This window comes from Bos grunniens, chromosome 7 (genome assembly GCF_055505025.1).
Source record: "Bos grunniens cultivar Pamir isolate PY7600 chromosome 7, Bosgru_T2T1.0, whole genome shotgun sequence".
Taxonomy (NCBI): domain Eukaryota; kingdom Metazoa; phylum Chordata; class Mammalia; order Artiodactyla; family Bovidae; genus Bos; species Bos grunniens.
The window spans coordinates 9,329,521-9,401,609 of NC_141171.1; the positions used below are offsets into that span (position 1 = coordinate 9,329,521).

At 38.5% G+C, this 72,089-nt stretch overlaps 4 protein-coding genes and 1 pseudogene across 4 annotated transcripts; all 5 read left to right on the forward strand.

Annotated features, from left to right (window-relative positions):
• The first annotated feature begins 2,541 nt into the window (after positions 1-2,541).
• LOC147368292 (olfactory receptor 7A10-like) lies at positions 2,542-3,540 on the forward strand. Its single transcript, XM_086413452.1, has one exon. It carries the CDS (start codon positions 2,542-2,544, stop codon positions 3,538-3,540), a length of 999 nt encoding a protein of 332 aa, XP_086269578.1.
• A 16,471-nt stretch (positions 3,541-20,011) lies between these two features.
• Positions 20,012-20,983, forward strand: LOC147368293 (olfactory receptor 7A17-like). Its single transcript, XM_086413551.1, has one exon. It carries the CDS (start codon positions 20,012-20,014, stop codon positions 20,981-20,983), a length of 972 nt encoding a protein of 323 aa, XP_086269677.1.
• A 920-nt stretch (positions 20,984-21,903) lies between these two features.
• Positions 21,904-37,098, forward strand: LOC147368294 (olfactory receptor 7A17-like; annotated as a pseudogene).
• A 15,564-nt stretch (positions 37,099-52,662) lies between these two features.
• LOC147368295 (olfactory receptor 7A10-like) lies at positions 52,663-53,667 on the forward strand. Its single transcript, XM_086413597.1, has one exon. It carries the CDS (start codon positions 52,663-52,665, stop codon positions 53,665-53,667), a length of 1,005 nt encoding a protein of 334 aa, XP_086269723.1.
• A 7,958-nt stretch (positions 53,668-61,625) lies between these two features.
• LOC147368296 (olfactory receptor 7A17-like) lies at positions 61,626-62,591 on the forward strand. Its single transcript, XM_086413598.1, has one exon. The coding sequence runs from the start codon at positions 61,659-61,661 to the stop codon at positions 62,589-62,591; it is 933 nt and encodes a 310-aa protein (XP_086269724.1). The 5' UTR covers positions 61,626-61,658.
• The last annotated feature ends 9,498 nt before the right edge of the window (positions 62,592-72,089 follow it).

Genomic DNA, 72,089 nt, shown 5'->3' on the forward strand with positions numbered 1-72,089 from the left:
GATCTTCTGGAGAAGGGAAAGGCTACCCACTCCCATATTCTGGTATGGAGAGTTCCATGGACTCTATAGTCCATGGGGTTGCAAAGGGTCAGACACAAGTGAGCGACTTTCACTTTCACTTTTCACTTTTATATACGTGTGTGTGTGTGTGTGTGTGTGTGTGTGTGTATCACCTCCCTCTTGAACCACCCTCCCCTACCCCTATCCCACTCCTACAGAAAGCCAGGCTGAAGACAAAATTGTCATATTTAAATAGAGTCTTGTTTTATGTGTCCAGGGTATTTAGCTACTATTGAAGCTGAAGCTCCAATCCTTTGGCTATCTGATGCAAAGAGCTGACTCTGCAAAAACAGTACTGGACTTTAGGTACTATTACTACACTTAATAAGATTGTCAGGAGAAATATCAATAACCTCAGATATGCAGATGACACCACCCTTATGGCAGAAAGTGAGGAGGAACTAAAAAGCCCCTTGATGAAAGTGAAAGAGGAGAGTGAAAAAGTTGACTTAAAGCTCAAAATTCAGAAAATGAAGATTATGGCATCTAGCCCCATCACTTCATGGGAAATAGATGGAGAAACAGTGGAAACAGTGTCAGACATTATTTTTGGGGCTCCAAAATCACTGCAGATGGTGATTGCAGCCATGAAATTAAAAGACGCTTACTCCTTGGAAGGAAAGTTATGACCAACCTAGATAGCATATTCAAAAGCAGAGACATTACTTTGCCAACAAAGGTCCGTCTAGTCAAGGCTATGATTTTTCCAGTGGTCATGTATGGATGTGAAAGTTGGACTGTGAAGAAAGCTGAGCGCTGAAGAATTGTTGCTTTTGAACTGTGGTGTTGGAGAAGGCTCTTGAGAGTCCCTTGGACTGCAAGGAGATCCAACCAGTCCATTCTAAAGGAGATCAGACCTGGGTGTTCTTTGGAAAGACTGATGCTGAAGCTGAAACTCCAATACTTCGGCCACCTGATGTGAAGAGTTGACTAACTGGAAAAGACCCTGATGCGGGGAGGGATTAGGGGCAGGAGGAGAAGGGGACGACAAAGAATGAGATGGCTGGATGGCATCACCGACTTTATGGACATGAGTTTGGGTGAGCTCCGGGAGTTGGTGATGGACAGGGAGGCCTGGCGTGCTGCAATTCATGGGGTCGCAAAGAGTCGGACACGACTGAGTGACTGAACTGAACTGAACTACACTTAGGGAGGAAAGATAATCTAATGTTGACAGCTTGGCTTGTGACATTGTTTTCCTAATTGTGTGCCTGAGATTGAGAATAGCCTGATCATTGCAAGGAGGCCTCTTGCTATCTCCAAATTTTCTGATACTATTTCTAATCACTCTACCTAATGGACTTTCCTGTGGATACAAAAGCTTCCTTTCAAACTTGATTTTCTAAAACAAATACCTTTTCAGGTCCTTTCAGCTTGGGACTATCTCTGTCCACCACACACATTTCCTTCAGATAACCTCACATCTCCAGACTTCACTTCCATGAGGTCTCTGTTCAGATGTTTGGCAGACTATCTGAACACTCCATAAAATATTTTTGTTGTTGTTGTTCACTCAGACATGTCCAACTCTTTGCAACACCGTGGACTGAAGCACATCAAGCTTCCCCATATTTCACCATTTCCTGAAGTTTGCTCGAACTCATGTTCATTGAGTCAGGTGATGCCATCCAACCGTCTCATCCTCTGTGGCCCTCTCCTCCTCCTGCCTTCAGTCTTTTCCAGAATCAGGGTTTTTTGCAGAGTCAGCTCTTTGCCTCAGATAGACAAAGGATTGGGGCTTCAGCCTCAGCATCAGTCCTTCCAATGAATATTCAGGGCTGACTTCCTTTAGGATTGACTGGTTTGATCTTGCAGTCCAAGGGACTCTCAGGAGTCTTCTCCAACATCACAGTTCAAAAGCATCAATTCCTTGGCCTTCAGCCTTCTTTATAGTCCAACTCTCGCATCTGTACATGACTACTGGAGAAACAATAGTTTTGACTATAAGGACTTTTGTCAGCAAAGTGATGTCTCTGCTTTTTAATATGCTGTCTAAGTTTGTCATAGCTTTTCTTCCAAGGAGCAGGCATCCTTTAATTCCATAGAGCAGTCACCATCCATAGTGATTTTGGAGCCCAAGAAAATAAAGCATAATACCCCCCACCATTAACTTTCTTCTTCATACTAGATCGCTTTCTTCATAGCAACTATCTTTCAGTACAGTATGCTCTTTATCTAGAAGTTGGTCAGTCCTCAATTTATATTCCCCAAAACATGGCAGCATTTCTCATCTAAACTCCTCCATACATGACCATTTGGGGAGGAGGCTGGATATGGGCCATAAGTTGGTACTCAGAGATGGCACAGGGGATCTCTTGAAGGAGAAAATTTCATACAAAAAATTATGGATTTTAATTTTTGAATGCAAAATTGTAGAACTTCAACGTTGTTACAATTCCAATTTCAGATAAAACTAGTCATGTCATTTTTGTTTGTTTGTTTGTTTGTTTTGTTTTGTTTCCAGGCAGTCACTCCTACTGCATGCAATTGGGGAATGATACAGAAATTTCAGAGTTTCTTCTTCTGGGATTCTCACAGGAACCAGAACTGCAGGCTCTCATATTTGGACTGTTCCTCTCCATGTACCTGATCACCGTGTTTGGAAACCTGCTCATCATCCTGGCAGTCAGCTCAGACGCCCACCTACATACCCCCATGTACTTCTTCCTCTCCAACCTATCCTTTGTAGACATCTGTTTCACCTCTACCACTATCCCAAAGATGTTGTGGAACATCCAGACCCAGAGCAAAGTTATAACCTATGAAGGCTGCATCACACAAATGTATTTTTTCCTACTCTCTGCATTATTGGACATCTTCCTTCTCACAGTGATGGCCTATGACCGCTTTGTGGCCATCTGTCACCCACTGCACTACATGGTCATTATGAACCCTCGGCTCTGCTTTCTGCTGGTTCTGGTGTCCTGGACCGTCAGTGTCCTGAATTCCTTGTTACAAATTTTAATTTTGTTACAGCTTTCTTTTTGCACTATTTTGGAAGTCCATGACTTTTTTTGTGACCTCAGTCAGATAACCCAACTTGCCTGTTCTGACACCTTTCTTAATAATATGGTAATATATCTTACAGTTGTGCTTCTGGGTGGTGGTCCCCTGGCTGGTATCCTTTATTCTTACTCAAAGATAGTTTCCTGTATATGCAGAATCTCAACAGTTCAGGGGAAGTATAAAGCATTTTCCACCTGTGCATCTCACCTCTCAGTCGTCTCCTTATTCTTTTGTACGAGCCTGGGAGTGTATCTTAGCTCTGCTGTTACCCACAGCTCACACTCACGTGCAACAGCCTCGGTGATGTACACTGTGGTCACACCCATGCTGAACCCCTTTATCTACAGTCTGAGAAACAAAGACATAAAAGGGGCTCTGAAAAGATTCTCTGTGATGGCAAGTCTAAAAAGGTCAATTATTCTGGGTTTGGAGAAGTGCCCAAGATTGCAGATCTCAAAGTCTCAGAGTCAGTAGTTGTGATTTTTTTTTTCAGTGTTACAGCTCCATTTTTATTTATAAGATAGCAGGAGAATCCAAGACTCGAAGAGAAGAGAGTGGAGGAGTGCGTGGGGAGGGAGAAAGAGAGAGAGAGAGAAAGAGAGAGAGCACGCACGCATGCACGCGGGAGAGAGAGTCCGTGAGAAAGCGCTTTGGCTCCTCTTTTATATGTTTTTTTTCCTCCACCTGGGCCTGCCCTATGCAAATTGGGCTTAGCCAGGAGTGCTATTTGTTCTGTTTGTTCTGCCTGAAGTCTTCACTCTGGTCCTCGGACCTTCCTTGTCTTTGTGATTTTTTTAATCAGACTTTGGAAGTACAAGTTGCCCTGTTATTTATTTCCTAAAATTCTCATTTTTTACCAACTACTTTACACAATTTAATTGCCCACTTAATTACTCTACTCTGTCCAATATTCAACCATTTTTATTTCCTTCTGTTCTTTATTACTATTTTTCCTATTTCATCCCCAAGCTTTGATATCAAAAAGTTGGAAATTCTCATTTATCTCATGAAACTGCTTGTGTTTATTAAGAACAATTTCTTTTAAAATGACAAATACCATCCCAGGTGATGCATCTTAGTTTTGCTAGAAGAATAGTCATGAGTTACCACTTCATCAGAAAAATAAATAAATAAATAAATAAACTACAGAGTTCATTTTTATAACATTGTGGGAGAGGAAAAACCTGAGACTACAATGTTTCACTTCTGGGTCCATCATTCCTTTTTATGGCCTGAACTGGTGTTCCTGATAATGTAGACCTTAACATAACAGTCTATTTTATAAAAGATCATTAGGTTTTATTCTCCTGAATAGGATTCTATTCTTTTATCAGACTCTATGTACACATTCCCTACCATAGTCATTAGCAAAGCTGGTTATCAAATACAGATCTGCCAGTGTAGTCTACACAGAAACTGAAATAAATCAATTGACTTAATGTGATCTTCAGCCATATTATAACTTAGTCAGAGTCATATGATTTAATATGAATCAGAGATGGCATTGTATATAATTAAACAAATTTTAAATGATGCTTTGTATTATTACACATGCCATTTATTTTTAAGCTGTATGTATATTCATTAAAGTATGGAATATCAGTGTAAATGTATGAGGTGACTGATGAACCTGTTTTTATTTTTTCTTTTATTTATTTATTTATTTTAAATTTTATTTTATTTTTAAACTTTACAATATTGTATTAGTTTTGCCAAATATCAAAGTGAATCCTCTACATAGAAAACCCTAAAGACTCCACCAGAAAATTACTAGAACTAATTAATGACTATAGTAAAGTTGCAGGATATAAAATCAACACACAGAAATCCCTTGCATTCCTATACACTAATAATGAGAAAACAGAAAGAGAAATTAAGGAAACAATTCCATTCACCATTGCAACGGAAAGAATAAAATACTTAGGAATATATCTACCTAAAGAAACTAAAGACCTACATATAGAAAACTATAAAACACTGGCGAAAGAAATCAAAGAGGACACTAATAGATGGAGAAATATACCATGTTCATGGATTGGAAGAATCAATATAGTGAAAATGAGTATACTACCCAAAGCAATCTATAAATTCAATGCAATCCTTATCAAGCTACCAACGGTATTCTTCACAGAGCTGGAACAAATAATTTCACAATTTGTATGGAAATACAAAAAACCTTGAATAGCCAAAGCGATCTTGAGAAAGAAGAATGGAACTGGAGGAATCAACCTACCTGACTTCAGGCTCTATTACAAAGCCACAGTTATCAAGACAGTATGGTACTGGCACAAAGACAAAAATATTGATCAATGGAACAAAATAGAAAGCCCAGAGATAAATCCATGCACATATTTTTTCTCATTGAATTATCTCACTCATCCTACTTAAAAATTTCAGGTGATGCCTACAGCTATCACTTTTTCCATTGTTCTAAATAAAACTTCACATCCATTCTAAATGTTGTCAGAAACAAAATAAGCAGTGAATGGGCAGTATCATCCACTATTTATCTCACATACCCAAAGCAATTCCTTCAACTATCACGATCAAAACTGAATCATAAGAATGTGCTTTCCTCTATAGACATAAGACCTAGGGTCAGCCTGTTTTGTACACAAGCATGCATGTTCTTGCAAGCTCTCCTAGCTATCAGGAAAAGAACATCAGTGAAGTCACTTTTTAATAGAGTTGTGTGGGGGGAAAACGTTGGATGAGAGTAATCGGAAATTCCATTTGCAAATGTTAGAACACAGTGAAATATAACAACCAATATATTATTATCTTTGTTCTTAATATCAATCCACTGATGATAATATTTGTTAGCAGGCTGAGTAACCATCCATCATAAAATAAAATATTAAAACATAATGTATTTATTATCAAATGAGATGGTATGGTTTGGAGTTGTTCCAAGTTACACTAGATTTCTTGTGAGTCTGTAATTAGCTGCCAGTCTCTGTAATTAGCTTTCAGTCTCTATACAGTTGGAGAAGGAAATGGCAACCCACTCCAGTATTCTTACCTGCAGAATCCCAGGGACAGAGGAGCCTGGTGGGCTGCCATTAGTGGAGTTGCAGAGTCGGACATGACTGAAGGAACTTAGTAGCAGCAGTGGCAACAGCTCTATACAGTACTTCTAAGGCTCACCCATGATCCTGTGCCTGGGTGTAGTGCTCGTCTCTCTAAAACCAAACTATGGACAGTTCATCCGTTTCTATATCTAGGTTAACATAGTTTACAGGGGAGAAAAATGAGTTTGTCATAAATAAGTTTTCTTAAAGGAGATTGAGGGCCAAAGAATTGATGCTTTTGAACTGTGGTGCTGGAGAAGACTCTTGAGAGTCCCTTGGAATGCAAGGAGATCAAACCAGTCCATCCTAAAGAAAATCGGCCTTGAATATTCATGGGAGGACTGATGCTGGAGGTCCAATACTTTGGTCACCTGATGTGAAGAGCTGACTCATTGGAAAAGCCCCTGATGCTGGGAAAAATTGAGGGCAGGAAGAGAAGAGGTCAATAGATGATGAAGTGGTTGGATGGCATCACTGACTCAGTGATGGGAGTCCGACTCTTTGTGACACCCACAGACTATAGCCTGCTAGGCTCCTCTGTCCATGGGGTTCTCCAGGCAAGAATACTGGAGTATGTTACCATGCCCTCTTCCAGGGGATCGTCCTGACCCAGGGATTGAATCCGGCGTCTCTTATGTCTCCTGCATTGACAGTGGGTTCTTTACCATTAGCAACATGTGGGAGTGAAAGTGAAAGTTCCTCAGTGTGTCCGACTCTTTGATTTCTTTTTTGATTTCTTCTGTGATTTGTTGGTTATTCAGCAGCGTGTTGTTCAGCCTCCATATGTTGGAATTTTTAATAGATTTTCCTCCTGTAATTGAGATCTAATCTTACTGCATTGTGGTCAGAAAAGATGCTTGGAACGATTTCATTTTTTTTGAATTTACCAAGGCTAGGTTTATGGCCCAGGATGTGGTCTATCCTGGAGAAGGTTCCATCTGCACTTGAGAAAAATGTGAAATTCATTGTTTTGGGGTGAAATGTCCTATAGATATCAATTAGGTCTAACTGGTCTACTGCATCATTTAAAGTTTGTGTTTCATTGTTAATTTTCTGTTTAGTTGATCTATCCATAGGTGTGAGTGGGGTATTAAAGTCTCCCACTATTATTGTGTTATTGTTAATTTCCCCTTTCATACTTGTTAGCATTTGTCTTACATATTGTGGTGCTCCTATGTTGGGTGCATATATATTTATAATTGTTATATCTTCTTCTTGGATTGATCCTTTGATCATTATGTAGTGTCCTTCTTTGTCTCTTTTCACAGCCTTTGTTTTAAAATCTATTTTATCTGATATGAGTATTGCTACTCCTGTTTTCTTTTGATCTCTATTTGCATGGAATATCTTTTTCCAGCCCTTCACTTTCAGTCTGTATGTGTCCTCTGTTTTGAGGTGGGTCTCTTGTAGACAACATACATAGGGGTCTTGATTTTTTATCCATTCAGCCAGTCTTTGTCTTTTGGTTGGGGCATTCAACTCATTTATGTTTAAGGTAATTATTGATAAGTATGATCCCATTGCCATTTACTTTATTGTTTTGGGTTCAAGTTTACACACACTTTTTGTGTCTCCTGTTTAGAGAATATCCTTTAGCACTTCTGGAGAGCTGGTTTGGTGGTGCTGAATTCTCTCAGCTTTTGCTTGTCTGTAAAGCTTTTGATTTCTCCTTTATATTTGAATGCGATCCTTGCTGGGTACAATAATCTGGGCTGTAGGTTATTTTCTTTCATCACTTTAAATATGTCTTGCCATTACCTCCTGGCCTGAAGAGTTTCTATTGAAAGATCAGCTGTTATCCTTATGGGGATTCCCTTGTGTGTTATTTGTTGTTTTTCCCTTGCTGCTTTTAATATTTGTTCTTTGTGTTTGATCTTTGTTAATTTGATTAATATGTGTCTTGGGGTGTTTCGATTTGGATTTATCCCGTTTGGGACTTTCTGGGTTTCTTGGACTTGGGTGATTATTTCCTTCCCCATTTTAGGGAAGTTTTCAACTATTATCTCCTCAAGTATTTTCTTATGGTCTTTCTTTTTGTCTTCTTCTTCTGGGACTCCTATGATTCGAGTGTTGGAGCGTTTAATATTGTCCTGGAAGTTTCTGAGATTGTCCTCATTTCTTTTAATTCTTTTTTTATTTTTTCCTCTCTGATTCATTTATTTCTACCATTCTATCTTCTACTTCACTAATCCTATCTTCTGCCTCAGTTATTCTACTATTTGTTGTCTCCAGAGTGTTTTTGATCTCATTTATTGCATTGAAGTGAAGTGAAAATGAAGTCACACAGTCATGCCCGACTCTTAGCAACCCCATGGACTGCAGCCTACCAGGCTCCTCCACCCATGGGATTCTCCAGGCAAGAGTACTGCGGTGGGTTGCCATTGCCTTCTCCTTATTTATTGCATTATTCATTATATATTGACTCTTTTTTATTTCTTCTAGGTCCTTGTTAAAGCTTTCTTGCGTTTTCTCAATCCTTGTCTCCAGGCTATTTATCTGTGATTCCATTTTGTTTTCAGGATTTTGGATCATGTTCACTGTCATTATTCGGAATTCTTTAACAGATAGATTCCCTATCTCATCCTCTTTTGTTTGGTTTGGTGGGCATTTATCTTGTTCCTTTACCTGCTGTGTATTCCTCTGTCTCTTCATCTTGTTTATATTGCTGAGTTTGGGGTGGCCTTTCTGTATTCTGGCATTTTGTGGAGTTCTTTATTATGGAGTTTCCTCGCTGTGAGTGGGGTTGTATTGGTGGGTTGTCAAGGTTTCTTGGTTAGGGAAGCTTGTGTCGGTGTTCTGGTGGGTGGAGCTGTATTTCTTCTCTCTGGAGTGCAATGGAGTGTCTAGTAATGAGTTATGAGATGTCAATGGTTTTGGAGTAACTTAGGCAGCCCGTATATTGAAGCTCAGGGCTGTGTTCCTGTGTTTCTGGAGAATTTGCTTGGTATGTCTTGCTGTGGAACTTGTTGGCCCTTGGGTGGTGCTTGGTTTCAGTGTAGGTATGGAGGTGTTTGATGAGCTCCTGTCAGTTAATGTTGCCTGGAGTCAGGAGTTCTCTGATATTCTCAGGTTTTGGACTTAAGCCTCCTGCTTCTAGGTTTCAGTCTTATTTTTACAGTAGTCTCAAGACTTCTCCTTCTATACAGCACCATTGTTAAAACATCTAATTTAAAGATGAAAAGTTTCTCCACAGTGAGGGACACCCAGAGAGGTTCACAGAGTTACATGGAGAAGAGAAGAGGGAGGAGAGAGTTAGAAGTGACCCGAATGAGATGAGGTGGAATCAAAAGAAGAGAGAGAAAACTAGCCAGTAATCACTTCCTTATGTGCACTCCACAGTCTGGACTGCTCAGAGATGTTCATGGAGTTATACAGAGAAGAAAAGAGGGAGGAAGGAGACAGAGGTGGCCAGGAGGATAAAAGGGGGAAATGAAAAGGAGAGAGAAAGATCCATCCAGTAATCAGTTCCCTAAGTGTTTTCCACTGTCTGGAACACACAGAGATTCACAGAGTTGGGTAGAGAAGAGAAGGAGGAGGGAGGAGACAGAGGCGACCTGGTGGAGAAAAAAGAGAGTCCAAAGAGGGAGAGAGCAGTAAAGCCAGTAATCTCGCTCCCAAGTAAAAATGGGTACTGAAGATTGGGTTCTTAAAGATACAAAATTGATAACAAATACCTAAAAGCAAAGATTAAAATTCTAGAGTAGAGGTTGGATTTTCAAAAATACAATATTAAAGAAAAGAAGAAGAAAAAAAAAAGTCACAAAAATTATTTATATATATATATGAAGTTTACTCTAAAAAATAGTCTTTTTTTAAAAAGTAATAGTGGTTATAAAAATGAAAATTAAAGGAGTAATAGAGGACTTAAAATTTTTTTTAAAGTTTTAAAAAAATGAAAAAAAAATGATCGTAAAAGTAGTAAAAATATATCTAGGACTTTCTCTGGTGTTGTTGTGGGCAGTGTGGGGTCAGTTCATTTTCAGATAGTTCCTTGGTCTGGCTTATATTTCTCAAGATCTATAGGCCCCTTCCTATGTAGTCGGTACTAACTACAGGGTTTTAATCTATTGCCCCGGTCACTTCCAAGATGGTTCCCTCTGTTTTAGCTTCTTCTGTTTGCTGGTCTCTTCAGTGTCTGATTTCCACCCTGACACAAGGTGGGCAGTGGTGGACACTTTTTTTTAGGCTCACTTGTTCAGTCGGGCTGTGGGAGGGAGGGACGCTGCAAACAAATAACACTGGTGTGTGCTCCCAGTGTTTCAGCCACACTGGGCCTGCCCCTGCTCACGGTGCGTGCACCCTCCCTGCCCACACAGCACAGGCTCTAGGTTGCTCTACCGGGAACTGTCCGAGGCCAGCCCTGGGCTGCATGCACCTCCAAGGTCTAAGCCTCTCAGGTTCAGGCACTGGGGTAGTCCTCAGAGGCGCAGACTCTGTTGGGCCTGCGTTTTGTGCCCTTCCTAGCTCCGAGCAGCTCAGGTGATGAGGTCTTTGGCGAGCACTGTCACTGCGACTTATTGCCTTTCCCATCCCCGCTGCTCAGTTTTCTGGGTGTACAACTGGCACACCTTCTCAGACCAGAACCCCAAGAAGTCTTAGTTAGCAAAGAAGCCTGCTTGCGATTTGGTAGATAATGTCTCTCTGGGGCTGCGATTGCCCCCTTCCAGCTCTGGCTGCCTGTCACTGGAAAGGGATGGTCTGCAGCCAGCTGGTTCTGTTCAGCCCTTTGTTCTATGCGCGGACCTGGCGGTGTCTTAGGGCTTTTCGCATGGTAGCTATCACACAGTCTGGTTTGCTAGCCCAAATTAGTTTGCTCTGATTACCCTCGGGGCGTTCAGGCCTGATCCTTACTCTAAGCAATGCAGCCTGCGCCTCCCTGCCCAGCCCCTGCTTGCTAGTGGCAGGTGGAGGCATCTGTACTGCTTCTCTGCTGGAGGAGTTACCGTTGGGCTCGTAATCTGTGGGTTTTAATTATTTACTTACTTTTCCTCCCTATTATGTTGCCCTCTGTGCTTCCAAGGCTCGCCACAGACTCAGCAGTGAGAGTGTTTCCTGGTGTTTGGAAACTTCTCTCTTTTTAAGACTCCCTTCCCAGTATGGAGCTCGGTCCCTACCTCTTTTGTCTCTTTTTTTTTTTTTTGTCTTTTATATTTTTCCTACCTCCTTTAGGGGTGCCTGATGTCCTCTGCCAGCATTCAGAAGTTGTTTTGTGGAATTTACTCAGTGTTTAAATGTTCTTTTGATGAATTTGTGGGGGAGAAAGTGGTCTCCTCATCCTATTCCTCCACCATCTTAGGACCGCCTCTGTCTGACTCTTTGAGACCCCGTGGACTATAGCCAGCCAGGCTCCCCTATCCATGGGAATTCTGCAGGTCAGAATACTGGGCTTTGTAATCATTCCCCTCTCCAGGGGATCTTCCCAACCAGGGAATGAATACAGGTCTCCCCGTTGCAGGCGGATTCTTTACCTTTTTAACCACCAAGGAAACCGGTGCCACCTGAGAATCCCATTGAACAGGGTAAGGAAAGAAAATTTCATATGACTCCCATCTCCTCTACCCCAAGTCTGGACATCCCAGTGAGAAGAGAGACACCTCAAAGTGAGGAAAGAATAGTGAAGTGAACATCTGTACTTATAATTTGGAGTAACAAGAAGAATATGTGCCCAACGAACAGATATAGGGAGCAAAATTCTTCATAGTTGCAAATTCAGTGCTTAATGAGACACCATTGTTTCTTTTGGATGTTCAAAGCCTGACTCAGAGACCGGTATTTCACGCCTTCTTGCCATCTTTCCAGGGGGAAGATTTCAATCTCTACCATCAACCATCCAGGGGGAATTTGTGATTCCTCCTGGAGACTGTCCTCTTAGAGATCACAATCCTTGAGTCTGAAAGCCCTGTAGACATTGTAGGAGTGAATCAGAGAGAAGGAAAACCAAGAATGTTTACCTGAGCCAATCCTCCCTAAATTATGGCCCCCAATTCACTGTGATTGGTTGCTTGTTTGCCTCATTAATTAATTTATTTATGATGGATAACAAAGAAGTGAATACTGTACTCAGCAAAGCAAGGTCAATATTGAAAATTAAACTGAAGTGTGTGTTAAGTTGCTTCAGTCGTGTCTGACTCTTTTGATCCTGCAAAAAGTAGCCCACCAGACTCCTCTGTCCAAGAGAATGCTGGAGTGGGTTGACATGCCCTCCCCAGGGGATCTTCCTGACCCAAGTATCGAACCTACATCTCTTACAACTCCTGCATTGGTAGAAGGGTTTTTTGTTTTTTTTTGTTTTGTTTTGTTTTTTTTTGTTTTTTTGTTTTTTTACCATTAGCGCCACCTTGGAAGCCCAATTAGAAGATAGAATGGGAGATGTAAAATGCTTCTGGTAAAAGTGGAAAATAAGTCTAAGGATTGCCAAAGTCCAGCTCCAGCAGCCAGGGATTCAACCTGAAGGGGTGTGTGGTGTCAGCGAGAAACTGAGGCAGCCTCTCTTCTGTTTTCTTGGACTGCCTGTTTATTTCAAGCTTATGATTCTCTTGTATACTTTTACAAAAGCATTAGGTCAGAGGTTTGATATGTTTAGTTCCCATTGACCCAGACTTATTTTTCTCCAAAAATCATTGTTGCCCCTCAAAAGGAGTTCCTTCTTCAGCGATTCTCTTATCTACTTTTTCTCATGTGTCCTTGTGAATACATTGTAACTCGTGCTAATGTCTGGGCTGCATACCACATTCCTCAGTTTATTTATCTTTCTAAGTCCTGTTTGCCCCTAGTATCCTAAGCTCATTCTTTCTTAGAAAGGGCTTCTAGCTAATAATATCTCTAAAGTCCCTAATTTCTATAAGCTATAGTAGAATATGCTAACATTACACCAATCCTTAAATCTTTAGCTTCTAACTATTTTAATTATTCCTAAGCCCTAAATTCAGCAAACTCCTTTGTCATAAAACACTTTTCTCACAAATGGGCTTCAGATAGCAATCCCTCCCATGGCCTCAAGCTGTGGCCTGTGTGCTCACCCTGGAACAGTCTTCTGTAAAAGTCCTTGAACAAATGTTGATGATTAACTTTATCAATTATTCTTTAGAGCAGCTGCAGAAGGCTTTATGCCTTCTTATGCTCCTCTCAAAAACAATAAGCACCTTAATATTCTCTTCAGTCAACTCAGCTGAGGAAAGGAAAAAACAAGTCAGAATCACAAAGCCTAACTCCTTCATACCAGGTCCATGCCTACAGAACAAAGGGAGGGGGTTTAGGGCCATGCCTCTATTTTGTCAGTAATGCCTAACGTGGCTCCTGACAAAGGATCTTCGTAATTAACTGGAGTAGAGAAATATCCTTATTAGCAGAGGAGGGAATACACAGTGAAGTGGTGGCATTCTTTTTATTTTAAGAGATGGTGCATACTTGATTGTATATTAATGAGAAACACAGACCAAAGAATTCTTGAAAGGATTCTCTTGCAATAGCATTTCATTAGATATGTTTCTCATGGTATCCTCTCAGTGTGGGTATTCACATGAAAGAAAATTATATAATATATCAAACCAGACATGGTAATGACCTTTACTTTCAATTATTTCATTATCTGTGAAGGTGAATATATTTGTGAGTTTGTTAGATATGTACTTTCTCCGTTGTAAATTGTCTATGGGAGTCCTTTCCTTTTGTATAATGATGTCATAGTTTTTCTACTGCCATTTTTCTTCACATTCATTAAAAAAAATCAAAAAGGGCTTTCTGTTTTTTTCGTTGTTTTTTGTTTTAACCAACTAGCTATTTTACATTTGGTTCATTTATGTATGTACAGATTTTTTGTTGAAGAGGGGAATACTAATTTTCTAGAGTTATTGGGAAACATCCCCTCATAAGTCAATGCTTTGAAACTCCATGGGACCTAGTAAACACAGGTTATCATTCTCAGATTTGGAGAAAACGTTAGATCAAGGTTGAGATTAGGTGTAATGAGGTGAGACTTCTGGAAGGCAAGAGAGTTCATGGAGAACTAAGAATAGACTGGATCCACCTGACTTCTACTAATCTGGTCTCTTGGGAACAGAGACTCAATAGCAATTATTTTCTTTGTGTTCAGGTCAGCGTCCCATGGGGAAATTATGAACTCAGAAGTTGGGACAACAATGGAAACGGTGCCTAAGGGAGCAGCCTAGGGAGCTATAACTATCTCCTCTGCTGTAATTCCTTAGTGTGTTCATTCCTGGTACTGGAGAGTTGCTTTTGGAGTTTTATCATAGCTCAGGAACCAAGGCTTTGCTCCTTCCTGTTGGCTTGTCTGGAAACAGAGTTTCTATCTCCATTGCTAATCATCCAGACAGCAATTCAGACATCCATACAGAGATTTTTCTCATAGAGACATTATCCAGGTACATCTGAGAACTCAATAAGTAGGTGAGGGGAAAAGTTTCAGAAAGAAATGAACCTGAACACTTTTACCTAAGCTCACATAAGAACCAGACCACTCTAGCGCTAAGACAAGAGACTGCCATGTGTCTATGCTAGAAAGACTAATTAACCTATAATTAATTCACTTCATGTGGTAAAAAGAGAAGTGTCTTCTGAACTTAGAAATACAAGGAGTATTGTTGCAGCTAACTCATGGAATAGAAAGTTCAGCTTAATGAGAATGAAGAAGGAATTCGAGGCATAGTGTAGTTCCCGTAAAATTAGAACATGGATGAGGATATTTACAGTTAAGGGGAGTTGTATTATAGAATATTAGGTTCAGAGTCTTGTGCAGTGAACTAAAGGCAGTTTTTAAATGCTTAAGATGGGATGTATTTGAGCATTTATTTACTAGAAAGACTCTTTTTTTTTTTATTAGATAGTTTGTTTTTATGATATTGAGCCACACGAACTGTTATCACATTTTAGAGACTAATCCTTTGTCGGTTGCATATTTTGTAAATATTTTCGTGTTTTGCATATTTTATTTTCATGTTTGTCCATGTATCATGTTTATGTTTGAGTATGTTTGTGTGTTGATTAGAAACAGACTAAGGGAGGTGAATATTTGTTTGAATTGATGTCCCTCATGTTGGATATCCATATGGATTACAAATTGTACCTAATATGAAAAAGAGTTATGCTAACAAGCTCTACGTTACAACTATTTCATTACTGAGAGGTGGGGAAGCAACAGTGACACTTGAAACGTAGGGGGAAAAGTCAAATTCATCTCATTGGCAGTGATAACCATTCATTTGTTAACAGGAAGGAACTATTCTATTTGCTTATTGAATAAATCTGTTGAGCACCCCCCAGACAGTGTATACTACTCTTTTACTACATAAAAGAGAACATTAGCACTTATAATGGTTCCATTGACCACCCGTGACAAAAAAACTAATATATGGTACATACAAGATTCAAAACTCAGTTTTCAAAAGACCAGAGTCTTTTCATATGGTATCATTTAAAAAAATATTTCACCATTTCAATTTTTTTAATGTACAATGGTTATTGTACCTTGCATATTTTCTATTTTAAATTGAGAATTTATTTCCTATGACCATTACTCTAATGGAATGTTTAATCAGTAAAGGCTCATAACATTGTGAAATGTTGTTTGTTTCTCTGGAGATTAAATTGTGTGTATGTTCTTCCTGATTTATTAGGTATTCTGGGCATTGATGAGATATAAGTGGGGTTCGAATATTGCCAGAACCAATAAAATTTTTTTTCTCATCACAATTTCTCAGGAACCACGTGAGTATTCTAGATCTTTTCATCTACTGATGTGTAGGTCTCTCCTCTGTTTTTAAATTGACTTTTATATTTTCTTAAATACAGGACACAAAATGGTCATATAAATATGGATCTTCATGTTTACATATCCATGGGAGGCTTACCAACTGGAATTTGGGTATTATTTCTACATTCTTTTATTTACTGAGGTAACATTGGTTTAAAACTTTGCATAAGTTTCATGTGAATATTATATTTTGATTTCTACTACAGTGTACTCACCACCAAAAGTTCAGTTTCCATCCTTCACTACACAATTGTCACTATTTACCCATTTTGTCTGCCCCCAATGCTCCCTGCGACAACTACTGTGTTCTCTGTATCTAAGTGTTTGTTAGAGCTATTTCCTTCCATCACACCTCCTAGTTTAGATGAACATTTGTCAAAAATGGTAAGACTTATTTTGCCTGAATAGTATTCCATGGTAGACACCTACCACATCTTCTTTATCCATTCATCTATAAATGGCTGCTTCCATATTTTAATTGTTTTCAATAATACTGCAATGAACATTGGTGTGCATATCTCTTTTCAAATTAGTGGGAATTTTGGGTGGTGTGGGTAAAATATTCAGAAGTGGAATTTTTGGATGATATGTCAGTTTTATTTTTAAATTTTGAGGAATTTCCACACTGCTTTTCAACACTGGCACCACCAATTTATATTCCTACCAACAGTGCATAAGGGTTACCTATGATCTTCATCCTCTTTAACACATTATTTCTAGACTTTTTAAAATTTTATTTATTTTAATTGGAGGCTAATTACTTTACAATATTGTATTGGTTTTGCCATACATCAACATGAATCCGCCACAGGTGTACACGTGTTAGCCCCAAGCATCCTGTATCCTGTATCGAACCTGGACTGGCGATTCATTTCTTATATGATATTGTACATGTTTCAATGCCATTCTCCCAAATCATCCCCCTCTCTCCCTCTCCCAGAGTCCAAAAGGCTGTTCTATACATCTGTGATAATAGTCCTCCTAATGTGCCAGAGGTGATATCTAATTTTGGTTTTTCTTTGCATTTCACTAAAAATTAGTGAGGTTGGACATCTTTTCCTGTGCCTGCACATCTTTTCCTGTGCATCTTTTCCTGTGTGTATGTCTTCTTTGGAGAAGTCCATCCAGCTCTTCTTCCCACTTTTGAATTAGGTTGTTTGTAGTTTGATTGCTGACTTATATGAGTTATTTATAAATATTGAATATGAACCCCTTATCTGATACATTATTGGTGAAGATCATCTCCCATTTAGTAGGTTGCCCTTTCATTTTATTAATGGTTTGCCTTGCTGAGCAGATCTTTAATTAATGTAATCCCATTAGATTATTATTTTTTCTGCCTTAGCATAAGTATCTAACAATATATTTCAAAAGAGTGTATTGCCTTTGTCTTCTTCTAGAAGTTTTATGATTTCTCAGGTTTTGCATTCATTAGTTTAACCCATTTTGAGTTGATTTTTTTTGTTGTTAGGAGTTAAATTTTTCTTCTCTTTTTGCAATTGTAAGTGTGTTTGTATTTGAGGTTTTTTTTTCCTGCTAGTTCATCATTATTGCTTATAAACATTGTAGTTTTTTATATTGATTTTATACCTGTAACTTCATAGTATTCATTTGTTATTTCTAATAGTAGTTAGTGGGATCTTTATAGTTTCCTACACAAAAATTAATGTCATCTCATCTGCAATTTATAATAGACTTACTTCCTTTCCAATTCCAAAAAGTAAATGTCTTTTATTTATTTTCTTGCCTCATTACACTCACTAGGATTCCAATACTATACTGAATAAGAATAGGAAGAGTGGGTACCTTTGTCATGTTTCTAATCTTAGAGAGATAGCATCTAGTTTTTCAACATTGATTATGATGTTAGCAGTGAGTTTGTCATATATGGTTTTTATTATGTTGAGATAAATTCCCTCAATACCCACTTTATTGAGAATTTATATGGTTAAAGTTTTTTATTAATCTTTTGAACTCTCTTTCAACATCAGCATCTTTTTCTGGATCTACTGAACTAATCATATGATATTTATTTTTCACTATGTTATTGCTATTTTCCATGTTAATTTACAGATGTTAAAACATCCTTGCATTCCAGAAACAAACCACTTGACTACACTTTTTTATGGTGTGTGGTCCTTTTAAGAACCATTGTATTCTTTTGTTAATATTTTGTTGAGGCTTTTTGCTCTATGCCCTTCAGATCTATTGCACTATATTTTTTTGCTCTCATTGTTGTTCTAGTTTGGTTTGAGAATCAGGGTAAATTTGGTCTCATGAAATTATTAAGGATGGTTTTCTCTCTTTTAATTTTTCGAAGAGTTTGGTGAAGATACGTAGTGTTTCAAAGAATTCACCCCTGAAGCTGTCTGGTCCAGAACTTTTGATTTGGGGGAGATTTTTTGTTACTGTTTTAATATCTGTACTTTTAAAAATTTAATTAATTAATTTATTTTACTTTACAATATTGTATTGGTTTTGCCATACATTGACTTGAATATCTGTACTAAATGATAGGTCTATTCAAATGTTCTATCCTTTCATGATTCAGTCATGAAATGTCATATAATTCTAAGATTCTGTTCATGTTTTCTAGGTTGTCCAATTTGTTGACTTATAGCTATTCATAATCTTTTGTATTTCTCAGGTATTCACTGCTATTTCTCCCTTTTTATTTATGATTTTATTAATCAAAAACTTCTGCCTCTCTATTTTTTTTAGTGTATTTAATAAAGGTTTGCCAATTTTGTTTGTCTTTTCAAAGAACCAGCTGTTAGTATGACTAATCATTCCTATTTTTATAGTCTTTATTTCATTAATTTCTTCTCTGATTTTTATTATTTCATTCTTTCTACTGAATTTGAGCTGTGTCTTCTTCTTTTTCTACTTCCTTTAGATATAAAATTAGATTGTTTGTTGAGAGCATTCTTGTATCTTGAGGTAGGTCTGTGTTCTTATAAATTTCCCTCTCATTCTTTTGCTCATCTCAGAGATTTAGATATGCCACGTTTTCATTTTTATTTGTCTTCAGATATTTTTTAATGACTCCTTTGATTTCTCAATTGACCAATAGTTGTTCAGTAGCATGTTGTTTAGCCTGCATATATTCTTGATTTTTTTCAGTTCTCTTCTATAGTTGATTTGTAGTTTCATACCATTGTGATCAGAAAATGAATCATGAAATTTCAGTCTTCTGAATTTATTAAGACTATTGTTTACCAACATATGGGAAACAGTACTCTTGAGAAAGTTCCATGTGCACTTGAGAAGAATGTATATTCTGCTGCATTTGGATGGAATGTTCTGTACAAATCTATCATGTCCATCTGGCCTAATGAAAACATAAGGCTGTTGTTTCTTGTTGATTTTCTGTCTCAATGAGCTATGCAATGATGTAAAAGGAGTGTCAAAGTCCTCCTCTATTATTGTGCTACTGCCAATTTCTCCATTTAGGTCTCTTAATACTTGCTTTATATATGTCAGTTCCTCTATTTTAGATGGATGTATCTTAACAACATTTAGTATAACTTTATCTTCTTCATTTTTAAGGTCTTTCTGAACTCTCAGTTTGAAAAAAAAGCACCCTCATCCACTGTCTTTACACTTTTTTTATACTATTCATAGAATCTGTCACCATGTGGCATGATATAAGATATTTATGTGCTTATATTCTTTATCATTATTTTTTAGCTTTTCTTTCTCAGAATTTTAAACCTAGAAAATGGCTAGTATTCAGCATATATTTCTCAAATAGATAAAAATATTTCTCATTAAAACTGTGTAATGCATGATCCCTTGAGAGAAAATCTGAAAGCTTTCTCCACATCATAATCTAACTGGGACTACCTTAGCAATTTAGATCTGTTTTTTCCGCTTAGGTCAGTATTATGCCTCTCTCTCTAACAGAATTCCTAGTCAGAGATATTACAAAACATCCTTTAAATGTGAGGATTCATTAAAAATACAGATGAAAATATGGATGAATAGATAGGTAGGTAGAGATAGATATAGATGTAATTGTAGCATTTTCAAATGAATAATGCCCATTTGGGTAAAAATGATTCATGCAATTTTTTTTTTCATTCCTAGTCATCAACACCACAACATGATACCAGGAAATGATACACAAGATTCAGAATTTCTTCTTCAGGGATTATCAATGAAACCAGAGCTACAGCCCCTCATATTTGGGCTTTTCCTCTTAATGTACCTGATCACTGGGCTTGGAAACCTGCTCATCATTCTGGCTGTCAGTTCAGACTCCTACTTTCACACCCCCATGTACTTCTTCCTCTCCAACCTGTCCTTTGTAGACATCTGTTTCACCACCACAACAATCCTAAAGATGTTAATTAATATACAGAGCCAGAGAAAAGCTATATCCTATGAAGGCTGCATCAGTCAGATGTATTTTTACATGCTCTTTGCAGTGCTGGATGATTTTCTTCTGACCATGATGGCCTATGACAGGTATGTGGCCATCTGCCACCCCCTGCACTACACAGTCATCATGAACCCTCGACTCTGTGGACTTTCGGTTCTGCTATCCTGGATCATTAGTACTCTGCTTTCCTTGTTAGAAACCTTACTTGTGTTACGGCTGTCTTTCTGTACAGATTTGGAAATCCCTCACTTTTTCTGTGAAATCAAGCGGATTGCCCAACTTGCCTGTGATGATACGCTTCTTAATGATACCATTATGTATTTTACAGCAGTGCTGTTTGGTGGTGGTCCCCTGGCTGGTATCCTTTACTCTTACTCTAAGATAATGTTCTCCATACATGGAATCTCATCACCTCAGGGGAAATATAAAGCAGTCTCCATCTGTGCATCTCACCTCTCAGTTGTCTCCTTATATTATTGTTCAGGCCTGGGAGTGTACCTTAGCTCTGCTACTGCTCCCCACAACTCTCATTCAAGTGCAACAGCCTCTGTGATGTACACCGTGGTCACACCCATGCTGAACCCCTTCATCTACAGTCTCAGAAACAAAGACATAAAAAGAGCTCTGAAAAGAGTCATTCACATGGTAGTTATAAACAGGGAAATTGTTCTGGGTTTGAAGCAGCATTCTTGAAGAAGACCTCAAGCTTTGGAACAAAAACTCCTATTCTTTGATTTTACTGTGGATGTTGAGCTTGCTTTTTCTATTTATTTCCTGGAATTTCTGTTTCTTTGACTTTTACACTTTAAATAAATTGTGCACTCACTTTCTGAAGCTTTTTCCTCTCTCTGATGAAAAGACAGTTATCCCCATTGTCCACTTTCCTATTTTCAAAAAGTTTTTCCTAGCCTAAGAGCAGAAAGACTTTGAAAGTCTGGTTAATTTCATGGTGCTACATGGATTACTTATGAATAATTTCATCTCAGATGATATATGCACATGCATGCGTGCTCAGTTGCTTCAGCTGTGTCCCACTCTTTGTGACCCCATGGACCACAACCATGGATTCTCCAGGTGAATATACTGGAGTGGGTTGCCCTGCCCTCCACCAGGGGATCTTCCCAACCCAGGCATTGAACCCACGTCTCCTGCATTGCAGGCAGCTTCTTTACCACTGAGACATTAGGGAAGCCCCATGACATATGTATTATCTCAAATATTTTCAAAAGAACTACAAATACTGGAAAATGGATAACAAAGTGTCAATAAGCATATATTATCATAAATATTTTAAATGCCAATGAGCTAAATGTTTCAATTAAAGACATAGGGTGGCTGATTGAGTTAAAAAAAAAAAAAAAAAAACAAGACTCTTCTATCTTCTCTATGCTTTTTATAAGAAACTCACTTCAGAGCTAAAGAACCACAAAAAATGATAGTAAAAGGATGGAAAAGATATTTCATGCATATGGAAATTAAAAGAAATAGGAGATATGGAGAACATTATCTTAGGGGGAAAAAAAATAGACTTTAAAACAGAGGCTAAAACTTGGTGTTTGTGCTTGGCTGAGGAGCCAATGAGGCCAAGCTACTATCTGTGGGATTATGACTGAATGCCTCGAAGTCAGAATCCCGCCCAGGCTGAAGGATTCGGCAGCACCACAGGAGCCTTAGATAGCCAGTACCCTGCCATCTCCACCAACGGGCCACGGCCCACGACCCTTGGGGCGTGGCATGGCATGCCCTACCCCGCGAACGGACTGGGGTCTAGTGCAGATAATCCTTTGTCCTGGGACATGGGGAGCTGCTCCTGCCTGTCACGCACCACACATTCATGCGGAACCTGGTGCTAAACCATTCCTAGTCAACCTGCTTCTGGGTGGAGGTTTCCTTTGTAGCTGAGCAGCTCCCTCCCTGCGATCTACTTTTGACACAAGGGTTTGTAAGGGGGAAAAAAGTAGAAATTTAAAAAGATAAAAGAAAAAAAAAGCCAAAACTAAATATAAATACATTATATAATATTAAAGTCATCAATACAAGAAGAGTGCATAATAGTTGCTAACATATAGGTGTTTAGTACGGGATTCCCATGTGGTGCTAGTGGTAAAGAACCTGACTGCCAGTGCAAGAGATGTAAGAGTCATAGATCTGATCCCTGGGTTGGGGAAATTCCCTGGAGGAATGCACGGCTACCCATTCCAGTATTCTTGCCTGGAGAACCCCATGGACAGAGAAGCCTGGCAGGCTACAGTCCATAGGGTCACACAGTGTTGGACACTACTGAAGTGACCTAGCACAACCCACACACATGTAACATAATATAGGAACACCTGGAAAAGACCCCAATGATGGGAAAGATTGAGGGCAGGAAGAGAAGGGAGCGACAGAGGATGAGATGGTTGGATGGCATCACTGACTCAATGGACATGAGTTTGAGCAAACTCCAGGAGATAATGGAGGACAGGGAAGTCTGACATGCATGCTTCAGTCCATGAGGTGGCAAAGAGTTGGACACAACGCACTGACTGAACAACAACAGCGGCAAGTTGCTGTTGAGCACAGGGAGCTCAGCTGGGTGCTCTATGAAGACTTATAGGGGAGAGGATAAGAAGGAGACTCAAGAGGAAGGGATGTATATATACTTACGGCTGTCGCATGGCAGAAGCTAATACAATTTAGTTTTGATACAACAATACAATACAGAAACTACACTGTAAAGTAATTATATTCCAATTAAAATTTTGTTTAAAAAGACAATCATGGTCAATCTTAATATATTGACGTCAGCTGGTTAACAACTTCCCTCTATCTACCAACTCAATCCCCCTCCTTATATAAAATAATATATTCTAAGGTTCTGTGGATTAGGATGTGGCCATTCTTTGGTGGCTCTTATTCTGATGATTAAAAAGTATCTTTCAGAAGTATAGTATTCAGAGTCACTTAAGTGCCCTTATATGAAAGAAACAAAGCCAAAATTTATCATGGCCTCTGGAATGAGTAAATATCATTCTTTGAAAATTACATACAAAGGCCTTTTTTGGGTGAAAAAGGCTTAAAACTATCTACTCTAGACTCTAACAAAGGATCACAGACTTACTACCCAAAGAATGGTCCACAGACCAAACCCTGAATGTATTATCATCACCCAGAAGTTTGTTAGAAATTCAGCATCTCAGGGCCAATCAGGACCTACTGAGTCAGAATCTGCATTATAACTACAATCATAGGGGATTCTTATGTACAGTGAGTTTGGAGAAGCATTGGACTAGAATAGGTATTCTCATCTTCTCCCTGTTAACCTTGGGACATAATAATTATTTGTTTTCTGTTCTATCCCACACATTGTGGGTGTTAGCAGCACTTTTTCAGATATCACCAAATATCCCCAGGGGTAAAATGATCTCTGGTTGGAAACCAGTGGCCCACAGAGAACTGGGAATATCCTGACAGAATTCCAGTCAAGGTTCCCATCCTTCACTCAATTTATATCTTGGGCAAGTCACTAAATTCCTCCAAGTCCAATTTCTTCACTGGAGTACATACAGTACAACATCATAGAATGAACTTTCATAAAGATTAATTATAATCTGCAAACACAGGTTATATGGCTTAAGAAGAGATCTAAATGTATCTGCTCTTTTTGATTTTTTATCTTTATTATTTTTTAGATTTTTTTCCTTTTAATTTAAATTTATTTATTTTAATTAGAGGCTAATTACTTTACAATATTGTGTTGGTTTTGCCAAACATCAACTTTTTTTTTTTAATGAGGCACTAAATGACAACCCCTAATTTTACTTACTTAATTTGTGATACAAGTATAAAAATCCTACTTGTTTAAGCAAAAGTTTCATGAAGCCAAAAGGTATAGTGTTCAAAATTTCATATTAAAGAATCCAATTCTTTGCTTTGTTAAAAGGGTAACAGCAATTTTCTGCAGATATAGGACTCTGTCACCACCACAAATTAATGCCTTGAAGATCCAAAGGACCTAATCAAGACAGGTTCCTCAGTCTTATTTTTGAGAAAATGTGGACTCATAGTAGAATAAGGCACTAGGAGGTTATACCTCTAGATGGTACAAGAGTTCATGGAGAAGGATTGATATTACTAGTATTCACTTGATTTGTGACCTAGTCTCTTGGGAACAGAGAATCATTAAGAGGAACTTTAGTCTAGACCAGTGCACTGGGGGAAATCACATGCTTGAGGCTGGAGTAACAAGAGGGAAATGTCCCTAATGACCAGATCTAGGCATCCATAAATATCTCCTGCAGTCCCTCAGCTTCTACATCCTTGAGTCGAAGGAGACATACTTGTTGTGTTGAAGTCCTGTGTCTGTAAAGGAACTGGCACTTCACTCCTTACTGCAGTCTTCTCTGAGAACATAGCTACAGACTTCATCTTCAACTATGCAGGGAGGATTTCAGACTTCCAGAGACCTTCCAATCAGACTGTGTCTCCATGTGATCCTGGAAACACACGGCTCCTTCAGGAAAGATTCAGAGAGACTGCAAGCTGAGAAATTTTACCTCAAAGTCATAAGAGATTGTAATGAGCATAGCTCAGAGCCAAGATTTGGACGTGTGTGTTGGTCAACTAATTTGTAAATACATTATAATATGTTAAAAAGATAAATGTCCTTTAGACTTAGCAATACAGAGATCATTCTTGACAATTAAGTGATGAGAATAGAATTAAGTGGGTAAAAGTTGGTTTGGAGGCATAAAGTGGTTCCAATAAAATTAGAACATATTCAGTTCCGTTGCTCAGTTGAGTCTGACTCTTTGTGACCCCATGGACACCAGGGGCCTCCCTGGTGTAGCATGCCAGGCCTCCCTGTCCATCACCAATTCCCGGAGCTTACTCGAACTCATGTCCATCAAGCTGGTGATGCCATCCAACCATCTCATCCTCTGTTGTCCCCTTCTCCTCTTACTTTCAATCTTGCCCCAAATCAGGGTCTTTTCCAGTGAGTCAGTTCTTCAAATCAAGTGGTCAAAGCATGGAGTTTCAGCTTCAGCATCAGTCCTTCCAGTGAATATTCAGGACCGATTTCTTTTAGGATTGACAGCTTTGATCACCTTGCTGTCCAAGGGAATCTCAATAGTCTTCTCCTACACCACAGTCATAATAACTGCAGTGAAGTGAGCAAATGTTTTCTGCCAGGTGATTTTCTATAAGCTCTGAAATATTAAAAACTCCTCGACCAACTCCTTAGGAGGATTTTCCCTTGTCACATAAGAGGAAACTGGAGAAGGAAATGGCACAAAATCCCATGGATAGAGGAACCTGACGGGCCACAGTCCATGGGGTCAAAAGAGTCAGACACGACTGAGTGACTAAACAACAACAACATAAGAGGAAACAAGGCCTAAAAGTTTTACCATCTGTCCAGAGGGAAATACTCAAGAGATGTGTGTAAATTTGTTAAGGCAGAAGCAGAATGGCATTTGACCACCACATTTGATATTGGTCCAGCATTTGATCACCTTACATTCGACATGATGCAAGAAAGAAGAGTCTTGATGGAGAAGAACTAAAACATCTATGTGCATGCGTGTGCATGCTGTGTTGCTTCAATCACATCTGACTCTTTGGGACCCTCTGGACTGTAGCACACTAGGCTCCTCTGTCTGTGGGATTCTTTAGGCAAGAATACTGGAGTGGGTTGCCATGCCCTCCTCCAGGGGATCTTCCTGAGCCAGGGATCAAATCCATGTCTCTTGTGTCTCCTGCACTGCTGTACAGGCATGTTGTTTACCACTAGCACCACCTGGGAAAATACCTCCATCTGACTCTAACACTGGACCACAGTCCTAATACTCTAAGACTCTTCCAAACAACAAGACCTGCAACATCAACAACATCTGGGAGATTGTTACAGATGCAGAATCTCTGGGCTACTCTAGTCCTGCCAAATTAGAATCTGTATTTAATGATAAGATTCCCTAGTGACTCATATACACACTGATTTTGGGAGAATGTCTTGTGAAGAACCGTGTTTCTCAACTTCACCACAGTTGACATTGTGATGGATACTTCCTTGTGATGGGGCCTGTCCTATACTTTGCAGTTTGCTGACCTGCATCCTTGGATTCAACCCACTATGTCCAGGAACTCTTCCTCTTGTGGGAAAATCAAATATTTCTCCCCATATCCCCAAGGGTCCTCTGGAGACAAAATCATGTCTGATTGAGACCACTGGCCTGGTGTAAGAGAACTGAGAAGTATTTTGTATTCTAAACTAAGTGCATCCCTTACTCAGTTCATAACTTTGGAACAACCACGTAACACTTCTGAACCACAAATCTGCAAATTTAGAATGAAGCCCATAATTGTCCCATACCCATTGGTTGGACTTTTGCAAAAAATGATCTAACCGTGTCTTTTATGATTATCAATTTTTTAATAAATAGAGGGCTTTTTTGCAATACAGAAAATAAATGACTAATAAACACCAAAATATATCCAGTATCCCAGGCAGTAAAATCACTACAAAGGAAAATCTTTGCCATCTGCCTGTTTGCATAGTAAATGCAATTCAAATGCCAACTTTTCATTTATATTAAAAGCATGAAACTCTTGATTGATGTATCAAAAGCATTCTTTTTTGTTTTTAAAATCCTTATAAAACAAGGATTATTTTAATGATTATTTTATAGCAAAGGAACACAGTTCTTTTATTGAAGAATAAATTAAAATTTTCTGGAGATATCAGGAGCTGTGTTCCTACCACAAGTCAATATTTCAGACTCAAAGGACCTAATCAAGGCAGGCTTCTCTGGCTCAGCTTTGGAGAAATCTTTGACTCAAGATTGTTAAAAACGATCCATGTTTCACCCTTGGAAGCCAGAAGAGTTCATGGAATGGCAATAAGCATTGGATAGACCTGACATCTAAACTAATCTCTTGGGAACAGCAAATCAGCACAGAAAATGTCCATTCTGTCCAGACATGCTCCCATGAGGAAATGTGCTTAGGGTTGGAGTTATAATGAAAATGAGCAGATATAGTGAATATAAAGACCTTTAAATCTCTCCACTGCTGCAATGAGTGAGCAAGTTCAACCTTGAGCTGGAGGGAGCATAGTTTTTGCATTTGGATTCCTAAGTTAAGCTCAGGTACTCCTTCCTTCTTTCTTGCCTGGAGACAGAGTTTTAGCCCCAAATGCTTCATCAGGCATCCAGGGAGAAATTTGGACTTCCACATAGAGACCTTCTCAGCCTTCCCATCCAGGTCTGATAGAAACTACAGGAAAAAGCCAGAGAGGATTAAACCCAATATTATTTACCTGAGGTCACTGGAAAATCCAAACAGCTGGCCCAGAGCCTTGAGATCTCCATGTTTGTTTGCTTGATTGGCAAATTAACCTATTTATTTAGTGATAAGTCTCTACCGGACTCAGCAATACAAAGAATAATGCTTCTTATTAAGTTTTGGGGATGAAAACCTGTTGGATGAGACTCAAGAAAAAACAGAAACTCTGAAATTTTCCAGAATTTTGCAACGTATAGTTGTAGGAAAATAGACTTAGTTAAGGAAGAATTTGCTGTTAGGTGAGAACATTTCATTTTTTTTTTTTAATTTTAACATAGGGTATATTTGATGATGTTCTGTCTTTATTAGAAAGATCCAGATCAATAGAAGTAACTATGAAATTGCAAGTCCAGTTATTGAGATTCATATTTCATAGAGTCTTCTCTCACACTGAGTATTTGCTTGGAAAAATTGCATTTACTATGCAAATAAGAAGATGATGAAGAGTTTTACTTTGCAATGATTTTATTACCTTGAAAACTAGATATATCTGAGGGTTTATTAGCCACTTACTTTCTGTACTGAAAATTGTCTATGGATGTTCTTTGCTTTATGTATTGGTATCTGAGTGCTTTTACTTTTTCTGCTTTATTTTTTTCCATATAATTTCCTTCATAACTTATTTAATTTCTATCTCTGAGATAAAAAGCCAGGAATTGTGCTCCAACATAAGGAAAAATGGAAGAGCGAGATGTATTTTAAATACCTTGACAAGTCTTCTTGCTGGAAATAGAGATACGTGCTACTTCTCTCTCTCTCTTTTTTAAATTAACCTTTTTTTATTTTTATTGAAGGATAATTGCTTTACAGAATTTTGCTGTTTTCTGTCAAGCCTCAAAATGAATCAGCTGTAGGTATACATATATCCCCTGTCTTTTGAAACTCTCTCCATCTCCTTCCCCATCTCACCCCTCTAGGTTGATACAGAGCCCCTGTTTGAGTTTCCTGAGCCATATAGCAAGTTCCCACTGGCCATCTATTTTACATATGGTAGTGTAAGTTTCCATGTTACTCTTTCATACATCTCACCCTCTCTCCATTCTTCCCTTCCCCCACGCAGGTGTGTCAGGCACCATTTCTGTGACTCCATTTCACCCAAAACTGCTGTAAACTGCAACTACTTCCACTACTCAGGATTATCAATCCCTAGTCTTCTTTATTCCTTTTTTTTAAATTTCATTCCTTCAATTTTTAAAACAAGTGTGCTATTTGACATTTAAATCTTATTTGTGTGTACAATGTGTGTGTTGGGTTGTGTGAAACTTTATGAATTTTGAGCAGTAAAATCTATCTATATTTTGCCCTCCCTTCCATGGGTTTTCAAGCATAAAAAGTTGTTCTACATCCATAGATGTAATAAACCACCTTTTAGATGCATTGCCATCTTACATCACATATCCTTTATTACTGTTACCTTTTGCCTTTACTGATTAGATCTATTTTTAAAATATCAATCATTTGCAGCCATCTTGTGGAACCCATTCTTTTGAATTCAATCAAAGATTGCATGTGGGCTTCCCACGTGGTTCAGTGGAAAAGAATCTGCCTGCCAATACAGGAGACATGGGTTCAATCCCTGGGTTGAGAAGATCCCCTGGAGAAGGAAATGGCAACCCCCTCTAGTATTCTTACTTGAAAAACCTCATGGATAGAGGAGCCTGGCAGGCTACAGTCCATAGAGTCACAAAGAGTCAGACATGACTGAAGCGATTTAGCATGCATGATGCACTCTGATATTTTTTGTTTTATTTATTCAATTCTACTTTATTCTTTTTTATTGAAGTATAGTTGATTTACAATATCATGTAGTTGCAGGTGTACAGCACAGTCGTTCAATTTTACACACACACACACACACACACACACACATATGTATATACACACACACACATTCTTTTTCAGATTCTTTCCTAATAGGTTATTACAAAATATTGAGTGTGATTCTGTGCTATAGTGTAGGTTTTTTTTGTTATCTATTTTATATACAGTAGTGTGTATATATTTATCCCAACCATCTAATTTACCCTTTCCTCTTTCCAGTTTGGTAATCATAAGATTGTTTTCTGTATCTTTGATTCTATATCCGTTTTGTAAATACATTCATTTGTATTTTTTATAAGATTACATGTATGAATAATATCATATGATATGTTTCCTTCTCTACCTGATTTACTTCCTTTGTAATGATAATCTCCAGGTTCATCCATATTGCTGCAAATGGTATTATTTATGGCTGAGTAATAGTGCATTGTATATATGGTCCACATATTTATCTATTCAACTATCGATGTATATCTAGGTTGCTTCCACATCTTGGTTTTTGTAAATAGCGCTGCAATGAACATTAAAATCCGTGTATCTTTTCTGATTATAGTTTTCTCCATACATATCCCCAGGAGTGGAGTTGTGGGGTTATATGTTAGCTCTAATTTAGTTGTTGTTGTTATGTTTTTGTTGTTGTTGTTGTTTTTACCTGCATACTGTTCTCCACAGTGACTGAACCAATTTACATCCCCACTAACACTGTAGAGGGATTCCTTTTTCTATACTCTATCCAATATGTATTATTTTGGGGCTTTTTGATGATGGCCATTCTGATTGTGAAGAAAGCTGAGCGCTGAAGAATTGATGCTTTTGAAATGTGGTGTTGGAGAAGACTCTTGAGAGTCCCTTGGACTGCAAGGAGATCCAACCAGTCCATTCTGAAGGAGATCAGTCCTGGGTGTTCTTTGGAAAGAATGATGCTAAAGCTGAAACTCCAGTACTTTGGCCACCTCATGCGAAGAGTTGACTCATTGGAAAAGACTCTGATGCTTGGAGGGATTGGGGGCAGGAGGAGAAGGGGGCACCAGAGGATGAGATGGCTGGATGGCATCACGGACTCAATTGACATGAGTCTGGGTGAACTCCGGGAGTTGGTGATGGACAGGGAGGCCTGGCATGCTGCCATTCATGGGGTTGCAAAGAGTCAGACATGACTGAATGACTGAACTGAACTGAACTGATTCTGACTGGAGTGAGGTGATACCTCATTATAGTTCTGATTTTCATTTCTATATAATTAGTGATGTTGAGCATCTTTTCATGTGATGTTTGGCTATCTACATGTCTTCTTTGGAGAAATGTCTATTTAGATTTTCTTCCCAGTTTTAATTTGGTTTATTTTATTCTTGTTGTTGTCATTCAGTCATCTAGTCAAATCCAACTCTTTGAGACCCATGTACTGTCATGCCAGGCCTCTCTGTCCCTCACCATCTCCCAAAGTTTGCCCCAGTTCTTGTCCATTGCATCGGTGATGGCATCCAGAAATTTCATCTTCTGATACCCTCTTTTCCTCTGCCCTCAATCTTTCCCAGCATCAGGGACTTTTCCAGTGAGTCAGCTGTTCACACCAGATGACCAAAATACTGGAGTTTCAGCTTCAGCATCAGTCCTTCAAATGAGTATTCAGGGTTGATTTTCCTTAACATTGACTCCTTACTCTCCAAGGGATGTTGTTTTACTATTCTGGCCATCATGGGGTTGTAACTGGTGATTAAATGTTGCCAGAATCAAGGAAACTTTATCATAAACTATAGGGACCACCTGAGCTTATTTGATCCTTTTCCCTCACATATTTTTTTTTTCTGTTTTACTTTTTTTAACATGAGTTTTTATTGTTCTTTAAATGCTGCACACAAAATGGTCATATTAAAATGGAGCCCCATATTTAAATGTCCATGGGTGACTTAATAACAGAAATTTAGGTATTGTTTCTACAGTTTTAGGGGAAAGATAATCTAATATTGACAGCCTGTCTTGTATCACTGTTCCTAATTACTGTGGCTGAGGGTAAGAATAGCTGGTAGTAGCATTGCCCTTGGAGGCCTCTGTGTGTGTGTGTGTGTGTGTGTGTTGTGGGGAATGAGCAGTTCTCAAGACAGGGAAGAGTACCTGAGCACAGAGCTTCCAGTATGGGACTCTTATAACACAGGTGCCAGAATATTAATCAACATTAAAAATAAGGAAGGGACTCATTTTTATTCATAGGATTTCTTAGAAACAAAATTGATAAAGTGAAAGTATACAACATGTATTAAGAAAGACCCTGATGCTGAGAAATGTTGAAGGCAAAAGGAAAAGGTGGCAGCAGAGGATGAGATGGTTAGATAGCATCACCAACTCAATGGACATGAGTGTCAGCAAACTCCAAGAGATAGTGAAGGACAGGGAAGCCTGGCACGCTGCAGTCTATGGAATTGCAAAGAGTCAGACATGACTTAATGACTGAACAATAATACAACATGTGAGTAGGCATTCCTCGGGACTTGAAGTTTCAGCTGTAACAAGGAGCCAAGCCCTTCACTCCAAGCTCGGACACCATCTCTCAACACTTGCCTTCTTCTACATTCCCCGGCATGTGCAACTGCTTCATTTTGAGCCTAAGTATTCTGAAACAAGTGCCTTTTCAAGAACTTTCTTCTGGGCATTGTCTCTGTCCAGCCCACAGTTCACTAGAAGATATCATATCTCTAGCCCTCTCTTCCCTGAGATCTATGTTCAAATAGTTGCAAATCTATCTCAGTTCAGTTCAGTCACTCAGTCGTGTCCGACTCTTTGCAACCCCATGAATCGCAGCTCGCCAGGCCTCCCTGTCCATCACCAACTCCCGGAGTTCACCCAGACTCACGTCCATCGAGTCAGTGATGCGATCCAGCCATCTCATCCTCTGTCATCCCCTTCTCCTCCTGCCCCCAATCCCTCCCAGCATCAGAGTCTTTTCCAATGAGTCAACTCTTCCCATGAGGTGGCCAAAGTACTGGAGTTTCAGCTTTAGCATCATTCCTTCCAAAGTCATCCCAGGACTGATCTCCTTCAGAATGGACTGGTTGGATCTCCTTGCAGTCCAAGGGACTCTCAAGAGTCTTCTCCAACACCACAGTTCAAAAGCATCAATTCTTCGGCGCTCAGCCTTCTTCACAGTCCAACTCTCACATCCATACATGACCACAGGAAAAACCATAGCCTTGACAAGACGGACCTTTGTTGGCAAAGTAATGTCTCTGCTTTTGAATATGCTATCTAGGTTGCTCATAACTTTCCTTCCAAGGAGTAAGTGTCTTTTAATTTCATGGCTGCAGTCGACATCTTAACTGATTTTGGAGCCCCAAAAAATAAAGTCAGACACTGTTTCCACTGTTTCCCCATCTATTTCCCATGAAGTGATGGGACCGGATGCCATGATCTTTGTTTTCTGAATGTTGGCCTTCAAGCCAACTCTTTCACGCTCCACTTTCACTTTCATCAAGAGGCTTTTGAGTTCCTCTTCACTTTCTGCCATAAGGCTAGTTCATCTGCATATCTGAGGTTATTGATAATTCTCCCAGCAATCTTGATTCCAGCTTGTTCTTCTTCCAGCCAAGCATTTCTCTTGATGTAGTCTGCATAGAAGTTAAATAAGCAGGGTGACAATATACAGCCTTGATGTACTCCTTTTCCTATTTGGAACCAGTCTGTTGTTTCATGTCCAGTTCTAACTGTTGCTTCCTGACCTGTATACAGGTTTCTCAAGAGGCAGATCAGGTGGTCCGGTATTCCCATCTCTTTCAGAATTTCCCGCAGTTTATTGTGATCCACACAGTCAAAGGCTTTGGCATAGTCAATAAAACAGAAATAGATGTTTTTCTGGAACTCTCTTGCTTTTTCCATGATCCAGTGGATGTTAGCAATTTGATCTCTGGTTCCTCTGCCTTTTCTAAAACCAGCTTGAACATCTGGAAGTTCATGGTTCACATATTGCTGAAGCCTCGTTTGGAGAATTTTGAGCATTACTTTCCTAGCGTGTGAGATGAGTGCAATTGTGTGGTAGTTTGAGCATTCTTTGGCATTGCCTTTCTTTGGTATTGGAATGAAAACTGACCTTTTCCAGTCCTGTGGCCACTGCTGAGTTTTCCAATTTTGCTGGCATATTGAGTGCAGCACTTTTACAGCATCATCTTTCAGGATTTGGAATAGCTCCACTGGAATTCCATCACCTCCACGAGCTTTGTTTGTAGTGATGCTTTCTAAGGCCCACTTGACTTCACATTCCAGGATGTCTGGCTCTAGGTCAGTGATCACACCATCGTGATTATCTGGGTCGTGAAGATCTTTTTTATACAGTTCTTCTGTGTATACTTGTCATCTCTTCTTACTATCTTCTGCTTCTGTTAGGTCCATACCATTTCTGTCCTTTATCAAGCCCATCTTTGCATGAAATGTTCCCTTGCTGTCTCTAATTTTCTTGAAGAGATCTCTAGTCTTTCCCATTCTGTTGTTTTCTTCTATTTCTTTGCATTGATCACTGAAGAAGGCTTTCTTATGTCTTCTTGCTATTCTTTGGAACTGTGCATTCAGATGCTTATATCTTTCCTTTTCTCCTTTGCTTTTCACTTCTCTTCTTTTCACAGCTATTTGTAAGGCCTCCCCAGACAGCCATTTTGCTTTTTTGCATTTCTTTTCCATGGTGATGGTCTTGATCCCTGTCTCCTGTACAATGTCATGAACCTCATTCCATAGTTCTTCAGGCACTCTGTCTATCAGATCTAGGCCCTTAAATCTACTTCTCACTTCCACTGTATAATCAAAAGGGATTTGATTTAGGTCATACCTGAATGGTCTAGTGGTTTTCCCTACTTTATTCAATTTAAGTCTGAATTTGGCAATAAGGAATTCATGATCTGAGCCACAGTCATCTCCCAGTCTTTTTTTTTTTTTTTTTGCTGACTATATACAGCTTCTCCATCTTTGGCTACAAACAATATAATCAATCTGATTTCCGTGTTGACCATCTGGTGATGTCCATATATAGAGTCTTCTCTTGTGTTGTTGGAAGAGGGTGTTTTTATGACCAGTGCATTTTCTTGGCAAAACTCTATTAGTCTTTGCCCTGCTTCATTCTGTATTCCAAGGCCAAATTTGCCTGGTACCCCAAGTGTTTCTTGACTTCCTACTTTTGCATTCCAGACCCCTATAATGAAAAGGACATCTTTTTTGAGGTGTTAGTTCTAAAAGGTCTTGTAGGTCTTCATAGAACCATTCAACTTCAGCTTCTTCAGCGTTACTGGTTGGGGCATAGACTTGAATTACTGTGATATTGAATGGTTGGTTTGCCTTGGACATGAACAGAGATCATTCTGTTGTTTTTGAGATTGCATCCAAGTACTGCATTTCAGACTCTTTTGTTGACCATGATGGCTACTCCATTTCTTCTGAGGGATTCCTGCCCAGAGTAGTAGATATAATGGTCATCTGAGTTAAATTCACCCATTCCAGTCCATTTCAGATAGCTGATTCCTAGAATGTCAACATTCATTCTTGCCATCTCTTCTTTGACCACTTCCAATTTGCCTTGATTCATGGACCTGACATTCCAGGTTCCTATGCAATATTGCTCTTTACAGCATTGGACCTTGCTTCTATCACCAGTCACATCCACAGCTGGGTATTTTTTTGATTTGGCTCCATCCCTTCATTCTTCCTGGAGTTATTTCTCCACTGATCTCCAGTAGCATATTGGGCACTTACTGACCTGGGGAGTTCCTCTTTCAGTATCCTATCATTTTACCTTTCCATACTGTTCATGGGGTTCTCAAGGCAAGAATATTGAAGTGGTTTGCCATTCCCTTCTCCAGTGGACCACATTCTGTCAGATCTCTCCACCATGACCCGCCCATCTTGGGTTGCCCCATGGGCATGGCTTAGTTTCATTGAGTTACAAGGCTGTGGTCCTAGTGTGTTTAGATTGACTAGTTTTCTGTGAGTATGGTTTCAGTGTGTCTGCCCTCTGATGCCCTCTTGCAACACCTACCATCTTACTTGGGTTTCTCTTACCTTGGCCGTGGGGTATCTCTTCACAGCTGCTCCAGCAAAGTGCAGCTGCTGCTCCTTACCTTGGACGAGGGGTATCTCCTCACAGCCACCCATCCTGACCTTCAACATGGGATAGCTCCTCTAGGCCCTCCTGCGCCCATGCAGCCACGGCTCCTTGTATGTGGGGTTGGTCCTCCTGGCCGCCGCCCCTACCTCGGAGGTGGGGTGGCTCCTCTTGGCCATTCCTCGGCTGTCGCAGCCTGGCACTCTCGGCTGCTGCCCCTGAAATCTCAACACCATGTAAAAGTAAATGCTCTTCTTTATATCTGATTTATTTTTCCTCACAGCACCTGACTTCATCTCATTAAAAAAAAAAATCATGAATTTTTTTTGCTTGTATTCTTTCTCCATCACTGAACTATAGGGACTATTGTGTCTCAGCGCTGTATACTCTTTGTTCAGAAGTCGGTCAATTCTCAGCTTGTACTTAGGAATGCTTGACAAAATTATTCATTAAAAATGTAAATGGTTAGTCTGAATGTGGGATGGGAATTGTCAGTTAGGGATGGCATAGTAAATCACTTGAAGGGGAAACTTCCATACCAAAATTATGGATATAAGATTTTGAATGCAAAACATAAATAGTAGAATTTCAACAGTATTTGTGATGCAAAATTTGAGATAATTAGTCATATCATTTGTTGTTTCTTGACAGTCAACTCCACAACATTGAACCAGGAAATGATACTCGAATTTCTGAATTTCTTCTTCTGGGATTATCAAAGGAACCAGAACTGCAGCCCCTCATTTTTGGACCTTTCCTTTCCATGCACCTGATCACTGTATTTGGAAACCTGCTCATCATCCTGGCAGTCAGCTCAGATCCCCACCTCCACACTCCCAAGTACTTCTTCCTCTCCAACCTCCTCCGTAGACATCTGCTTCACCTCCACCACCATCCCAAAGATGCTGTGGACCACCTAGATACAGAGCCAAGGTATAACCTATGAAGGCTGCATCACCCAGATGAATTTTTTCACACTCTTTGCAGTATTGGACATGTTTCTCCTGACCGTGATGGCCTATGACCACTTTGTGGCCATCTGTCACCCCCTGCACTACACAGTCAACATGAAGCCCTGGCTCTGTGGATTGATGGTGTTGATGTCCTGGATAATCAGTGTCTTGAATTCTTTGACTCAAAGCCTAATGGTGTTGTGGCTATCCTTATGTACAGACTTGGAAATCCCCACTTTTTCTGATAAATTAATCAGGTGGTCCACCTTGCCTGTTATGACACATTCCTTAATGACATGGTGATGTATTTTGCAGCTGTGATGTGTGGTGGTTCCCTCAGTGAAATTCTTTACTCTTATTCTAAGGTAATTTCCTCCATACGAGGAATGTCATCACCTTGGGGGAAATATAAAGCATTTTCCACCTATGCACCTCACCTCTCAGTTGTCTCCTTATTTTATTGTACAGCCTTAGGAGTATATCTTAGCTCTGCTGCTTCCCACAGCTCACACTCAAGTACAGTTATCTATGTGATATACACAGTGGTCACACCCATGCTAAACCCCTTCATCTACAGTCTGAGGAACAAAGACATAAAGAGGGCTCTAAAAAGAATCACTGGAGTGGCAGTTAGATAAGGGCCAATTGTCCTGGAGCTGAAGAAGTGCCTGTGGTTATAGGGCTCAAACAAAGAGAGCCAGAAATTGATACTGTTTGATCTGACTATGGATGCAGAACTTGCTCCTTCTATTTATTTCCTAGAATTTCCATTTATCTGAATTCAACTCCTCTGTACAAATTAAGTAGCTCAGCTTACTGAGCTTTATTGTGAATAATGCATTTAAAATTTTGATACGGGCTGCATTGAGTCTGTAGAATGCTTTGGGTAGTATGAGCATTTTAATAATATAAAGTTTCACAAACCATGGACACTTTATACTTCTTCATTTATTGATCTTCTTTAATCTCTCAGCAGCATCTTACAGTTTGTAGTATAGATGTCTTTCACTTCCTTGGTAAAATTTATTTATAAATATTTTATACTTTTGGATGCTATTATAAATAAAATTGCTTTTCTTTTTCTTCTTCTTATTATTTTTTCTCTGATAGTTTGGCATTACTGTATAGAAATACAGCTTATGTTATATGGTCATTTTTTACCCTACAACTTTATTCAAGTATTAGTTATGTTTTTTTTAGTGGATTCTTTAGTATTTTCTATGTATGTGATAATGTCATCTACTAATACAGCTTACATTGCTATTTCTATATTGAACTGGATGCTTTTTGTTCATTTATTGCCTAATTCCTCTGCAGAAATGTTGTAGGTTGTATAGAACTAGCAAGAATGGGCATTTTTATCTTTCAACTTAGGAGGAAAGCTTTCACTTTTCATATTTGAGTTTGCTATTACCTGTGAGGTTGTCATATAATGCCTTTATTATCAAAAACCTTAGAGGTACATTTATTCTAAACCCATTTTGTTGAAGGCTATTACCATAATAGGGCTTCCTTGGTAGCTCAGCATTAAGAATCTGCCTGCAATGCAGGAGACACAGGATATGCATCTTTGATCCCTGAGTTGGGAAGATCCCCTAGGAGGGTATGGCAAGCCACTCAGTATTCTTGTCTGGAAAATCCCACAGACTGAGATGCCTGGAAGGTTACAGTGCCTAGGGTCGCAAAGATTCGGGCATAACTGAAGCTACTGAGCATGCACACATCATCATAAAGGATGTTTAATTTTGTCAAAAATTTTTTCTCAGTCTTTAGTGATTATATTTTTTATTCTTCATTCTGTTAATTGGAGTATTACATTTGTGGATTTATATATGTTGAGACATCCTTGAATCTCAAGGGAAAATCTCATTTGAATTCAGTGTATAATATTTATCATGTCTTATGGATTTTTTTTTTAAACAGGCATTTTCCGGGGAGGGAATACTTTGCATCTATGTTTCTCAGGAATATTGTTCTGTAATTTTCTTTCCTTGTAGTGTTTTTATTTGGTTTAGATGTCAGAGTAATGTTGACTTTGCCAAATGACTTAGAAAGTGCTACCTCCTTATCAACACTTTAGATTTTGAGAAGGATTGGTATAATTCAACAGTGAAGCCATCTTACATGGGGCTTTTCTTTAATACTGATTCAAGCACCTTTCTAGTCATTGGTCTGTTCAGATATTCTGTTTCTTCATGAATCAGTCTTAGTAACTTGAGTGTTTCTAGGTATTTATTCACTACTTCTCAGTTACTTAACTTGTCAATATGTAATTGTTTATGATGGTCTCATGATTCTTTGTCTTTGTGTGGTATCAGCAGTTATGTCTCCTCTTTCATGTAAAATCTTCTTAGTCATTCCTCTTTTTTCTTAGTGTAGCCAAAAGATCACCAACATTGTTTGTCTTCTCAAAAACCACCTCTTAGTTTCATTAAATTTTAAATTGTCTTTATAGCCTGTGTCTTATTTCTCTCTACTCCAATACTTATTTCCTTCCTTCTGTTGACTTTGGGCTTAGTTTGCTGTTCTTTTTGTAGTTCATTGATGTAGAAATTTAGGTTGTCTATTTGGTATCTTTCTTTTATCTTAATTTGGCATTTAGCGTGCATGTTAAGTCCCTTCAGTTGTGTCTGACTCTTTGTGACCCTACAGACCATGTAGCCTGCCAGGCTTCTCTGTCCATGGGATTCACCAGATAAGAATACTGGAATGGGTTGCCATGCCCTCTTCCAGAGGATCTTCCTGACCCAGGGATCCAAATGGGTCTCTTACATCTCCTGCATTGGAGGCGGGTTCTTTACCACTAATGCCACCTGGCAAAGTCCTTGGTGTTTAGAAGGCAAGTTTAGTCCTTTTCCATCATATGAGGATACAGGAAAATTTTTAATTTACAGTCCAGAAGACAGCCTTCTTTGGAATTTGATCATGCCTGCACCTGATCTTACATTTCCAGAACTATAAAAAAAATAAATATGTGTTGTTGGTAGACTACCAGTTTATGGAATTTTGTACAGACCCCTGAACTGATGGCAACCTACTCCAGTGGGTAGCCAGGAGAATTCCATGGAAAAAGGAGCCTGGTAGGCTACAATTCATCACAAAGAGTCAGCCATGACTGAACAACTGAGTACACCTGCCCTGACTTTTAGCCATTTCACAAGACAGCAGCTCACTACTTAAAAGCCAGCTGCAGAATCATTCCTCCGCTCCCAAAGTTTTATTTTAGGAAGGGCCCAGTCTCTTTTAAGGGCTACCTTGATTGCATCAGGCCAAACCAGGGTAACCTCACTCTTGATTAACACAAAGAAAACTGAATTGAGACTTTATTAAATCTGGAAAATACTTTCATTTTTTTCCATAAAGTATATCTTAATATTGAGTGTTAAATTCACTTATCCACATTCAAGGGGAGATGTATCTAGAGTGCATAAAGCAGAAACAGGGATCTTGAAGCTGTCTCACAATTCTCCTTGCTACACTGGGTTAAAGAATTGGAAGATTCAGTTTTGTTATGATGTCAGTTCTACCTAATCTGTGCTACAGATGGAAATTCAACTAATATTTTTACAATTTTTTTTTCATGTAGTAATTGCCAATTATTTCTGATATTTGTATGGAAAGTGCAAAGAACTGCCAAAGGCAAAAAAAAAATTATTTTGAAGGTTTCACACTAGCAGGTGCTGTAAAAATATAGTAATGAAGACACTGTGATTTGGGGCTTCCCAGGTGGCACTAGTGGTAAAGAACCCACCTGCCTATGCAGATCACATGAGACGAGGGTTCAAAACCTGAGTCTGGAAGATCCTCTGGAAGAGGCCATGGCAACCCACTTCAGTATTCTTGCCTGGAGAATCTCCATGGACAAGGAGCCTGGCAGGCTACAGTTCATGGGGTCGCAAAGAGTCAGAGATGACTGAAGGGATTTAGCACACATGCACACAGAAACTTATGGAGGAGTGGAACAGAGTCATGGATAGACATATTTGCTCGATTGATTTTTGACAAAAGCACTAAAACAATGAAGAAAATAATGTTTTGACAAAATGGTGCAGGAAGTGGATATCTGTAGAGAAAAATACATAAATATCTATGCATTGATATTAGTAACTATATTAAATGTTGTGTATGTCCCACCCATATCATCCTTTTTTTTTTTTTTTTTTACATTTTCTAGTTTGCTTTTATTTATTTATTTTTGTCAATTCCTATCATTTCTGACATTTCAAAGCTCAGTTTTCAACTACCATATCTTGATCTCTGTATCCAAGGGCTTTAAGTGGAAAATGAAACATTCTCTCACCATCTGCATAGTTACCTGATAATTGCAATGAAATACTATAACCTTTCCTGGAATTCTATATTCTCATGGTAGTCAATCCACACTTGATCTTTAAATAGTCTCTAAGATTTTTACTTATTTTCTTGGGCTCAAAAATCACCCTGGATGGTCACTGCAGCCATGAAATTAAAAGACACTTGCTTCTTGGAAGGAAAGCTTAGATAGCATATTAAAAAGCAGAAACATCACTTTGCCAACAAAGCTATAGTATTTACAGTAGTAATGTACAGATGTGAGATTAGGACCATAAAGGAGGCTGAGCACTAAAGAATTGAAGTTTTTGACTTGTGGTGCTGGAGACTTTTGAGAGTCCCTTGGGGAGCAAGAAGATCAAACCAGTCAATCCTGAAGGAAATCAACCCTCAATATTCATTGAAAGAACTGATGCTGAAGCTGAAGCACCAATCCTTTGGCCACCTAATGAGAAAAGCTGACTTCCTGGACAAGACCCTGATGCTGAAAGAGTGAGGGCAGGAGGAGAAGGGGGTGACAGAGGATGAGATGGTTAAATGGCATCACTGACTCCAGGGACATGAGTTTTTGAGCAAACTCACAGAGATAGTGAAGGACATGGAAGCTTGGCATGCTGCAGTTCATGGGGTCACAAAGAGTCAGACATGACTTATCACCTGAGCAACAGCAAGATTTTACCTGAAACCTTGCCTGATGAATGTTGACATGACCTTTCTCCCATGATAGTCCCCCAAGAAAACACTTCCTTAAGTCCCTCTTATTGGATGCACCTGATTCACCTTAGATTTCAGAATAAATGGTTGCTTTGAGATTGCCACTCTTAAATAGGTTCAAGAAAAGATACAATTTAGTAGTTTATCTGCCCCTTTCCTGTTAAAGTGAAGTGCTTTCCAGATTTCCACAATCTAGACAGGAACTGAATTTTACAACTCTCTCTAATGTTGTTTGGAGAGACACAGAGAGAGGGAGAGAGGGGAAAGAATGAATATTTCTTTAATATTTAATAAAAGGTGTAATAGTGCAAGGATGCATGGATTAGTCACTCAGTTGTGTCCAACTCTTTGCGACCCCACAGCTCCTCTGTCCATAGGATTCTCAAGGCAAGAATACTGGAGTGAGTTGCCAGTTCCCTCCCCAAATAGTAAAAGTAGCACTTTGGTATCTAACTCTATTTGATTCCTGAGTTTGGGAAGGAAAATGAGAATAATTTGAGTTCAGAAAATAAGGTATTCATGTAATTATTTTATTATCATTCCATAAATCAGTAATTAAACTAGTGGGGACTGGATAAAAGTACTTAGGATTAAATTTTTAAATATTTGAAATGTTTCAGCTTCTGGTTTTTCTTTTAGAGATTTTATTCCCATGTGCACATCACATGAGAATATGTACTTGAACTACTGTATCCTGTAGCATCCATTTAGTTGGTAGATAAATATTAATTATCATTAAACATCACGCCCCATAACTTCATGGGAAATAGATGGGGAAACAGTGGAAACAGTGTCAGACTTTATTTTGGGGGGCTCCAAAATCACTGCAGATGGTGACTGCAGCCATGAAATTAAAAGATGCTTACTCTGTAGAAGAAAATTTATGACCAACCTAGATAGCATATTGAAAAGCAGAGACATTACTTTGCCAACAAAGATCCATCTAGTCAAGGCTATGGTTTTTCCAGTGGTCATGTATGGATGTGAGAGTTGGACTGTGAAGAAAGCTGAGTGCCGAAGAATTGATGCTTTTGAACTGTGGTGTTGGAGAAGACTCTTGAGAGTCCCTTGGATTGCAAGGAGATCCAACCAGTCCATTCCAAGGAGATCAGCCCTGGGATTTCTTTGGAAGGAATGATGCTAAAGCTGAAACTCCAATACTTTGGCCACCTCAGGTGAAGAGTTGATTCATTGGAAAAGACTCTGATGCTTGGAGGGATTAGGGGCAGGAGGAGAAGGGGACGACAGAGGATGAGATGGCTGGATCGCATCACTGACTCGATGGACGTGAGTCTGAGTGAACTCCAGGAGTTGGTGATGGACAGGGAGGCCTGGCATGCTGTGATTCATGGGGTTGCAAAGAGTCGGACATGACTGAGCGACTGAACTGAACTTAACTGAAAGGGGCATGGGGCTTCCCAGGTGGCACTAGAGGTAAAGAACCCACCTACAAATTCAGCAGACACAAGAGATGCGGGTTCAATCCTGGAACAGGAAGATCCCTTAGAGGAGAGCTTGGCAACTCACTCTAGTATTCTTGTCTGTAGGATCCCATGGACAGAGGAACTTGGTGGGCTATCATTCTTAGGGTTGCAAAAAGTCAGACATGACTGAAGCAACTTAGTATGTATGCAAAGTAGTATAGTAGTCAATTTTGCTGCAGCAACAAGCAATCCCTAAACATGGTGGCTTAGAATAACAATTGTTTACCTATTATTATATTAAATGCATGGTGCAAAGTGTCTATGGCTCTGGCCATATTGTGCTAGGCTACCTGTATGTCTGGGAGCCATACCAGTGGACCAGCTCCTAGGTAGAAAATGCCCATTCTCATGATAGAGGGGAACAGTAATAGTAATAGAAAGGGTGGCCTCTTCCAAAGCCTCTTACAGCTTCTCCTTAGGCTCTGAGCATGTCATGTCAAAATTCACAAGTGGGGACATGTACTCCTCCCAATTGTACCTTCAAGGCACAAAGTAATGGATGGGAGGTACATTCCTTTTAAGAGAATAAGGGAGTAATGCAGTAATTTTGAAAAATAAAAATTCTACTCAAGGCAGAAGCAAACACAAGTATTTCATACTACTACTGACATCAATTGCTTATGAATTTTATGCTACAGACTTGCAACAAAGGAAAATAAAAAGAGTGGGAGAAATACGATGATTCACCAATAAATGGAAGCTTTGCACATATTCTGAGTAGACCATAGAAACAGTAAAATAGCTTGAGAGAGTCTAAAAATTCTTCCTGAGATAATATGAAGCCAGCATGAGGGGGTCAGTGTTTATGTCCCTGTGTAGAACAAGGCACAGAATGGTGGGCTCTCAAACACTCTCCTCCCTGTGTGAAATTCTGGGAGGAGATATGCCTTTATAATCACAATTCAATCCACGACCAGAGTATTCCTGGACTCCCTTCTTATTTTAAGAGATTCTCTGGAGTCCCAATGATTTTAGTCAATTCTGAACTCAGACATAGTCATAATAGCTGCAATGAATTGAGCATCTGTCTGTGCCAAGTAATTTCCTGTGATATCTAAAATATTATCAACTTAGACAATAACTGCTTAGGTGAAATCTACCCACTTTTACAAAAGGATGCACAGGTCAAAATTATTACTTCGTACCAAGAGTGAAATACACAAGAGGCACATGTTAAATTGTATATGCACTAGTAGAATGACTGAGTTCAACATTTGACCACCTTACATCAGACCAAAGGTGGAAAGGAAGATCCTTAATAGAGAAGACCTAAAAGACCTACACCTCACTCTGGACCACAGTGCTGACATTCCGAGTGTGGTCCACAGGGTAAGACTTACAACATCAACAACATCTGGGAATTTATTACAAATGTAGGATCTCTGGGCAGCCCTGTTGTTGTTTTTCAATTGCTAAGTCATGTCCTACTCTTTGCAACCTCAGGGACTGTAGCATGCCAGGCTCCTCTGTCCTCCACTATCTATGGGAGTTTGCTCAAATTCATGTCCATTGAGTTAATGATGCTATCTAGCCATCCCATCCTCTGCTGCCCCCTTCTCCAGTTGCCTTCAACCTTTCCCATCATCAGGGTCTTCTGCAATGAGTTGGCCCTTCGCATTAAGGGGCTAAAGTAGTGGAGCTTCAGCAACAGTCCTTCCAATGAATATTCAGGGTTGATTTTCTTTAGGATCAACTGGTTTGATCTCCTTGTAGTCCAAAGGACTCTCAAGAGTCTTCTCCAACACCAAAACTTGAAAGTATCAATTCTTTGGTGCTCAGGTTTCTTTATGGTCCAACTCTCATATCCATACATGACTACTGGAAAGACAATAACTTTGACTACATGGACCCTTGCTGGCAAAGTGATGTCTATGCTTTTTAATATGCTGTCCAGGTTTCACATAGCTTTCCTTCCAAAGAGCAACCATCTTTTAATTTTATGGCTGAAGTCACCATCCACAATGATTTTGGAACCAAAGAAAATAAAATCCACCACTGCTTCCACTTTTTCCCTTTTATTTGCCATGAAGTGATGGGACTGGATGCCATGATCTTAGTTTTTTAAATATTGAATTTTAAGCCAGCTTTTTCACTCTCCTCTTTCACCCTCAAGAGGCTTTTTAGTTTCTCTTAAATTTCTTCCATTAAAGTGATATCATCTGCATATCTGAGGTTGTTGATATTTCTTCCAACAATCTTGATTGCAGATTGTGCTCCATCCAGCCCTGCATTTCACATGCTATATTCTGCATAGAAGTTAAATAAGCAAGGTGACATTCTACAGCCTTTTCATACTCTTTTTCCAATTTTGCACCAGTCAGTTGTTCCATATCCAGTTCTGTTGCTTCTTGACCCACATTCAGGTTTCTCAGGAGACAGGTAAGGTGATCCCATCCCTTTAACAATTTTCCAGTTTCTTGCTATACACACAGTCAAAGGTTTAATTGTAGTCAATGAAGCAGGGTTAGATTTTTTCTATAACTCTCTTGCTTTCCCCATGATCCAAAGAATGTTGACAGTTTGATCTCTGGTTCCTCTACTTCTCTGAAACCCAGCTTGCACATTTGGAAATTCTCAGGTCATGAACTGCTGAATCCTAGCTTGAATGATTTTGAGCATAATCTTACTAGCATATGAAATGAACACAACTGTAGAAGGCAATGGCACACCACTCCAGTACTCTTGCCTGGAAAATCCCATGGACGGAGGAGCCTGGTGGGCTGCAGTCCATGGGGTCACTGAGCGACTTCACTTTCACTTTTCACTTTCATGCATTGGAGAAGGAAATGGCAACCCATTCCTGTGTTCTTGCCTGGAGAATCCCAGGGATGGTGGAGCCTGGTGGGCTGCTGTCTATGGGGTCGCACAGAGTCAGACATGACTGAAGTGACTTAGCAGCAGCAGCAGCAGCAGTATGGTAGTTAGAACTTGGCATTGCCCTTCTTTGAGATTGTAATGAAAACTGACATTTTCCAGTCCTGTGGCCACTGCTGAGTTTTCCAAATTTACTGACATATTGAGTGTAACACTTTAAAAGTCCTGCCAATTTTGAATCTTCATTTAAACAAGATACCCTAGTGATTCGTGTTCACATCTATGTTGGAAGAAGTGCTTGCTCAGAATAGTGTTTCTGAACTTCGCTACTGTAGACATTATGCTGGATAATTCTCTAGGGTGGGGTCAGTTTTTACTTTTCAGACTGTTAAACTGTATCCCTGGCCTGAACCCACTGTCAGTGAGTAGCACTTCCCCTGATATGACAATCAACAATTTCTCCAGATATTGCCAAGTGTCTTCAGAAGATGAAATTATCTCTGATTGAGAAGCCTTAGCCTGGAGTGAGAGAACTAGAAATATCTCATGTTCTAATCAAAACACACACCTTACTCAGTTTGTAAGTTTTAGGCCAATTATCCAAATTGCAATCACTGCAAATTTAGGAGGCTCATTATTGTATAATCCTCATAAGATGGATTATTGCAAAAGATAAATGAAATAATATGTAAGACTCTAAGCTCAGCCTATGGTGTATTAAAAGATCTAAGTGGATATCTTATAATTATCAAATGGTTTATAAATAAAGGACTAAATATCAACTTTTCATATGCATTTAAAGCATGTAAATCTTATTGATGTGTTAAAGGCATTACGAAGCCTAGGATTATTTTACCGATGGTTTTATAACAAAGATACACACTTCTCTCACTTATCAAAGAAGAAACAGTAATTTTCTGGAGATATCAGGAGTTGTGTTCCCATCACAAGCCAGTGCTTCAGAGGGCCAAGTGACCTAGTCAAGACAGGTTCCTCAGACTTAGACATGGAAGAAAACTTTGAGTGTTGTAAAAAGTTTCAATGTCAGACCTCTGGGAGAGAGGAGACTTCATGGAGTAACAATAAGAATCAGATACACCTGACTTCTAACCTGTTCACCCGGGAATAGCAAATCAGCATGGAAAATTTCCATTCTGTCCAGACAAGTTTCCCTGAGGAAATAATGTATTCAAGGGTTGGAGTAACAATGGAAAATGTGCTGAAAATAATGAGAAGATACAGAAAACATAAGGAACTATAAATATCTCCTCTGCTGCAATGTCTGAGCAATTCTATCTTGAGCTGGAGAAGGCATGGTTTTTCATTTAGATTCCCAAGTCTGGTTTTGCTTCAATGCTTCCTAATCATCTCTTGTTTAAAGACAGAACTTCAATCAACATCATCAACCATTCAGGGAAGCATTTGGACTTTCACACAGAGACCTTCATCTCAGACTTCCCACTCAGGTGAGTCCAAGCAAGAAATAACCACTGAAGGAGAAAGTCACAGAGAATGAAACTCAACACTATTTATCTAGGGTCACCTGAAAACCTAAGCAACTGACCCAGAGCCAAGAGATCTCCATGTTTGCTTGTTTGTTTGATTAACTTATAACAAATGTATTTAACAACTTAAAAGGAAAGTACCTATGAATTGAGAAATACAAGAATTACAGTTGATAATTAAGTAATATGAATGCAAATCTAGTTGGAAGAGACTCAAGAAGAAATGGGAGGCATAGTGATCAATAAAATTTGAATGTTTCAAAGGACTTTTGCAGTTGATGGGAGTAGGAAATAAACTATTTGGTTAGAAGTGATTTGTAGTGAAGTGACATTTTATTTACTTTTTAATTTTTAAGATGTAATATATTGGAGCATTCATAAGGAAGATCCAGATCAATGGCTGTAGTAACTACCTGGAAATACAGTTCTTGAGACACACATGTCACAGAGTCTTTGAACACTCAGATTTGAGTGTTCACTTGTTTAAAAATTGTGTTTACCATACAAACAGGCATATGGTAAAGGGGTTAACTTTGCAGTTAGTTCACTACCTATGGGCTGAATATATTTGGGGACTTATTAGCTATTTACTTTCTCTACTGTAAACTGTCCATGCAAATTGTTTCACATACTGGCTTCTGAGTGTTCTATTCTTTTTTTTTTTTTTTTTCTACACCCCTTCTTTTGTAATTTCTTTCACCTCTGGCTAAGAAAAGGCTAGGAAACCCACTGCAACAGGTGGAAGAAAGGGGGCATGAAATGTATTTTAGATACCTTGACAAGTCTTGTTGCTAAAACTAGAGATACAGGCAGCTTCTCTGTCCCTATTCTTCCCCTTCCAACACAAGTGTGTCAGGCACGATTTCCATGGCTCCATTTCATGGTTGCTCTAAACTGCAACCGCTTCTCCTACTCCAGATTCCCTATATGAGTCTCTCTTTATTCTTGTTTTTATTGCATTCTTTCAAACAAAGGGTTATCATTTTGAAAGGAAGTTTGCTATGCACCATTTAATTCTTGTATGTGTGTATACTGCATTTGTTGGGTTGTATGAGAATGCATAAACTGGAAGTGGTCAAAACTATCAGTTGGTCATATATTGGCCTCCCTTCCACTGATTTTCAAGCATAGAAATTCTTCTGCCTTCTTAGTAATAATAAAATGTCATTTATGTGAATTGCCATCTTATCCACATGTTTTTACTTAGGGCTACCTTATGAATTTTATGAGTAGATCTGTTTTTAAAATGGCAATAACTTGTTGCCCTTTTGTGGAACACATGCTTTTGCACTCAACTAATTTATTGCTTATTTCTTTTTCATAAACATGTTTGAATCCATTTAAATGTATTTAGGGCTTCCCTGATGTCTCAGATGGTTAAGAATGTGCCTGCAATGTGGAAGACCTGTGTTTGATCTCTAGGTCAGGAAGATCCCCTGGAGAAGGGGATGGCTGCCCAGAGTGCCAGTATTTTTGCCTCTAGAATTCCATGGACAGAGAAGCCTGACAGGCTACAGTACATGGGGTCACCAAGAGTCAGACACGACTGAGCAACTTTCACTCACATATGTATTTAGATTGAATTTATATTTTTGCATACTGCTTACTGTAATGATTTTTTAAATTATAATGCTTATTCTTTCTTTTTAGGTTTTTGCTCATTTCATTTCACTTGTGTAAATTTGACTATTGTTATTTTATATATTATTTCTTTCAAAAATTCATCTTACTGTCTTATTCAATTTTGTTTAGTTGTTTTGTATCCACTATACTTAGCATGCTATTCTATTTATTTCATAAATTCCATTTTCTAAAAACCCATTTTATATAAATGCACTCCTTTATGAAGCCACAAGAGCAAGGAAAGCAGGTGAGGTCCATGCTTTTTGGATCTCCCTTTTTTTTTTTTTTTTTCCCATGGAGAAAGAAGATTACAATAAAATAAATGTGTGTATTACAGAATGCCCATAGGCATAAACCAAATGAAAGAAAGGGTAGATTTTGTGGCATTATAGGATTTTATAAATCACCCTGTGAGGCGGCTTCCTTCTCTGGGACAAGAATCAGAAAGTGAAATAGAACCTGAAAAAGAATGGATATATATATATATATATATATATATATATATATATATATATATATATCTGTGTGACTTAATCATTTTGTTGTATGCCTGAAACTAGTACAGCATTATAAATCAACTACACTCCCTTATAATTTTTTAAAAATTTAAGTAAGTAAAAGAAGTGAAGTATAAAAAAAGAAGTAGAGTGTGACCAATGGGTTTTTCCAAAAAAAAAGAATAAAAACAAAGCCCCAAAATAATAAGGAAAATGACACATAAGAAAATTAACAGAAGAGTCAGCTTCATCCACTATTGAACCACATGTGCTTAGTTGCTTAGTCATGTTTGATTCTTTGTGACCCCATGCACTGTAGCCTACCAGCCTCCTCTGTCCATGGGACTCTCCAGGCAAGAATACTGGAGTGGGTGGCCATGCCCTCCTCCATGGGATCTTCCCAACCCAGGGATCGAACCCAGGTCTCCCACATTGCAGGTGGATTCTTTACCATCTGAGCCATGAGGGAAGCCCAAGAATACTGGAGTGGGTAGCTGATCCCTTCTCAAGGGGCTGTTCCTGTCTCAGGAATCAGACCAGGGTCTCCCACATTACAGGCAGATTCTTTACCAGCTGAGCTACCAGAGAAGCCCACTGAACCATATAGAAATAGATGTAGTCAAATACACAGGAACAAATATGAAATAAACATTCAATCAGGGGCTTCATGTGGATTCTGTGATTTTGTAAAAAGAGGAAAAGAAGTGTGGTCAGTGTGGTATCCCTTGAGTCTGAGATCACTTCAGTGCCCATGCTGCTGCCTGTTCTCTCTGTAACCTGCCTCTTCTGTTGAGCTCTTTACTTGTATTGCTTTCCCTCAACAAGATTGCTTTCCCTATCTTTGCATTTATCTCAGTGAATAAGAAACTTCTTTGAAGTGTCAAAGCTGTCTACATGCTTTTAACATGTGATCTAGCATGTGTGCACAGGCAAGCAAGAAATAGATACATATGCATATATGCACACACATACAGACACAAACACATCTGAACAAGTGTGTTAGTTGCTCAGTCATGTCTGACTCTTTGCAACTCCATGGACTATAGCCTGCCAGGCTCCTCTGTCCATAGAATTTTCCAGGCAAGAATACTGGAGTGGGTTGCCATTTCCTTCTCCAGGACATCTGAACAAAGAGAACCAAAAAACCGTTATTATGTATAATGCACTATGATATTTTCTTTTGTATTTTACTTATTCTATTCTATTTTATTCTTATGAATCACATAGTCTGACCCTTTAATAGGCCTGGATCTCAGAATATGGAAAATATTCTCCAGCATGTTTCCATACCTACGTTAGTATTTCTTGGCTTTTTTTTCTTCTTTCATCATCAGCAACTTCTGTGAGAACATATTCTTTTATTCCTTTATGTAATGTATGTTTACTCAGCTACTGTTCCTAACTAAACTAAGTCTGGGGTGTTGAGGAGTATGCATGATAATAATAAATGCCTCAAGGCACTCACAGTCTAGAGAGGATAGTAGGTATATAATTAAACAAAAATTACAAATTATTGCAAGAGAAACACTTCTTTATATGTGGGAATATTTTTAAATGATTCATTAATGAGATTACATAAGCAGTCTAATAAAGAAGATGACATTTTGAGGATAGTGGTGAATAAAAAGTTCCAAATAGACCAGCAGTTGACTCTCCAAGCAGAGGGAAACAGATGCACATAGACTCTGAGTCTTGAGCCTGTGATATCCAGTGATGCTGTGACTGAAGATCAATATTTATGAAATTGATGTGGGTGAGGGTATCACAAGGAGATGAACTTGGTGATTCAGATAATAAGAGTCAAGCCTAGAGTTTGAAATTATGGGATTTGGGGTTCATCCTCCAGTGGGGAGACACTGAGAGATGATTAAGTCGGGAAGTTGGGCAGTCTGCATTGTAATATAGAAAGGTTTGTATGGGTCAGTGTAAATACTGGCTGCAGGGGTACCAGCCTGTGAAAGACAGGTGGTATTAGGAACCTCAATAGGAAAGCAATGGAGATATTTGAGAGGAAGAAGGAAAACAACAACAACCAGTCAAATCTCATTGCCAGAGGTAACCACTTACTAACAGGAAGTAGTTGTAGTTTAGTGCATGTGCCTGCTCAGTAGTGTCTGAGTCTTTGAGACCCCATGGACTATAGCTCACCAGTCTCCTCCATCCATGGGATTATTTCAGCAAGAATACTAAAATGGGTTGACATTTTCTTCTCCAGGGGAATCTTCCCTACCCAGAGATCAAATCTGCATCTCCTGTGGCTCCTGCATTGGCAGGCTAATTCTTTACCACTGAGCCGCCAGAGAAGCCCACCATCAGGAAGGAACTATGCAAAGCTTTTTATGTGTACTGATTAAATCTGCCAGGCTTCTGTGACTTAGCAACTAAACCACCACCACTAAATCTGTCAGCTACTCCAAGAGGATAGATACTGCTATTCCTATTGTTTGGGTGAGGATATTAACATTTAGAATATTTCCAGTGACTTTCCAAAATCAAACAGCAAATATGTGTAGAACCAAAACTCAAAACCAGAGTTTCAAATTACAAAAGGTTTCCATTTGATATCACTTAGAAAGAGCTTCAAATTATAAAAGTTTTGTGCTTGATCTTATTTAGAAAAATATTTTTAACAGATAACTTTTTAAATCTTCCATTTTTGTTGTAGTTTCAATACTTTCCTTTGTGAATTTTTAATTTATTCCTTTTGTCAATTTTTATAGTAGGATGTTCTACATTGATCATATAAATATACCATTCCTTTCTTTTTGGTAAAATGCATTTTGCTTCTTTACTCTTCTGGGTATCCAGGATTGAATGGTTTCCAGGACCAAGAAAGTTTATCTTTATCACAAAAAATTAACACACCCTTTAAGTCTCTTTTTCATACCTGATTTTTTTAGCTTTACAGCACTGTCATTATCTGATAATTTTTATAATTTCTTATTTGTTTCTATTCTTCCTCCATCATTGAACTGTATGAACTATTGTATATTAGCACTGTATACTCTTTATCCAGAAGTTAGTCAGTCTTCAATTTATACTTCCAAATATATGACATAATTTCTCTTCAAAGTTTAGAATAAATGATTTTATGGGGAGAAGACTGAATGTGGGATGAAGTATTTAGAGATTGCACATGGGATCACTTGAGGGAAATTTTTCATATGAAAATTACAGATATTAATATTAAATGTAAAATATGAATTGTAGAATTTCAACTATGTTTACAATACTAATTTCTGAGAAAACTAGTCATGTTATTTTTGTTTCTTGATAGTCACATTCACCACATGGAACCAGGGAATGAGACAAAAATTTTGGAATTTCTTCTTCTGGGATTTTCAGAGGAACCAGAACTGCAGCCCCTCATATTTGGTCTGTTCCTCTTCATGTACCTGATCACTGTGTTTGGAAATCTGCTCATTATCCTGGCTGTCAGCTCAGACTCCTACCTCCACACCCCCATGTACTTCTTCCTCTCCAACCTGTCCTTTGTAGACATCTGTTTCACCTCCACAACCATCCCAAAGATGCTGCAGAACATAAGGACACAGAGCAAAGTTATAACCTATGAAGGCTGTATCACCCAGATGTATTTTTTCATACTCTTTGCAGTATTGGACATGTTTCTCCTGACCGTGATGGCCTATGACCGATTTGTAGCCATCTGTCACCCCCTGCACTACATGGTCATCATGAACCCCCAGCTCTGTGGTCTGCTGGTTCTGGTGTCCTGGATGATGAGTGCCCTGAATTCCTTGTTACAAAGTGCAATGGTGTTGAGATTGTCCTTCTGTACATACATGGAAATCCCCCACTTTTTCTGTGAAATTAATCAGTTGATTCAACTTGCCTGTTCTGACATGTTTCTTAATGAGATAGTAATGTATTTTGCAGCTGCAATATTGGGTGGTGGTTCCTTCACTGGGATTCTTTATTCATATTCCAAGATAGTTTCTTCAATACAAAGAATCTCATCAGCTCAGGGGGAGTATAAGGCATTTTCCACCTGTGCATCTCACCTCTCAGTTGTCTCTTTATTTTATTGTACGTGTTTAGGAGTGTATCTTAGCTCTGCTGCTACCCACAGCTCACATTCAAGTGTAGTCGCCTCAGTGATGTATACTGTGGTCACACCCATGCTGAACCCCTTCATCTATAGTCTGCGGAACAAAGACATAAAGAGGGCTCTGGAAAGAATCATTAGGAAGGCAGTTATAAAATTGTTATCTGTTCTGGGACTGAAGAACTACCCATGATTGCAGGATTTAAATAAATGGAGCCAGAAATTGCTATGTTTTAACCAGATTTTGTAAGGAGAACTTGTCCATTTATTTTTAGGAATTTCCTTTTATTTGAATTCAACTCATCTACACAATTTAAGGAACTCAATTTATTGAGCTTTATTATGAATAAAGTTTTGGAAATTTTGATAGAGGGTGCATGAATCTATAGAATGCTTTGGGTAGCATCAGCATTTCAATAATATTAAGTCTTCCAAGCCATGGACACCTAATATTTTTTCATCTATTTGTCTTATTGAATTTTTCTCATCAATATATTACAGGTTTTAGTGTAAGATATTTAGTGTACAGATTTTAGTGTAAGATATTTTAGTCTTACCCCTCATTGATTTCTGTATCTACATGATCTATCTAACCCCTCTGAACAACAATTCTGAAATTTAGAATGAGGGTTCTGATTGTATGGTCTTCATTGGATGGACTTTTTTAAAGAACAAATGGGACAATCAGACTTAGCTTTGGAGAAATCTTTGCCTCAAGACTATAAAAAGGTTCAGCGTTAAAATTTTGGAATCCAGAAGAGTTCATAGAGTAGTAATAAGCATTGGATACCCTTGACATCTAACTGGTCTCTTGGGAACAAATCAGCCCAGAAAATTTCCATTCTGTCCAGATAAGTTCCCATGGGGGAAATGTGCTTGGGGTTGGAGTAACAGTGGAAAATGTACTAATGAGAAAATAGAGTGGGTATGCAGAGCTGTAAATATCTCCACTGCTGCTAGGTCTAAGCATGTTCCACTTTGAGCTGGAGAAGTCACGGTTTGTGCATTTGGATTCCTGAGTCTGGCTCAGGGACCCATACTTCGCTTCTTACTTCTTTCTTATCTGGGAACAGAGCTTCATTCTCCACCATCAACCACCTGGGGAAGTTTTGGACTTCCACCCAGAGTCTTCCATCTCAACCTTTCCATCCAGGTGAGTCTTAGAGCCTAGTAGACACTTCAGGAGAAAGCCACAGAGAATGAAATCCAAGAACATTTACCTGCAGTCACTTAGAAACCCAAATACCTGGCTCAGAGCCAACAGATCTCCTTGTTTACATGCGTGGTTGATTAACTGACTTATAATCAATTTATTTAATATATTCAAAGAAAATCACCTATCAGATTTAGCAGTACAAGATTATTAGTTATAATTAAGTGATAAGAATGAAAATATACTTGGATGAAATTCAAGAAGAAATTGGAAGCACAATGGTCTCAGTAAAATTTGAACATTTCTAGGGAGATTTAGAGTAGGAAAATAAACTATTATATAAAGAGGAATTCACGGTGAAATAATGACATTGTTTTAATTAAAAAAATTTTTAAGATGGCATATGAATTTGAGCAAATTCTGGGTGATAGTGAAAGTCAGGGAAGGCTGGTGTGCTGCAGTCCGTGGAGTCACAAAGATTCAAATCAATAGCATAGCTATTACCTGGAAACTACAATTTTTGATAAACATTTCACAAAATTTTCTCTTACATTGAGCATGCACTTGAAAAAAAATTAAATTTAATATGCAAACAGACAGATGGTAAAGAGCTTATCTTTGCAACTGTTTATTACCTGGGATACTGGATATATTTGGGGGTTTATTAGCCACTTGCTTTATCACAAACTGTTGATGCATATTTTTTGCTTTATGCACTGGATTCAGATTGTTTCATTCTTTCCAGGTTTTTTTCTGTATCATTTCTTTTATAGTATATTTCGCCTCCAGCTCTGAAAAAAAAAGGCCTGGAATTACACTTCAACATGTGGATGAGGAGGAGAATGAGATGTATTTTAAATACCTTGACAAGCCTTCTATGCTGAAATAGATACCTGCAACTTCTCTCTCCCCACTCTTTCCCTCACATGTAGGTGTCTCAGGTACCATTTCACCCCAAACTGCTCTAAGCTCCAGCCACTTCCCCATTCTCTGTTTATTCTTGGTCTTTTAACTGCATTTCTTTAAACAAAGATTTACAAATTCTTTCAAAAAAACTTTTACTCTTTGTAATTTATTTTTTTTAACTTATTCTTCCAATTTTATTTTATTTTTAAACTTTACATAATTGTATTAGTTTTGCCAAATATCAAAATGAATCCGCCACAGGTATACATGTGTTCCCCATCCCGAACCCTCCTCCCTCCTCCCTCCCCATACCATCCCTCTGGGCCATCCCAGTGCACCAGCCCCAAGCATCCAGCATCATGCATCGAACCTGGACTGGCAACTCGTTTCCTACATGATATTTTACATGTTTCATTGCCATTCTCCCAAATCTTCCCACCCTCTCCCTCTCCCACAGAGTCCATAAGACTGTTCTATACATCAGTGTCTCTTTTGCTGTCTCGTACACCGGGTTATTGTTACCATCTTTCTAAATTCCATATATATGCGTTAGTATACTGTATTTATGTTTTTCCTTCTGGCTTACTTCACTCTGTATAATAGGCTCCAGTTTCATCCACCTCATTAGAACTGATTCAAATGTATTCTTTTTAATGGCTGAGTAATACTCCATTGTGTATATGTACCACTGCTTTCTTATCCATTCATCTGCTGATGGACATCTAGGTTGCTTCCATGTCTTGGCTATTATAAACAGTGCTGCAATGAACATTGGGGTACACGTGTCTCTTTCCCTTCTGGTTTCCTCAGTGTGTATGCCTAGCAGTGGGGTTGCTGGATCATAAGGCAGTTCTATTTCCAGTTTTTTAAGGAATCTCCACACTGTTCTCCATAGTGGCTGTACTAGTTTGCATTCCCACCAACAGTGTAGGAGGGTTCCCTTTTCTCCACACCCTCTCCAGCATTTATTATTTGTAGACTTTTGGATCGCAGCCATTCTGACTGGTGTGAAATGGTACCTCATAGTGGTTTTGATTTGCATTTCATGTATGTAAATGTAATATATCTGTTGTTGGGTTGCATGAGAGCTTATAAGTTTGGGATGTTAAAATCTATCAATTGGTCATATTTTATACTCTCTCCCATTGATTTTTTTAATTTTTTATTTTATTTTTTAACTTTACAGTATTGATTTTTTAAACATCAAAAGTTCTTATGCATCCATCAGTTCAGTTCAGTTTAGTCACTCAGTCATGTCCAACTCTTTGTGATCCCATGGACTGCAGCATGTGAGGCTTCCCTGTCCATCACCAACTCCCAGAGCTTGCTCAAACTCATGTCCATCGAGTCAATGATGCTATCTAACCATCTCATCCTCTGTTGTCCCCTTCTCCTCTTGCCTTCAATCTTTCCCAGCATCAGGGTCTTTTCCAATGAGTCAGCTCTTTGCATCAGGTGGCCAAAGTATTGGAGCTTCAGCTTCAGCATCAGTCCTTCCAATGAATATTCAGGACTGATTTCATTTATGATTGACTGGTTTGATTTTCTTGCAGTCCTTCTATGCGTCCATAGAAGTAATAAACCACCTGTTATATGCATTACCATATAATCTCACATGTTTTTCGTTTCTGCCACATTTTGCCTTTTGTGAGTGGTCTATTTTAAAAAGAGCAATTATTTGCTGCCTTCTTGTGGAATATGTGCTTTTGCATACAATTAAAGATTGCTTATATGTTTTTCAAAAGCATATTTTAATCCATTTATGTTTGTGTAGGTTGAAATTAAAATTTTAGATACAACTTCCTGCACTATTTTTTAAATTGCATTTTCTATTCTCTTTTAAATTTTTACCCATATTATTATATTTAAAACCTGTGTTAATGTGACTATTACTACTTTATATTTTTCTTTCAGAAGTTCATTTTATTATATCATTCTATTTTGCTTAATATCTTTGTTTTGAATCCAATATATTTAATCTGGTTTTGTTTCCTTTGGTGTTCTTTTTTATTTTGAAATTTTAATTTTCTAAAATATTTGTTTCTTTATAAATGCACACCATTACTAAACCATTAGAGTGAACAAAGCAGGTGAGGTCTCTGCTTTGGATCTCATATTTCCATGGAGAAAGAAGAGTATAGGAAAAAATGCATGTACAACAAAAATGTCCTTAGGTATAAATCAAATGAGAAAGGAGTAAGTTTTGTGGCATGGGTAGGATTTTATAGAGTATATTGTGGGGAGGTCTTTGCGTTTGGGACAAGAATCAGAAATAGAAGTGAAATGTGACCAATGGTTTTAGCAAAAAGAGATCTAAACTCAAAGTCCAAGAATGACAATGATACCACATAAGAAAACTGAGAGACGAGACATCCTCATCCACTATCTTATTACCTCATTCTTTGAAATGTGTGAAAATATGTGTAGTCAAATACACAGGAATAAGTACAAAATAAAAATTCAGTCAAGGTTCTAATGTGAATGCCATAATGAGGCGAGTGGAGGAATAAAAGTGCAGTCAGCCTGTGGTCCCTGGAGTCTGACTTCCGCACCCACGGTGCTGCCTGTTCTCTCTGCAACCGAACTCTTCCCTTGAGCTCTATTCATATTGCTTCTCACCCTTTTAAGGACTAGCCTCTCTTGTAAGTATTCTTGCATTACCTGCAGTGGATGAGAAGCTTTTCAGAATGTGTCCCGGAGTAAAACACACCTTTTACATGTGATCCAGCTTGTGTGCACAGGCAACCAAGGAATACACCTGTGCATGGGGCTTCCCAGGTGGCACTAGTGGTAAAGAACCTGCCTGCCAGTGCGGGAGACAGAAGAGATGCGTGTTTGATCCCTAAGTCGGAAAGATCCCCTGGAGGAGGGCATGGCAACTCACTCCAGTATTCTTGCCTGGAGAATTCCATGCAAAGAGGAGCCTGGGGGGCTACAGTCCATAGGGTCCCAAAGAGTCAAACACAACTGAAGTGACTTAGCACACATGCACCCATGTGTATGCACATGCACACACAAGAACAGCTGGACAAAAAGAATAAACTCCTTACATGTATTAATACAATGCACTCTATTCTTCTGTGTTTAATTTGTTATATCCTATTTTATTTTTACAAACTATAGTCTGATACTCTAATAAATCTGAATCTAAGAATATGGAAAACATTCCTCCAGCATGCCTCCCATACGTACATTAGCATTTACCTGCTTCTTTTTCTTCCCTAATCATCTGCAGTTTCTGAGAGAACATATTCTTTTTTTATAAATTTATTTATTTTAATTGGAGGTTAATTACTTTACAATATTGTATTGCTTTTGCCATGTATCAACATGAATCTGCCACAGGTATACACGTGTTCCCCATCCTGAACCCCCCTCCCTCTTCCTTCCCCATACCATCCCTCTGGGTCATCCCAGTGCTTTATGCAATATATAATTTATTTATTCAGCTATTTTTCCCAACTAAACTAAGTTTGAGGAGTTGACAAGTATTTATGATATTGATACATGCCTCAAGGCACTCACAGTCTAGATGAAAATATTGAATTAATAAAAATCACACAATGATAAGACTTTTATCTAAATTATCACTAGATAAACTGTCCTTTTTCTGTGGGAATAATTTTAAAGTTCATGTAGGAGATGTCCAAAACTCCATCTCTAAAACAGGAGATGGAGTTTTCAATACAGAGATAAGTGAAAAAATTCCATATAGACCAAGCAGAGAGAACAGGTGCATATATGCTCTGAGACTCAAGCCTGTGGCATCTGGTGAATCTGTGGCTCAAGTTCAATATTTATGAGATGAAGGTGAGTAAGGGCAGCATGAGTGAAAAGCTGGTGGTTCATTCAGGGAGAGTCAAGGCTGGGGTTTGAAGTTATGGAATTTGGGGTCCTTTCCTTATTAGTGAGTAACTGGGGAGAGTTAAGTCAGGGAGTTGGACAGTCAGCTTTGTAATATAGAAAGACTTCTTTAGCTTAATGTGAATATTGGATAGAGGGTCCTGTACCAGCCTGTGATAGATAGGAAAGATGACTGGAAACTGAAATAAGGCTGGAGATTGGGGACTAAGATGTAGGAAAGCAATGGAAACATTTGAGAGGAAAAAGAGAAAAATTAGCTGAATCTCATCACCAGAGGTGATGTAAGTCACTCATTTACTACCAGGAAGGAACTATTCTAGATGTTTTGCATATATGGACTAAGTCTGTCAAATATCTTATTGTGAGTACAGCTATCCCAATAATTTGAGTAATAATATTAACATTTAGAAGGGTCCAGTGGCTCTCCATGTTCAAACAGCAAATATGTGCAGATCCAAAATGTAAATCTAGATTTTCAAACTACAAAAGTTTTACAGCTGATATCATTTAGGAATTCTTTTACCAAATCATTCTTTAAATCCTCCACTTTTGTTGAACTTTATTTCACTTTGTGAATTGTGGGTTTATTTGCTTTGCTCATTTTCCTGATGGGAAATCTGTCAGATATTTGATAACATAAATACATCTCTTCTTTCTTTTTTAGATAAAATGCTTTTTGCTGCTTTGCTATTCTGGGTAACATGGGGATAGAACAGGGGCTGGAATGTCACCAAAACTAAGGAAGCTTTATACTCACCACAAACTCTACAGATTACCTAAGTTTATTAGAACTTTTTCCCCTTGCACGTCCTTTTCTCCCCCTCTCAGTTTTTTTAAAGTGATATTTTATTTTTTTCTTTGAATACTGGACATAAAATAGTCACGTTAAAAAGGAGGCCCACCCATGTTCACAGGTCCATGGGAGACTTAGCAACTGGAATTTAGGCACTGTTGCTGCAGTTTTGCAGGAAAGATAATCATTGACATTGACAAAACATTGACAGTTTGCACTGTGTCATTGTTTTCCTAATTATTGCAGCTGAGAGTAGTAGTAGTAGCATCACTCCAGTAGGTGTGTGTGTGTGTGTGTGTGTGCGTGTGAGTGAGTGTCCAAGTGTGCATGTTGTGGAACATGAACAGTTCCCAAGGCAGAAAAGGGATACCTGAGCCCATGTATGCATATGTGTGTACTAAGCTGCTTCAGTCGTGTCCTACTCTTTGCGACCCTATGAGCTGTAGCCTGCCAAGCTCCTCTGTCCATTCTCCAGGTAAGAGTATTGGCGTGGGTTGCCATTCCCTTCTCCAGGGGATCTTCCTGATCCAGGGATTGAACCCGTGCCTCTTATGTCTCCTCCATTGACAGATGGATTCTTTACCACTGGCGCCACTTGGGAAGCCCGAGTCCCTGCATAAGGGTCTTTGGTATGAGGTCCTTATAATATAAACCAATATATAAAAATAAATTATAAAAAAAGAAAATACAATAATGATGAAGGGATTCATTTCTAATCACTGGATCTCTTGGAAACAAAATTAATAAAATGCAGGTAAAAATATGGTGAACTAAGTTCCCTGTGACTTAAAGTCTCAGCTGTAGCAGAAGGACACCTCGTTCCAAATTCTCTGACACTCGCATCACTCTCCATCTTGCACATCCCCCTGGACACAGTGGCTTACTTTTTAACCTTGATTTTCTGAAACAACTGCTTTTCAGGTCCTTTGCCCTGGCTTTTCACTCTGACCAGCACACGCTTCAACCAGATAACCTCATGTCTCCCACCCTCTTTTCCATGAGGTCTCCAATCAAATACTTTCCAGTCTAACTCAATGACTGAGTAAAAAATAATATACCTTTAACTATTCTGTTATACCTGATTTCTTTTTGTTTATTTCATCTGTCACCATCTGAAAATTTCTAGGATTTTTTTCATTATATTTTTTTCTCCATTATTGAAGAACTGTAGAGACTAGTTGTACTTTTTGCGTAGATATTGGTCAGACCTCAACTGACATTCCTCAAATGTGTCACAGTAACTTCTTATTAAAAGTGTAGAATACCTGACCACCTGGACAAAAGGCTGGATGCACAATAAGAAGGCACAAGAGCATGCCTTGAAGGGGAAAGTTCCATACCAAATTATGGATACTGACTTCTAATGCAAAGTATATATTGTAGAATTCAATTAGGTTTCCAATCGCAATTTTTGAGAAACTTAGTCATGTTATTATTTTTTTTTTTTCCTGGTAGCCATCTCCACCACATGGAACCAGTGAATGATACACAAATTTCAGAATTTCTTCTTCTGGGATTATCAAATGAGCCAGAACTGCAGCCTCTCATATATGGGCTTTTCCTCTCCACGTACCTGACCACTGTGTTCGGAAACCTGCTCATCATCCTGGCTGTCAGCTTAGATCCCCATCTCCACACTCCCATGTACTTCTTCCTCTCCAACCTGTCCTTTGTAGACATCTGTTTCATCTCCACCACCATCCCAAAGATGCTGAATAATATACAGACAGAGAGCAAAGTTATAACTTATGAAGGCTGCATCACCCAGATATACTTCTTCCTATTCTTTGCTGCACTGGAAAACTTCCTCCTGACTGTGATGGCCTATGATCGCTTCATGGCCATCTGTCAGCCTCTCCACTACATGGTCATCATGAATTCCCGGCTTTGTGGACTGCTGGTGCTGGTGTCCTGGGTGATGAGTGCCCTGAATTCCTTAAGCCAAAGCTTAATGATGTTGTGGCTGTCCTTCTGTACAGACGTGGAAATCCCCCATTTTTTCTGTGAAATTAATCAAGTGGTTCGACTTGCCTGTTCTGACACATTTCTGAATAACATGGTGATGTATTTTGCAGCTGGGATGTTGGGTGGTGCTTCCCTCACTGGTATTCTTTACTCATACTCTAAGATAGTTTCTTCCATACAAGGAATGTCATCAGCCCATGGGAAGTATAAAGCATTTTCTACCTGTGCATCTCATCTCTCAATTGTTTCCTTATTTTATTGTACTATCTTAGGAGTGTACCTTAGCTCCACAGGTACCTACAGCTCACACTCAAGTGCAATCGCCTCAGTGATGTACACAGTGGTCACACCCATGCTGAACCCCTTCATCTACAGTCTCAGAAATAAAGACATAAAGAGGGCTTTGAAAAGAATCACTGGAATGTCAGTTATATAAAGTCCAATTGTCCTGGAGCTGAAGAAATACTCGTGATTGTAGGGCTCAAAACTTCAGAAGCAGAAAGTGCTATTCTTTTTTTTTTTTTTTAATCTATTTGAGTGAAGTATAGTTGATTTACAATGTAATATCATTTTTTCTACTGTACAGCAAAGTGATTGTTTTACATATATATATATATATATACACACACACACATATATATACACACACACACATTATTTTTCATATTCTTTTGCATCATGGTTTTGTCGTAGGTTATTGAATATATATATATATATATATATATATGTATGTATGTATATTCCATGTTTTGGCTATTGTAAATAGTGCTGCAATGACTGTTGGGTTGCATATATCTTTTCAAATTACATTATTCCTTGAATATATGCGTAGAAGTAGAATTGCTGGATCATATGTCAATTCTATTTTTACTGTTTTGAGGACCCTCCATACTGTTTTCCATAGTGACTCCAATAATTTACATGCCCATCAACAGTGCAGGAGGGTCCCCTTTTGTCCACACCCTCTCCAGTATTTTTTTCCAGTACTTTTTATTGGTAGACTGTTTAATGATGCCCATTCTGTCAGTGTAAAGTGGTAGCTCACTGTTTTGATCGTTGAAGTAGAACTTTCTCCTCCTATTTATTTACTTGAATGCCCATTTCTTTGAATTCAACTCCTCTACACAATTTGTCATTCACTTTATTAAGCTTCTACTCTGTATGTTATATAGACATTTTCCCCTTTGTTCATATTCACACATGCCCAAAGTTTTTCCCAAGTTTAAATCAGAAATGTTTGAAAATTTCCCATTATCTTACACGGGACAACTTTGATTTCTTAAAAATAATTTCTTCTCAAAGACTTGTTTTGGTGGACTTGTGGACACAGTGCAAGAGGGAGGGTGTGGGACGAATCAAGAAAGCAGCATCAACATATACACACTATTGTGTGTAAAATAGATAGTTAATGAGAAGTTGCTATATAACATAGGGAGTCCAGCCTGGCACTCTGTGATGACCTAGAGGAGTGGGATGGGGTGAGGGAAGGAGACTGCAGAGAGATGGGACAACATAACTGCAGGTTTAAAGTACACAATTTGATGAATTATAAGAGTTATAAAAAAAAAAAAAACTAAGAGAATGTACTGCGTATTTCCATTTGTACATAATTATACAGTGCACATATATTTAAGTGCTTTGCATGTAATTGTGAAAACTTTAAACTCCCTGGGGCTCAATTTCTTTATTTCTCAAGTTAATGTGGAATACTAAATACAACTTCATACGGATGCTGTAAGAAATAAATAAAATGTGTGGAAGTTCATATTTTGTGCAAATAAAATATTTTTGTGTTTATATGAGTGTGTTTCACACAGTTTTCCTTGAAACTGGCATAATCATAAACACATATGCACACATACAAACACAATTAGGATTCAATCTTTTATGGTAATAGGAAACTTGACAGAATGTTGGAAAGGATAGATATGAAAATAATGAATATCTGAATTACCAAGAAGCATAAAGATGTAGAAATATAAGCACAAAAATTTAAAGTCAAATGGGTAACTTCATTTTCACAGTAGATTACTTATCCTATCTTAAAGTTATGAAGACATCATAGTCAGGCAAATTTAATATTTATGCAATGAAGAATTCACTAATAGCACCAATACATTTAATTTGATTTCAATTTTTTTTCTACTAAATGTGGATTTTCAACATAAAATGCCCTTACCCAAGGTAAGCCAATGAAGAGGCTTAAAGTTAATTATAGCAAGCAAATTTTATTGAAAAAAATGTCTATATTATGAGAAAGAAGATTGAAGCTGGAGGAATCAAGCTTCCTGACTTCAGGTTATTCTACAAAGCTACAGTCATCAAGACACTGTGGTATTGGCTTAAAAAAGAAATATAGACCAATGTAACAAGATAGAAAGCCCAGAAATAAACCCAGGCATCTATGGGTACCTTATTTTTGACAAAGGAGGCGAGAATACACAATGGGGCAAAGACAGCCTCTTCAATAAATCGTGCTGGAAAAACTGGACAGCTACATGTAAAAGAATGAAATTAGAACAACTCCTAACACCATACACAAAAATAAACTCAAAATGGATTACATACCTAAATTTAAGACAAGAAACTATAAAACCCTTAGAGGAAAACATAGGCATAACACTCAATGACATAAATCAAAGCAAGATCCTCTATGACCCCCCTTTTAGAATAACAGAAATAAAAACAAAAGTAAACAAGTGGGATTAAACTTAAAAGCTTTTGTACAGCAAAGGAAACTATAAGCAAAGTGAAAAGGAAACCCTCAGAATGGGAGAAAATAACAGCAAATGAAACAACTTATGAAAGATTAATTTCAAAAGTATACAAGCAGCTCATACAACTCAATATCAGAAAAACAAACAACCCAATCAAAAAGTGGGACAAATACGTAAACAAACATTTCTCCAAAGAAGACATTCAGATGGCTAACAAACATATGAAAAGATGCTCAACATCACTCATTATTTTAAAAATGCAAATCAAAACTACAATGAGATATCACCTCACACTGGTCAGAATGGCCCTCATCAAAAAGTCTACAAACAATAAATACTGGAGAGGGTGTAGAGAAAAGGGAACGCTCTTGCACTGTTGGTGGGAATGTAAATTGATACAGTCACTATGGAAGATGGTATGGAGATTCCTTAAAAATCCAGGAATAAAACTACCATATGACCCAGCAATTCCACTCCTTGACATATACCCTGAGGAAACCAAAATTGAAAGAGACACATGTTTCCCATTGCTCACTGCAGCACTATTTACAATAGCCAGAACATGGAAGCAATCTAGATGTCCATCAACAGATGAATGGATAAAGAAGTTCTGGTATATATACACAATAGAATACTACTCAGCCATAAAAAGGAACATATTTGAGTCAGTTCTAATGAGTTGGATGAACCTAGAACCTATTATGCAGAGTGAAGCGAGTCAGAAAGAGAAAGATAAATACTATATTCTAACACATATATACAGAATCTAGGAAAATGGCACTGAAGAATTTATTTACAAGGCAGCAGCGGAGACACAGACATAGAGAATAGACTTATGGAAATGGGGCAAGGGGAGCAGAGGGTGAGATGTATAGAAAAAGTAACATGAAAAAAAAAAAAAAAGAAAAAGTAACATGGAAACTTACATTACAATATTAAAAAAGTCTATATTATGTTCCTACTGCTATTATAAAATACTCCAACTTTAGTTGCTTAAAGTAAACAAATACATAATCTTACAATTCTAGATATCAGAAGCTTGAAATGAGTCTTATTGGGCTAATATTAAATGTTTGGGGAGATGGTTCAAGATGGTAGCATAGGTAGATTCTAAACTCACCACAACCCACGAACATACCAAATCAACAGCTGTATGTGGATCAATTTCTTCTGAAAAAGACCCAAAACCTAGGTGAATATTTCCTCCATAGCAAAGACTTATAAGATCACATAAAAATGGCAGGAGAAGCAGAGATGCGGTCTCTTCAAATACCCAACTTCTGGTGTTGGTAATCCACCAGTGGGCAGGATCTCGCATTTTCACTAAGGAAAATGGGTTTGTACCTTCCATCATGTACACGAGCCCTTGGGATCTACACCAGAGAGATAAGTTGCCAAAGTGCAAGGGTCTAAACACCAATGGGGCTGCTGTGCACGTGACCCTAAAGTCGGTAGGGAAGGGAAAGTCTCCTCTGAAAGAGCTTCTGCACGTTCACTGATCCCAGGATCCAGCACAAAAGCAGCAGTTTGAAAAGCACCTGCTGCATGCATGATAAGTGGCTTCAGTCGTGTCCAACTCTTTGCTACCCTATGGACTGTAGCCCGCCAGACTCCTTTGTCCTTGGAATTCTCCAGGCAACGATACTGGAATGGGTTGCCATGCCCTCCTCCAAGGGATCTTCCTGAACTGGGGATTGAATCTCTTATGTCTCCTGCACTGGCGGGTGGATTCTTTACTAGCACCACCTGAAAAGCACCCAGAAGGTGTATAAAGGAGATTCATTAGTTAATTAAAGCATCTGCTGGAGGTGCAGGGGCTTGATATGTTCTCCGGGAACAAAGGCACTGGCACACATCATGTGTGCGCTCTCAATCCACCATGCTAGCTCATCACTGGCAGGTCCCGCTATTGCACTCCCTCTACCTTGCTAGCTAGTGCCCATGGAATGCCCTATCTTCATGTTTTTCCTTCACCTTGTGAAGCCAGCAGGTTTTCCTGGAATTTGCACTTTCTTTGCCACACTAAAACCAGACAGCTTGTCCCAACACTCTCCCATACCCATTCTATGGTCAGCTGGTTTGCCCCACCCATGTGTCTCCCACAGCCACACTGCCTTTGGAGTGCTCATTCGCCCATGGATACCCACATACCTGCTGCAACCAGTGGGCTAAACCTGGCTTCAGGCACTCCTGCAGCCCTGCTAAAGCCAGAAGTCTTGCCCTGCACCATGATCTTCCTAGGCCCTGATATAGGTAAGGCTTCCCCTGGTCCAGGCTCCTTTGAGAGCCTCACTGAAACCAGAGAGTTTGCCCCACTCACGTGGTCATCCATGACCCTGCCTCAGTTGAACTTGCCGTATACTCCTGCCCCTCCACCTACAGCTGGTGAGTTTCTGCCAGACCTAGTCACCCCTATAGTCCAACTGCACACTGCTGGCACACACACTATACACAGGAGATGCCATTTGAACACCTGGCATTATGCACAGGTGGCCTGTGTTTAGGGGTCTTAAATCCTCACTCAATCGTGTCCTACTCTTTGCCGCCCCATGGACCGTAGCCTGCCAAGCTGCTCTGTTCATGGGATTCTCCAGGCAAGAATACTGGAGTGGGTAGCCATTCCCGTCTCCAGGGGATCCTCCTGACCCAGGGATCAAATCCAGGTCTCCTGCATTGGCAGAAAGATTCTTTACCTTCTGAGCCACCAGAGAAGCTCAATCACAAGTAACTTTTATCTTAAATTAACTGTTTAGCAGCCCTGGTAAATCTGAAATATGAATCTTCCCTTGTGACAAAAAATATCATATTTAAAGTTAACTGGGATTGAGATGTGGAAATATTTTGGAGGTCCTTATTCTGCCTACTACAAAATCTTTTTCAAAGGCATATAATTTTGTGTCATTCAAGAACCTGTGGCGGATTCATTTTGATATTTGGCAAAACTAATACAATTATGTAAAGTTTAAAAATAAAATAAAATTTAAAAAAAGAACCTTATATAAAAGAAACCAACAGAATTTACCACATCCTCTGGAATGAGTGAATAAGTTATTCCTTCAGAATTACATGCGAAGTCAGTTTTTGGTGCAGAAGAACTAAAACTGTCTACAACTGACTGTATCACAGGCTTACAGTCTTTCTACTCAAAGGGTGATCCACAGACCAGGACCACCAGCATCAAACTCATCCAGGAGCTTGCTAGATATTCAGAGTCTCTGGGCACACCAGGACCTGCTGAGTCAGATTCTGCATGTATAGTAGGATTGTCGTTGACTCCCAGATAAATTGAAGTTAAAGAAGAGCTTTCTGGAATAAATGTTTCAACCTTTTACTGTTGATATTTGGGGCAGGATGACGCTATTCTAGGGGTTCTTTCCCATGGATTTTAGATATTTAGCAGCATCATTTCAGACATCATCGTACATCCTAGGGGGACAGTCCTTTCTGGTTAAGAACCACTAGCCTAGAGTTTGAAAGATAGAAGCATCCTGACATGTTTATAGTCAAGGCATATCACATACTCAGATATTAACTTTGGCCAGATCACTAAACCCCTCCAAGCCTCCTTTCTGCAGTTGATAATGGAATTCTTAATGTACTTCCTCATAGATAAAACATTTATAAATATTAAACATATACAAAACATTTATAAATATTAAATTAAAAAATCTGTAAAGCTAAGGCTTTAGTAAAAAAAGAAAAAAGATCTAAATATATTTCAGATCACTAGCAAGTATTTTATGAAACTGAAAATGTTAGTCACTCAGCCATGTTCAACTTTATGTGACTCCATGGACTGCAGCCCACGAAGCTCTCCTCCCCATGGAATTTTTCAGGCAAGAATACTGGACTGGGTTGTCATTCCCTTCTCCAGGGGATCTTCCCAACCCAGAGATCAAATCAGGGCCTCCCATATTGCAGGTGGATATTTTACCGTCTGAGCCACCAAATATTTTATAGTGTAGAACTAAATGATAGCTGAAAACTAGAGATGTAAGTATGAAATTCCTAACTGATACAGCAAAAGTGTTACGAAGACAATATATGCAGAGCCCATGTTTTATTATCAAAATAATTCAGTATCTCCCCTCTACACACACACACACACACAACCCTTGCTGAAAGTGTAGAAATTTTCTGGAGATTCAGGAGGTAAGTCCCTACCACAAGACAATGCTTTAAAGATACAAGAGACGTAATCCAGATGGGTTCTTCAGTCTTACACGTGGAGAAAACTTGAGACAAGGAACTGGGAGATTTAGAAATCTCAAAAGGCGGCAATTTCATGGAGAAGGAGTGAAAAAAGGAAAACAAAATTGGATTCTCATGACTTCTACCATGGTCTCTTGTGAATAGAGGATCATTAAGAAAAATTTCCTTCCTTCCAGAACAGTTTTCCACAAAGGAAATGTGTGTTTAAAGGTTGAAATAACTAGAGAAATGAGCAGATATAGGGCATAATAAATATCTCCACTCTATAGACTCTTGGTGTTTATAGACTTGGACCGGAAGGGACCTTTCTTTTCCTTTGTTTATTTGGAGTCCTAATTCTGGCTGCAGGGCTGTAGCTTCACTCCTTCCTACTGTCTTGTCTGGGGAGAGAGCCTTGGTCTCCATCATCTACCCTCCAGGGAAAAATTCAGACTCCCTGTTGGAGAATGACCTCTCAGAGTTAACATCCAGGTGAGTCCAACAGCCCAGGATACAGTGCATGAGAAGGTCAGAGACAAAGGAAGCCAATCCAACTCAGCCCAGAGAAAAGCAAAAAGCTGTGTCTCTTTGCTTGATTAATTAATTGATGTATCTAGTTTGGTTGTTACATAATATTTCACAATGTGACTGTGATACTTATACTTCTGATGTCTTTCATATTCTTTACAATTAAATTGCTACTATGTCAATGCTGGAAAAAATATGTTGAGATTGTTAAATTTGAATCATGGTTCCTATAAAAGACAATCCCTCCACCCCACTCAGGGGACACACTGAGCAATGTCCAGGGACATTTTTGTCATGCTGGAGAGGGGTGGGTGGACACCATGAATACTGTAAACATCCTTAAATGCACAGGACAGAGCACATAAGAGAGAATGATCTGGCATAGAAAATTCACAGTGCTGAGACTGAGAATCCCTGGGATAAGAATATCTGTATTTGTAATATTTATTGCTGTCTTCAGGTTGTTTTTCAATCTTGTAATCCTTTGTGTTTCTGCCAGCAAAACTAGAGTACTGCTTTTGCTACCACTTGAAAAGTTCCAACCTGAATCACCATGACAGTTCTTTTTACCAGGCTGATGATTGTAAGACATTTCTTGTTTTCTTAAACTACTGCACAGTTTCAGCAAAATTTACATATATTGAATATCATTATTGTTTGCTTATTATTACTGTGTGCCCATATATTACTTGCCCATTTTTCTATTACTTTCAGCATTCCAAATGATCTCAACTGATAATTCTTGCTCAGTGGAATTTTGGAGGGAATATACCTCATCATTTTTTTTTTTTTTGATGATGCCTGAGATAGGAGACCAATTTCATATTCTTCCAGATAGACAGATATTTACTCCAGGTTTTATTTAACAACCCAACTTTTTTCTACTAAATTGAAATATAATCTAGCCATATGGTAAATGTCCATATACAATGAGGTCTAAAAAAGTAAAATTAAATACTGTTCCTTCAGCTTTTCAAGAAGTATATTGTCAGAATTTTCATTCTTAGATCTTTGCCATTTTACTCTTTAATGAGAGAATCATGTTGATGTGATTAAATTTGACTCCTCAAGGTATTATTTCAGAAATAAGTCATAATTTTTTGGTGTGGTTTTATTTATTTTTTTCATTTTTAAAATTTTAATTGGAGGCTAATTACTCTACAATATTGTATTATGTCATTAAATATAATTATTTTAATCCGCTAGACGATTTTATTTTCCTTATTTTTTATTTTATTTATGAATTTTCTTTTCTATACTTTTTTCTATACAAATGCACACATTTTGAATCAACTAAAATGAAGAAACTATGGGGTCTCTTTTCTGGATTGTAAACCATAATGGAAAGGCCTAATTCAATAAAATAAATGTATGAATCATAAATAAATCATTTAAATATATGAATTTTCACAGCCTGAAGGACTTCATGGAATATAACTTGGTAGGACTTTATGGAATATGACCTGGGAGGACTTTGCATGCTAAACAAGGAGGGTGGGAATTGTCTTTTATAGGAACCATAGTTTAAATTTAACAATCTCAACATATTTTTTTCTATCATTGACCTAGTAGCAATTTAATGATAAAGAATATGAAAGACAGTCAAAATTGTAAGTAGCACAGTCACATTGTAAAATATTATGTAACTACCAAAATAGATACATTAATTAATTACTCAAGCAAAGAAACATATGTCTAGAGAATATCCATTGGATGTGCCAAAAAAGAGATCAAAAACCAAAGCTCAATAATAGCAGAAAATAATATCACAAAGAAAAATGAGATAAGGACCAGCACACCCACTATTGCACTATATTAAACATTTGTGGTCAAATGAGCATGGATATGTACAGGAATAACAGATCAGGAGGACAAGGTAGATATCACTGTGAGGCAAGTGGAATGATAAAGGTTCAGTCAGTGTGTGGTCCCTAGAGTCTGAGGTCACTTCAGAATCCACAAGGCTGCTTATTCTTTCTGAAACCTTACTCTTCTATTGGGCCCCTCATTCATGTTGTTTACCTCACATTACCAGGATTTCCCTTTTTAAACTAGTCTTGCCTTTACTGAGGTAGATTCTTGAGATTTAGACTATATATAAAATCTATGCCTTTATTTTATGGTCCAGCATGCTTGCACATAGAAACAAAGAAATACAAGCATATGCACACTCTTTCATGACTGAACAAAGAGAACTATGCATCAACTTTGCATGTTACCCTTACTATGTATTTGTGATGGTCTCTGAGTTTTTCTTTTGTAACTTATTGGTACTACTCTATTTAATTCTTAATATCATAGTCTGAAACCCTAATAGGTCTCAATCTCAGAATATGGACATTTCTCTGACATATCCTCCTTGCTTGCATTAGTACAATTGACCCTCTATATCTGCAGCTTCCACATCTGTTGGTTTGCCCATTTGCAAATCAAAGCTATCCAGAAAATTTCATCAAGTTCCCGAAAGGAAAATTTGAATATGCTATGCACCAGCAACT

What these genes read in the sequence shown, in the direction of transcription:
- LOC147368292 (XM_086413452.1), top strand. Translation starts at nt 2,542, where the DNA reads ATGCAATTGGGGAATGATACAGAAATTTCAGAGTTTCTTCTTCTGGGA.
- LOC147368293 (XM_086413551.1), top strand. Translation starts at nt 20,012, where the DNA reads ATGATACCAGGAAATGATACACAAGATTCAGAATTTCTTCTTCAGGGA.
- LOC147368295 (XM_086413597.1), top strand. Translation starts at nt 52,663, where the DNA reads ATGTTATTTTTGTTTCTTGATAGTCACATTCACCACATGGAACCAGGG.
- LOC147368296 (XM_086413598.1), top strand. Translation starts at nt 61,659, where the DNA reads ATGGAACCAGTGAATGATACACAAATTTCAGAATTTCTTCTTCTGGGA.